Consider the following 72089-nt stretch of genomic DNA (forward strand, 5'->3'; position numbering starts at 1 on the left):
ATATTTCATTAAATTATTTCTCTGCTTTACAACCATCCCAAGTATAAATTTGAGTTATAATCTGTGCTATAAAAATTTGGTCCCGCTATGGACATCACACCTGCTAATGTTTATCAAAGTTTAACGCACTTTGTAGTTTATGGGGGTAAATGCTTTTGGAAATGTGACCTGTCCCAGTTAGATCAAGCATGCGCGCTGTGTTGCTCAGTATTTATTTAGTTTTGAAGTGAGCTTTCTGCATATTCCGTATACTTTTGCTCTTCTTTTTAAATTATTTATTGTATCTAGTCTATAGGGTTATCTAGGCTTTAGATAGGACAGATTACGTTGAGCTGGGGGCACCACAGCGTCTGTCTGTAGGGTGCCAGCTTCCATGGTAAGGTAGCTTTATTCCTATCAAGATATCTACAAGGGTGAATACAGTCATGTTTCCCACCTTTTTGACTATCTATCCCCTCCTTGTTTGATACTGCAGTTAATTAATACCATGGTACTACAGTCATTTTGTACTGGGTGGTATTGTTAATTTGTACTAGATATTATATTACTCTTTATTAGATATTTCTGCATTACTATGTTGAGGTGTGGATTTCATACAATCAGTTTTTCGGTCTATACTAACCATGGTGTTGTTTCCCCAATTTTTAGGAGGTAATATTAAATGTAGTCAATGTAGGCATATTTTGCTCTGATATAGGGACTCCATTGTTCAAATTTAAATTATTGTTCATTGATAAAGAGTGTTTTTAGTTTTTTTTTCATTACTTTGTTTCAGGAACTCCTTAATCTATTGCTATTTATCTTACTGTTTAGGAATATTAAGTCAAATAAAGCCAGTCATTGAACCTGCCACCCACGCCATATTTAGTTGTACAATATGATGACCAATTGACTTGATTTCAGGCACATTATATACAATTATATTTCCATTGATGATCTATCTTAGGATGCCATTCTTCACTGTCAGAGAGAACTGTGTATCCGTATGTGCCTGGTACTGTAGCGTAGCCCCATGCAAAAAAATAGGGAGGAGCTTAAGCTGTGATTTGGTGTGGTGTCTTTAACAATTTTTTTTTCAGCTTGTTTTTAGGGATCAGAGGCTTTGACCCCCACTATTCCCAAAATGATGACCCGTGCAAGGAAAGGACTTCAGTTCAAATTCACTGCACCCTAAATTGTCTTCCCACTGTCAAAAGAATGGAGTGGTTTCCAATCAATTCCAAAAATGAGAAGATGTACAGTGAGATATTCTAATTTTTTCAGCGCTGCTCGAAGATTTCCTACTTTTAAAATCTCTACCATATTGCTAATAAATTAGACGAAATTTATTTCAAAGACTTATTTCTTAACACAGTGAAAGGTTCAAAGCGATAATAGCAATGAATTCCTTCTGTAGTTTGCTTTTCAAAACCAAAACTCTGAAAAAGGATTGTGCTCATAAAAGGCTACCTGCCTACATAATACATTATCTGTATCCTACTGATGAAAATACAGAAAACAATACAAAAAAAGTCGGTAAAACATATTCCGCAAAGTCATATAAGTATTATATTGCAAAATGTCCAATGTAATGTGTACCAATGTATGCCTCCGATTCTGGAATGATATCACCAGGTCAAGTGCTTATTTCTCTCCGCTGCAGACTTGCCAGTAAAAAAGCCTATTATACTATGAGTTGTATGTGTTTGGCCTTGAACAAACCAGTCAGTAGAGTAGTATTTTCTAGGCTACAAAGAGAAGCAGCCAGCACACTGCAGCCATTGCTCACCTTCCCAGTTGTACTGCACTTTGTCAAAACAAAAGGTACAGGTTTTAAGAAAGAAACAGGACTATTTAACCTTCATTAATCATTTATACCTTTCAAACACATCATCTAGTAACTGAAGAGGGTTTAATGGTAGCTAAGCTTGAGTCTGTTGTCAAAAGTGGATTTAACTTTCTATGAACTCATTGAACACAAAGAATACAGCCTGCTTACTATGCTAAATGTCAGCATCTAGCAGCTAGCTGGTGACTATTAATTGTAATGAAATACCTCTGGAGCTATTTGTACCAATAACAAAGACGTACTGTCAGAACTTGACAAAGGTCCATACGCGAATTTTATTAATAGAATGTGAATTAAATGCAAGTATCTCAATTATTAATCCCATCAAAACAAGTAGAAAATGCATCAATAATTAAGAAAACATCAACAAAAGAAAATTGCCATATAAAAAATACATATTTATTAATCCATAATTCCACATACAACTAAAAGGAAAAAAAAATAATTCACAAGCTGCATATGTACTGTTACTTACTTTGAAAAAAAATGAGAGAAAAAAAAAAAGAATGTTTTGGGGCCTAACCAGTTTTGGATAAAATACAGGTGTTTCTCACAAAATTAGAACATCATCAAAAATTAATTTATTTCAGCTCTTCAATACAAAAAATGAAAAGTCATATTCTTTAGAGTCATTACAATCACAGTATCTGCTAATGTTTCTATAACATGTTTTTTATTTCTTTTTGTGCACCCAAAAGCATGCTTCTTTGTATTACACTGCAATTTTTCTTAATAAAGATATAATTGAAAAGGCAAGATGCACACTTGATGCAGCAGATATAACAAAGGCGGCTGGGCCTGTACAGGTACAATCAAACCTATAGCTAGATGTACCTTTCTCCATATGGTCATGGACAACTCTATTATCTAATTATAACTGTTTATACAAATAGTGCGCATGAAGATGGTCATTGTTAAATGGTCATTGTCGTTTCAGCAATCTTTGCATGAATTCAATGTACAAGAAGATATAAAAATGATAAATACCGTATATACTCGTGTAAGAGCCATGATTTTGAGCACAATTTTTTGTGCTGAAACCCCCCCCCCTCGGCTTATGCACGGGTCCTAGAAGCTGGCGGAAACGGGGGGCTGCGGAGCAGCGGGTGACAGGAGCCGGAGGCTGTGGCACAGTGACAGCTGCAGCCGCCGGCTAACAGAAGAGATCATACTCACCCTGCATCACTTCATCTCTGTCCCTGCATCTCTGTTGTCCCGGTGCCTCTCCTCTCCTAAGCTGAGCGGTCATGTGGTACTACTTATTAAGGTAATGAATATGGATGTGTCTCCACTCCCATAGGCATGGAGCACATACAGTTGTGGCCAAAAGTATTGACACCCCTGCAATTCTCTCAGATAATACTCAGTTTCTTCCTGAAAATGATTGCAAACACAAATTCTTTGTTATTATTATCTTCATTTATTTTTGTCTTAAATGAAAAAACACAAAAAGAATTGTCCTAAAGCCAAATTGGATATAATTCCACACCAAACATAAAAAGGGGGTGGACAAAAGTATTGGCACAGTTCGAAAAATCATGTGATGCTTCTCTAATTTGTGTAATTAACAGCACCTGTAACTTACCTGTGGCACCTAACAGGTGTTGGCAATAACTAAATCACACTTGTAGCCATTTGACATGGATTAAAGTTGACTCGACCTTTGTCCTGTGTCCTTGTGTGTACCACATTGAGCATGGAGAAAAGAAAGTAGACCAAAGAACTGTCTGAGGACTTGAGAAACCAAATTGTGAGGAAGCATGAGCAGTCTCAAGGCTACAAGTCCATCTCTAAAGACCTAAATGTTCCTGCGTCTACCGTGCGCAGTGTCATCAAGAAGTTTAAAGCCGATGGCACTGTGGCTAACCTCCCTAGATGTGGACAGAAAAGAAAAATTGACAAGAGATTTCAACGCAAGATTGTGTGGATGTTGGATAAAGAACCTCGACTAACATCCAAACAAGTTCAAGCTGCCCTGCAGTCCGAGGGTACAACAATGTCAACCCGTACTATTCGTCAGCGTCAAAATGAAAAGGGACTTATGGTAGGAGACCCAGGAAGACCTCACTTCTTACCCCGAGACATAAAAAAAGCCAGGCTGGAGTTTGCCAAAACTTACCTGAAAAAGCCTAAAACATTTTGGAAGAATGTTCTCTGGTCAGATGAGACAAAAGTAGAGCTTTTTGGGCAAATGCATCAACATAGAGTTTACAGGAGAAGAAAAGAGGCATTCAAAGAAAAGAACACGGTCCCTACAGTCAAACATGGCGGAGGTTCCCTGATGTTTTGGGGTGGCTTTGCTGCCTCTGGCACTGGACTGCTTGACCATGTGCATGGCATTATGAAGTCTGAAGACTACCAACAAATTTTGCAGCATAATGTAGGGCCCAGTGTGAGAAAGCTGAGTCTCCCTCAGAGGTCATGGGTCTTCCAGCAGGACAATGACCCAAAACACACTTCAAAAAGCACTAGAAAATGGTTTGAGAGAAAGCACTGGAGACTTCTAAGGTGGCCAGCAATGAGTCCAGACCTGAATCCTATAGAACACCTCTGGAGAGATCTAAAAATGGCAGTTTGGAGAAAGCACCCTTCAAATATCAGGGACCTGGAACAGTTTGCCAAAGAAGAATGGTCTAAAATTCCAGCAGAGCATTGTAAGAAACTGATTGATGGTTATCGGAAGCGGTTGGTCGCAGTTATTTTGGCTAAAGGTTTTGCAACCAAGTATTAGGCTGAGGGTGCCAATACTTTTGTCTGGCCCATTTTTGGAGTTTTGTGTGAAATGATCAATGTTTTGCTTTTTGCTTCATTCTCTTTTGTGTTTTTTCATTTAAGACAAATTAAATGAAGATAATAATACCAAAGAATTTGTGATTGCAATCATTTTCAGGAAGAAACTGAGTATTATCTGACAGAATTGCAGGGGTGTCAATACTTTTGGCCACAACTGTATTCATTACCTTAATGAGTGGTACCACGTGACTGCTGAGCAGAGGAGACAACGGAGATGCAGGGACAGAGATACAGGTGCAAGGAGGGTGAGTATGATGGGGAGGGGGGGCAATGTGAGCCATGCATACAACCATGGCACAGGGGAACCAACCCATGGGGGACAGGGGAGCTGAGCCATGCAAAACGGGGAGCCGAGCAATGCGGGACTGGGGGAGCTGAGCAATGTGGGACCGGGGGAGCTGAGCAATGCAGGACTGGGGGAGCCATGCATACAACAGGGGGAGCCACATACCAGGACAGGACAAGGGGAGCCACATACCAGGACAGGACGGGGAAGCCACACATAGCAGGACAGGGATGAGGGGAACAATGCATACCCAGCTTATACTCATGTCAATAAGCTTACCCAGTTTTCCATGGCAAAAGTAGGCACCTCGGCTTATACTCGGCTCGGCTTATACCCGAGTATATACGGTACATGTTTTTATTCACTATTGAGTAGTGATGGACGAACCTCTGGGTTTTTGGGTCCAGCAAATTAACAATTAAAAAAAAAATTGGTTTGAGTACCAGAACAGTACCAGAACCCAAACTACGATCTCATTCACTTGAATGAGGGTGTAACGGGGAAACGGGGTCAGTGGGTGCTCTCGTTCGCTGGCCGGCTGTCTTTAGCAAGACTGCATGGACCACGCCTCATACCACTGAACGCCCGCTCTATCTCCCAGTGGGCAATACATTACACAGACAACAAAGGGTTAAGGTAAAACAGTGTGGCAATACTTTATTGAACCACAGCACACAATAGCATACAGAACAATCCCAACATGGCTGCAATTGCTTGATTACATGGGCGCAAATAAAATATCACTGCGTCTCCACGTATTTCCAGTATGACATGATGTCAGAGCTCCCAGGGTCGCTACTCCATCTGTGGATGAATAAACAGAGAAGAGGTAACGACAAGCATAGGGAGATGACCAAGAACTGTCCATAGAGCCCATACAAGGTCCAAAGCCAGTTGACACGATGTCAAAGCTCCCAGGGTCGCTGTTTCATCTGTGGATGAACGCACAGAGAAGAGGTAACGACAAGCATAGGGAGATGACCAAGAACTGTCCATAGAGTCCATACAAGGTCCAAAGCCAGTTGAAAAGAGAGTCACCACCTGGCTTATCTGACCATCTCCATGGAACCAGGCGATCAGCGGGTCCCAAACCTGGATTTCTCCAAACATATCCATGGTTCAGAGATGGTCACTGGATCAGATCTGTGTCCTTCCAACCAGAGCCGAAAAACCCCTAGGTTGTTTCCTATAGAAGCATAGATCAGTGTCCCTCATGATGGTGCCATGATGAATTGGCTGCAGTCCTTTTTCTTGCCTGTTGGGTGGTTTGCAGAATGTTCAGCTGGTAGCTCTGTGTTACTTCTGTCTCCCCCCGGATGTGATCTCTGAATCTTTTTATACCCAAGGCATGTAAGCTATTTTTAGAATTACCCAGTTTCTTTTAGTCCAACATTTATATATAGCAAACAATGGTGATGTGATGAGATTATATAGTACTACTTGACCATTCAATCTATTTGCACAGTCTTTCCTTCTCTGCTTTAGAAGTCACCAAGCTAGTTCTGGAATTCAATGCACAATTAGTATATCAGCACACAGCAATAAACAAAGATAAACACACACTATGTACAAGTCACTATTACAGACTTACACTGTATGTTAAATGGTATCAGTTTGCAAGTCTGTCTTCTTGAACCACCAGACATAAAAACTTAAATGCACAAGCCAATATACAAATGAAAAGTCAGTTCTTATTGGTTTGCAAAAAGGTAGCTGTCTGGGTAATTAAGATACATTCTGGTTTCTTCACAGAGGAGCCCGGAATATCCAGTGCCATACTGTCATGTGCATGGCAGCACTGCAAACATTGCCTCTGATTAGCGGTAATATCATTACCACCAATCAGAGAGCCGTAGTTCTCACCAAGGTCACCGCAATTCAAGAACCCGGCTGGGAGCACAGCCTAAGTGACCTGCAGTAACCTTGATGACTTTACTAATGCTGCACTCGCAGCAGCTCATTCCTCAGTGGATCTTAGCCTGGATGTTCGCATCTTGGCATCATCCATGTTGAAAACTGTTTATCCCAGACATGGATTACGGCATGGAACAGAACGATGGAGAGGTGAGGGATATTTGTTATGATAAGGTAATTCTGTACCACAATGGACATAGAAGCCAGAGCACATACAGTGACCTGACAATACCAAAAAACATAGAACGAGCTCTGAGACGTGGAAACTCTGCTGACCGCAATCCCTAATCCTCTCCAACCACACTAGAGGCAGCCGTGGATTGCGCCTAACGCTCCCTATGCAACTCGGCACAGCCTGAGAAACTAGCTAGCCTGAAGATAGAAAATAAGCCTACCTTGCCTCAGAGAAATACCCCAAAGGAAAAGGCAGCCCCCACATATAATGACTGTGAGTTAAGATGAAAAGACAAACGTAGAGATGAAATAGATTTAGCAAAGTGAGGCCCGACTTTCTGAACAGAGCGAGGATAGGAAAGGTAACTTTGCGGTCAACACAAAACCCTACAAACAACCACGCAACGGGGGCAAAAGTCCCTCCGTACCGAACTAACGGCACGGAGGTACACCCTCTGCGTCCCAGAGCTTCCAGCAAGCAAGAAAAAACAAATAAGCAAGCTGGACAAAAAAAAACAGCAAAACAAAAAAACAAAAGCGGAACTTAGCTATGCAGAGCAGCAGGCCACAGGAACGATCCAGGAGGAAGCAAGTCCTATACTAGAACATTGACTGGAGGCCAGGATCAGAGCACCAGGTGGAGTTAAATAGAGCAGCACCTAACGACTTCCCCACATTACCTGAGGAAGGAAACTCAGAAGCCGCAGTACCACTCTCCTCCACCAACGGAAGCTCATAGAGAGAATCAGCCGAAGTACCACTTGTGACCACAGGAGGGAGCTCTGCCACAGAATTCACAACAGATATTACTTTTTTTTATTCTTGTTTTTTTACACATACTATGGCTTCAGTGGAATGGGCGAGAGGTGAGTATAACTGTTTGTTATTTTTTAAAAAAAAAGTAAAAGTGTTTTTTTTTTCCATTTCAAATAAAATATTTTACTCTGGCTGTGTGTTTATTTACCATATAAATATAGAATTAGTAATGGAGAGGCATCTCATTGACGTTTCTCCATTACTAAGCCATGGACTTGATGTCACCGGACAATACATCAACTTATTTGACAGCGTGGTAACCACGGCTCTCTGGTGATAATGATTTTACCACTAATCAGAGGTAGGGTTGAGCGAAACGGGTCGGCCATTTTCAGAAGTCGCCGACTTTTGGCAAAGTTGAGTTTCATGAAACCCGACCCGACCCCTGTGTGGGGTCGGCCATGAAGTCGGCGATCTTCTGAATCTGGAATCGGAAATCCGATACCGATTCCCGATATGTTTAAGATATCGGGAATTGGTATCGGAATTCCGATTTAAGTGTAAAATAAAGAATAAAAATACAAAAATATTGCTATACTCACCCTCGGACGCGCCCTGGTTGTAACCGGGAGCCTTCCTTCCTAAGAATCAGCGCTTGAAGGACCTTTCAATGACGTCAAGGCTTCTGATTGGTAGCGTGATGCCCATTGTTGTGAATTCTGTGGTAGAGCTCCCTCCTGTGGTCACAAGTGGTACTTCGGCTGATTCTGTCTATGAGCTTCCGTTGGTGGAGGAAAGTGGTACTGCGGCTTCTGAGTTTCCTTCCTCAGGTGATGTGGTGAAGTCGTTAGGTGCAGCTCTATTTAACTCCACCTAGTGCTTTGATCCTGGCCTCCAGTCAATGTTCTAGTATTGGACTAGCTTCCTCCTGGATCGTTCCTGTGGCCTGCTGCTCTGCATAGCTAAGTTGCTCTTGTGTTATTTTTGTTTGCTGTTTTTTCTGTCCAGCTTGTTAATTTGGTTTTTCTTGCTTGCTGGAAGCTCTGGGACGCAGATGGTGTACCTCCGTGCCGTTAGTCGGTACGGAGGGTCTTTTTGCCCCCTTTGCGTGGTTGTTTGTAGGGTTTTGTGTTGACCGCAAAGTTACCTTTCCTATCCTCGCTCTGTTCAGAAAGTCGGGCCTCACTTTGCTAAATCTATTTCATCTCTACGTTTGTCTTTTCATCTTAACTCACAGTCATTATATGTGGGGGGCTGCGTTTTCCTTTGGGGTATTTCTCTGAGGCAAGGTAGGCTTATTTTCTATCTTCAGGCTAGCTAGTTTCTCAGGCTGTGCTGAGTTGCATAGGGAGCGTTAGGCGCAATCCACGGCTGCCTCTAGTGTGGTTGGAGAGGATTAGGGATTGCGGTCAGCAGAGTTCCCACGTCTCAGAGCTCGTTCTATGTTTTTGGGTTATTGTCAGGTCACTGTATGTGCTCTGACTTCTATGTCCATTGTGGTACTGAATTACCAAATCATAACAGTACTGGAGGCCGAAAGTACTAATGATTCTCAATAGAGGGAAAAAAGAAGTTCTGAGACCATTTTTTTTCTCTGCACTGTGTTTTGCCTTTTTTTTCCCCTAGACATTTGGGTGGTTCAGGACACAGGTGTAGCGATGGACATTAAAGGTCTGTCTTCATGTGTGGATCAGCTCACGGCAAGAGTACAAAATATTCAAGACTTTGTGGTTCAGAATTCTATGTTAGAACCAAGAATTCCTATCCCTGATTTGTTTTTTGGAGATAGAACTAAATTTCTGAGTTTCAAAAATAATTGTAAACTATTTCTGGCTTTGAAACCTCGCTCCTCTGGTGACCCAGTTCAACAAGTCAGGATCATTATTTCTTTTTTACGTGGTGACCCTCAGGACTGGGCATTTTCTCTTGCGCCAGGAGATCCTGCATTATGTAATATTGATGCGTTTTTCCTGGCGCTCGGATTGCTGTACGATGAACCTAATTCAGTGGATCAGGCAGAAAAAAATTTACTGACTCTGTGTCAGGGTCAGGATGAGATAGAGGTATATTGTCAGAAATTTAGAAAGTGGTCCGTGCTCACTCAATGGAATGAAGGTGCGCTCGCAGCTATTTTCAGAAAGGGTCTCTCTGAAGCCCTTAAGGATGTCATGGTGGGATTTCCTATGCCCGCTGGTCTGAATGAGTCTATGTCTTTGGCCATTCAGATCGGCCGACGCTTGCGTGAGCGTAAATCTCTGCACCATTTGGCGGTATTATCTGAGCATAAACCTGAGCCTATGCAGTGTGATAGGACTTTGACCAGAGTTGAACGGAAAGAACACAGACGTCAGAATGGGCTGTGTTTCTACTGTGGTGATTCCACTCATGCTATCTCTGATTGTCCTAAGCGCACTAAGCGGTTCGCTAGGTCTGCCACCATTGGTACGGTACAGTCAAAATTTCTTTTGTCTGTTACCTTGATCTGCTCTTTGTCATCTTATTCTGTCATGGCATTTGTGGATTCAGGCGCTGCCCTGAATTTGATGGACTTGGAGTATGCTAGGCGTTGTGGGTTTTTCTTGGAGCCCATGCAGTGTCCTATCCCATTGAGAGGAATTGATGCTACGCCTTTGGCCAAGAATAAGCCTCAGTATTGGACCCAGCTGACCATGTGCATGGCTCCTGCACATCAGGAGGTTATTCGCTTTCTGGTGTTGCATAATCTGCATGATGTGGTCGTGTTGGGGTTGCCGTGGCTGCAAGTCCATAATCCAATATTAGATTGGAAATCCATGTCTGTGTCCAGCTGGGGTTGTCAGGGGGTACATGGTGATGTCCCATTTCTGTCTATTTCGTCATCCACCCCTTCTGAGGTCCCAGAATTCTTGTCTGATTACCGGGATGTATTTGATGAGCCCAAGTCCGATACCCTACCTCCGCATAGGGATTGTGATTGTGCTATCGATTTGATTCCTGGTAGTAAATTCCCAAAAGGTCGACTGATTAATTTATCTGTGCCTGAGCACGGCGCTATGCGGAGTTACGTGAAGGAGTCCTTGGAGAAGGGGCATATTCGCCCGTCATCGTCACCATTGGGAGCGGGGTTCTTTTTTGTGGCCAAGAAGGATGGTTCGCTGAGACCTTGTATAGATTACCGCCTTCTAAATAAGATCACGGTTAAATTTCAGTACCCCTTGCCGCTGTTTTCTGATTTGTTTGCTCGGATTAAGGGGGCTAGTTGGTTCACCAAGATAGATCTTCGTGGTGCATATAATCTTGTGCGTATTAAGCGAGGCGATGAATGGAAAACTGCATTTAATACGCCTGAGGGCCATTTTGAGTACCTAGTAATGCCATTCGGACTTGCCAATGCTCCATCAGTGTTTCAGTCCTTTATGCATGACATCTTCCGAGAGTACCAGGATAAATTCCTGATTGTATACTTGGATGATATTTTGGTCTTCTCGGATGATTGGGAGTCTCATGTGAAGCAGGTCAGAACGGTGTTTCAGGTCCTGCGTGCTAATTCTTTGTTTGTGAAGGGATCAAAGTGTCTCTTTGGTGTTCAGAAGGTTTCATTTTTGGGGTTCATTTTTTCCCCTTCTACTATCGAGATGGACCCTGTTAAGGTCCAGGCCATCCATGATTGGACTCAGCTGACATCTCTGAAAAGTCTGCAAAAGTTCCTGGGCTTTGCTAATTTATATCGTCGCTTCATCTGCAATTTTTCTAGTATTGCTAAACCATTGACCGATTTGACCAAGAAGGGTGCTGATGTGGTCAATTGGTCTTCTGCTGCTGTGGAAGCTTTTCAAGAGTTGAAGCGTCGTTTTTCTTCTGCCCCTGTGTTGTGTCAGCCAGATGTTTCGCTTCCGTTCCAGGTCGAGGTTGATGCTTCAAAGATTGGAGCGGGGGCTGTTTTGTCGCAGAGAAGTTCTGATTGCTCGGTGATGAAACCATGCGCCTTCTTTTCCAGGAAATTTTCGCCTGCTGAGCGAAAATATGATGTTGGCAATCGAGAGCTGCTGGCCATGAAGTGGGCATTCGAGGAGTGGCGTCATTGGCTTGAGGGAGCTAAGCATCGCGTGGTGGTCTTGACTGATCATAAGAACTTGACTTATCTCGAGTCTGCCAAGCGGTTGAATCCTAGACAGGCTCGTTGGTCACTGTTTTTCGCCCGTTTTGACTTTGTGATTTCGTACCTTCCGGGCTCTAAAAATGTGAAGGCGGATGCCCTGTCTAGGAGTTTTGTGCCCGACTCTCCGGGTTTGTCTGAGCCGGCGGGTATTCTCAAAGAGGGAGTAATTGTGTCTGCCATCTCCCCTGATTTGCAGCGGGTGCTGCAAAAATTTCAGGCTAACAAACCTGATCGTTGCCCAGCGGAGAAACTGTTTGTCCCTGATAGGTGGACGAATAAAGTTATCTCTGAGGTTCATTGTTCGGTGTTGGCTGGTCATCCTGGAATCTTTGGTACCAGAGAGTTAGTGGCTAGATCCTTTTGGTGGCCATCTTTGTCGCGGGATGTGCGTTCTTTTGTGCAGTCCTGTGGGATTTGTGCTCGGGCTAAGCCCTGCTGTTCTCGTGCCAGTGGGTTGCTTTTGCCCTTGCCGGTCCCGAAGAGGCCTTGGACACATATCTCTATGGATTTTATTTCAGATCTTCCCGTCTCTCAAAAAATGTCAGTCATTTAGGTAGTTTGTGATCGCTTCTCTAAGATGGTCCATTTGGTACCTTTGTCTAAATTACCTTCCTCCTCTGATTTGGTGCCATTGTTCTTCCAGCATGTGGTTCGTTTACATGGCATTCCAGAGAATATCGTGTCTGACAGAGGTTCCCATTTGAATCGAGGTTTTGGCGAGCCTTTTGTGCTAGGATGGGCATTGATTTGTCTTTTTCCTCGGCTTTCCATCCTCAGACTAATGGCCAGACCGAACGAACCAATCAGACCTTGGAAACATATCTGAGATGCTTTGTTTCTGCTGATCAGGATGACTGGGTGTCCTTTTTGCCTTTGGCTGAGTTCGCTGTTGTGAGTTCTGTTTTTGGGCTCCCTCTGGTGGTTACTGATGGTACTGGGTGATTTGTGTTCTGCTGTCTCTGGTGTCCACCTGTTCTATTAGGATTTAGGAGTTTCCTATTTAACCGGGCTTTCTTGTCATTTCCCCGCCGGCTATCAAGGTTATCAGAGTGTTTTGTTACCTCAGCTTCTGGCTTCAGTAATCTTCAGGACAAGCTAAGTTTTTGATTTTCTTGTTCCACGTTTTGCTTTATTTTTGTCTTGTCCAGCTTGCATATAATTGTTTCTTTGCTGCTGGTTGCTCTAGTGGGCTGTAATTGCTCCTCATGTTCCATGAGTTGGAACATGAGTTCAAGTAATTGCAGGATGGTTTTTTGAAGGGTTTTTTGCTGACCGCGCAGTTTACTTTTGTATCCTCTGCTATCTAGTTTTAGCGGGCCTCATTTTGCTGAATCTGTTTTCATACTGTGTATGTGCCTTCCTCTCATTTCACCGTTATTATATGTGGGGGGCTGCTATTTCTGTGCGGTATTTCTCTGGAGGCAAGAGAGGTCTGTGTTTCTTCTAATAGGGGAAGTTAGATCTTCGGCTGGTGCGAGACGTCTAGGATCAACGTAGGCACGTTCCCCGGCTATTGTTATTTGTGTGTTCAGGTTTAGGTTCGCGGTCAGCTCAAGTTCCATCACCCTAGAGCTCGTTGGTGCTTGTCCTTTTGTGATTCCCTGCCATTGGAATCATGACAGTTCGCCCTTAATAATCAGGCCAGCTCGGCTACCTTGGTTTCGCCATTTTTCCGCAACTCTGGGTTCCATCCTCGTTTCTCTTCAGGGCAGGTTGAGTCTTCGGACTGTCCTGGTGTGGATACTGTGGACAGGTTGCAGCAGATTTGGACTCATGTAGTGGACAATTTGACCTTGTCCCAGGAGAAGGCTCAACGTTTTGCTAATCGCAGACGCTGTGTGGGTCCCTGACTTCGTGTTGGGGATTTGGTTTGGTTGTCTTCTCGTCATATTCCTATGAAGGTTTCCTCTCCTAAGTTTAAACCTCGTTTCATTGGTCCGTATAGGATTTCTGAGGTTCTTAATCCTGTGTCTTTTCGTTTGACCCTTCCAGATTCTTTTTCCATCCATAACGTATTCCATAGGTCGTTGTTGTGGAGATACGTGGCACCTATGGTTCCATCTGTTGATCCTCCTGCCCCGGTTTTGGTGGAGGGGGAGTTGGAGTATATTGTGGAGAAGATTTTGGATTCTCGTGTTTCAAGACAGAAACTCCAGTATCTGGTTAAGTGGAAGGGTTATGCTCAGGAAGATAATTCCTGGGTCTTTGCCTCTGATGTCCATGCTCCCGATCTGGTTCGTGCCTTTCATATGGCTCATCCTGGTCGTCCTGGGGGCTTTGGTGAGGGTTCGGTGACCCCTCCTCAAGGGGGGGGTACTGTTGTGAATTCTGTGGTAGAGCTCCCTCCTGTGGTCACAAGTGGTACTTCGGCTGATTCTCTCTATGAGCTTCCGTTGGTGGAGGAAAGTGGTACTGCGGCTTCTGAGTTTCCTTCCTCAGGTGATGTGGTGAAGTCGTTAGGTGCTGCTCTATTTAACTCCACCTGGTGCTTTGATCCTGGCCTCCAGTCAATGTTCTAGTATTGGACTAGCTTCCTCCTAGATCTTTCCTGTGGCCTGCTGCTCTGCATAGCTAAGTTGCTCTTGTGTTATTTTTGTTTGCTGTTTTTTCTGTCCAGCTTGTTAATTTGGTTTTTCTTGCTTGCTGGAAGCTCTGGGACGCAGAGGGTGTACCTCCGTGCCGTTAGTCGGTACGGAGGGTCTTTTTGCCCCCTTTGCGTGGTTGTTTGTAGGGTTTTGTGTTGACAGCAAAGTTACCTTTCCTATCCTCGCTCTGTTCAGAAAGTCGGGCCTCACTTTGCTAAATCTATTTCATCTCTACGTTTGTCTTTTCATCTTAACTCACAGTCATTATATGTGGGGGGCTGCCTTTTCCTTTGGGGTATTTCTCTGAGGCAAGGTAGGCTTATTTTCTATCTTCAGGCTAGCTAGTTTCTCAGGCTGTGCCGAGTTGCATAGGGAGCGTTAGGCGCAATCCACGGCTGCCTCTAGTGTGGTTGGAGAGGATTAGGGATTGCGGTCAGCAGAGTTTCCACGTCTCAGAGCTCGTTCTATGTTTTTGGGTATTGTCAGGTCACTGTATGTGCTCTGGCTTCTATGTCCATTGTGGTACAGAATTACCTTATCATAACAAATATCCCTCACCTCTCCATCGTTCTGTTCCATGCCGTAATCCATGTCTGGGATAAACAGTTTTCAACATGGATGATGCCAAGATGCGAACATCCAGGCTAAGATCCACTGAGGAATGAGCTGCTGCGAGTGCAGCATTAGTAAAGTCATCAAGGTTACTGCAGGTCACTTAGGCTGTGCTCCCAGCCGGGTTCTTGAATTGCGGTGACCTTGATGAGAACTACGGCTCTCTGATTGGTGGTAATGATATTACCGCTAATCAGAGGCAATGTTTGCAGTGCTGCCATGCACATGACAGTATGGCACTGGATATTCCGGGCTCCTCTGTGAAGAAACCAGATTGTATCTTAATTACCCAGACAGCTACCTTTTTGCAAACCAATAAGAACTGACTTTTCATTTGTATATTGGCTTGTGCATTTAAGTGTTTATGTCTGGTGGTTCAAGAAGACAGACTTGCAAACTGATACCATTTAACATACAGTGTAAGTCTTAACTCACAGTCATTATATGTGGGGGGCTGCGTTTTCCTTTGGGGTATTTCTCTGAGGCAAGGTAGGCTTATTTTCTATCTTCAGGCTAGCTAGTTTCTCAGGCTGTGCCGAGTTGCATAGGGAGCGTTAGGCGCAATCCACGGCTGCCTCTAGTGTGGTTGGAGAGGATTAGGGATTGCGGTCAGCAGAGTTCCCACGTCTCAGAGCTCGTTCTATGTTTTTGGGTTATTGTCAGGTCACTGTATGTGCTCTGACTTCTATGTCCATTGTGGTACTGAATTACCAAATCATAACAGCCCATGTGACCGCTCACGCAACCAATCAGAAACCGTGACGTCATCGAAAGGTCCTTCAAGCGCTGATTCTTAGGAAGGAAGGCTGCGGGTTACAACCAGGGCGCGTCTGAGGGTGAGTATATTCCTAATAGGTATATACTCACCCTCGGACGCGCCATGGTTGTAACCCGCAGCCTTCCTTCCTAAGAATCAGCGCTTGAAGGACCTTTCGATGACGTCACGGCTTCTGATTGGTTGTGTGACGCCCATGTGACCGCTCACGCGACCAATCAGAAGCCGTGACGTCATCGAAAGGTCCTACAAGCGCTGATTCTTAGGAAGGAAGGCTCCCGGTTGCAACCAGGGCGCGTCCGAGGGTGAGTATAGCAATATTTTTTATTTTTATTCTTTATTTTACACATTAATATGGATCGCAGGGCCTGAAGGAGAGTTTTCTCTCCTTCAGACTCTGGGAACCATTAGAAACCCAATGCACTGCATTGGGTTTCGTGTTTCGGCCGACCCCGACCCTGACTTTTCTATAGGATCGGCCGATTTCACTCGACCCAACTTTTGAAAAAGTCGGGTTTCGTGAAATCCGACTTGATCCTATAAAAACAAAAGTCGCTCAACCCTAATCAGAGGCATTGTTTACAGAGCTGTAATGTACTGGATGTTCAGGCTCAGCATGGGACAGAACGACAGACAGGTGAGGGATTTGGTAGTTTTTTATTTTTGTTTTATTACAGGAGAAGAGGGATTCCATGGAATCCGCGTTAGGTAAGCATACCTGTGTTTGTTATTTGTAAATATAAATTGGAAAAGTGTGTTTTCATTTTATTTCAAATGAAAGACTTTATTCTGGCTGTGTGTTTATTTACAATACAACTATAGGAGTAGTGATGGATAGGCGTCTTATAGACTCCTTGACATTACTAAGCCTTAGGCTTGATGTCACCGGACTATATGAAGGTGACATCAACCCCACAAATATGAATCCCACTTTCCACCACTACAGGGCAAGTAGGAACAGCCAGGTAAAGGGTCAGATTAGGCACATCTAATAGATGTGCCTTTAATGGGGCGGTGGTGGGCTGCAATTTTTAAGCTGAGGGGGGCTAATATATATGGCCCCTTACAAGCCTGAAAATACCAGCCCCCAGCTGTTTGCTTTAGTTTGGCTGGTTGTCAGATTGGGGGGACCTCATGCCGTTTTTTTAAATTGTTTATTTAAATAATTGAAAAAAATGGTGTGGGACCCCTCTATTCTTGATAACCAACCTTGCTGAAGTTGACAGCTGACGGCTGCAGCCCACAGCTTTCAGTTTTGCCTGGCTGGTTATCAAAAATACAGGGGAAGCCACACCATTTTTTTTAAAATATTCATTTAGAGCACAAGCACCGACTGACACATACTTTCATCAACTTTCGCCTGGTCTTCCTGCTATTAGAGGCAGCAGGTGTAGGCTGATGGTAGTAGTAGTCCCATCAGCCAACGCCAGTGATCAGAGGTAAAATTTTTACCTTATCACAGCTGCAGGCTCATGCTGTCATCTCACAGCATGAGAACTGCAGCGTTCTGACCGATGCTTTTAATCTTACGACTGATCAGATCGGCAGTGTTTCTCGCGCTGTCATGCAGATGACAGCCTAAGAAACACCCAGTATATGTGGTGCCAAACATGAACAGTTACAAGGACTTCCTGGTGAAGTCAAAGTGAAAAAGAAGGATTGTTCCAGCTTCCAAATAGTCCAAAAAGAGTAATTTCTTGCTTGCATATAAAAACCAGACTTGTAAAGGCAAGTTCACATGACCAAATAGCAGCGTATAGCAGCTACGCATTTCAAACACACTGGGTGCTCTTTGTCAAAGCCGTATCAGGTGAGCTGGTTTCTCATTTTGCCTTCCTCGTGAAGTCCGTGCCCGAACAGTAGGCTTTACGGTTCGGGTTCGCCAATCTCTGACTATGAGCTATGTCTGCCTCTTGAACTCATCCTTTGCTCAACACAGCTAAAATTGACAAGGGAGACTGACAGCTCACTGAAGGATCAGATTACAGCTGCCTATTGAATTCTATGGAGTGGAGAGGAGTAAAGAACAGCAATGTGAAAAAGACATAAAGGCACACAGAGACCATGTTGCTGCCTTGTAATAACTGTTTTAATTCACACCCAATAGCTTATTCTAAAAAAGCTACCTGAAACATCAGGTATACTTTTATATTAAGTAAAGTGTCTAGTTTAATTGAATTACTAGGTTCACACATCACGCCACATTGCACTTTTTATCATTTAACCTATAAGTCAAGTTGCTAGATTGCTGCTAGATTCTGGAAAAAGAACATTTAGCTGTTGTCTGCTTATTGAAGAACATATGTAGGATTTCCTGGTTTAAACACCTTTCCATTTATTTCTAAATGGAATCTAGACCCCAAAAGTTAATGGTATTTCGAAAATGTCTATTTTCCTTAGTAGTTTGTGCTAATTAGGGGAAAAACAAAAGCAAATGGTGTAGGTGTTTAGAATTATAGTATATTGGGATATTCATTCACCTTGGTGTTTTGCATTCAAGCTTGTTATAAGTAAAAATCTATATACATAATTGTCTAAGGGGTACTTCCGTCTGTCTGTCCTTCTGTCTGTCACGGATATTCATTGGTCGTGGCCTCTGTCTATCATGGAAATGCAAGTCGCTGATTGGTCACCGCAAAACAGCCATGATCAATCAGCGACGGGCACAGTCCGGAAGAAAGTGGCCGCTCCTTCCTCCCCGCAGTCAGTGGCCGGCGCCGGCTCCATACTCCCGCTCCCCGCAGTCAGTGTCCCTGGTGCTACGCTCCATACTCCCCACCAGTCACCGCTAACACAGGGTTAATGCCGGCAGTAACGGACCGCGTTATGCCTTGGGTAACGCATTCCTTTACCGCCGCTATTAACCCTGTGTGTCCCCAACCTTTTACTATTGATGCTGCCTATGCGGCATCAATAGTAAAAAAAAGTAATGTTAAAAATAGTAAAAAAACAAAAAACCTGCTATACTCACTCTCCGTTGTCTGCTGAGGCGCTCGCGCCTGCTGCCATCTTCCTTTCCCAGCGTTGCTTTGTGAAATTACCCAGAAGACCTAGCGGTCTCGAGAGACCGCTAAGTCATATGGGTAATTTCGCAAAGCATCCTGGGAATGCAGGATGGCGGCAGCCGCGCGCCCATCTGCACAGCGCCGTTGGATCCCAGGAGGCGGAGAGACGGGACGCTGAGGAGCAGCGACCAGAATGGTGAGTATGTTAAACTACAAGGGGCCCTCGGATCGTTAGGTGAGTATGTTTATTTTTTATTTTTTTAACCTGTGACATACGTGGCTCGGTAATATACTACGTCACTGGGCAATATACTACGTCACTGGGCAATATACTAGGTGGCTGGGCAATATACTACGTGACTCTGTGCTGTATACTACGTGGCTGGACAATATAGTACCTCGCTGTGCAATATACTACGTGGCTCTGTGCTGTATACTACGTCGCTGTGCAATGTACTACATGGCTCTGTGCTGTATACTACGTGGCTGGGCAATATACTACGTGACTGGGCAATATACTACGTGGCTGGGCAATGTACTACGTGGCTCTGTGCTGTATACTACGTGGCTGGGCAATATACTACGTGATTGGGCAATATACTACGTAACTGGGCAATATACTATGTCACTCAGCAATATACTACTTCGCTGTGCAATATACTACGTGGCTCTGTGCTGTATACTATGTGGCTGGACAATATACTATGTAAATGGGCAATATACTATGTAACTAGGCAATATACTACGTGGCTCTGTGCTGTATAATACGTGGCTGGGCAATATACTACGTGGCTGGGCAATATACTACGTGGCTCTGTGCTGTATAGTACATGGCTGGGCAATATACTACGTGGCTGGCCAATATACTACATCGCTGTGCAATATACTACTTGGCTCTGTGCTGTATACTACGTGGCTGGGCAATATACTACGTAAATGGGCAATATACTACGTAACTGGGCAATATACTTCGTCGCTGGGCAATATACTACGTCGATGGGCAATATACTATGTGGCTGGCCAATATACTACATCGCTGTGCAATATACTACATGGCTCTGTGCTGTATACTACGTGGCTGGGCAACATACTACGTAAATGGGCAATATACTACGTAACTGGGCAATATACTACATCGCTGGGCAATATACTACGTCGATGGTCAATATACTACGTGGCTGGGCAAAATACTACGTGGCTGGGCAATATACTATTTGGCTGGACAATATACTACGTGGACATGCATATTCTAGAATACCCGATGCGTTAGAATCGGGCCACCATCTAGTCTTAATATAAATCCATTTAGTTATACTTTTCTTTGACACATTCCTCATGTTATTATGCAAAATTGTCCATTTTATTGCAAAATGAAGATTGTACAGATAGGTGGAGTGTTTTGCAGCTTACACAGTAATTATAAATAGTGATGAGTGAGTAGGCTTGTTACTCGAGTTTCTCCGAGCATGCTGGGGTGGTCTCCGAGTATTTCAGCGTGCTCGGAGATTTAGTTTATGTTGACACAACTGCATGATTTGTGGCTGCTAGACATCTTGAACATATGTGGGAATTCCATAACAAACAGGAAACCCCCACATGTATTCAAGCTGTCTAGCTGCCACAAATCATGCAGTTGCATCGACATAAACTAAATCTCCGAGCACGCCAAAATACTCGGACACCAGCCGATAATGCTCAGAGAAACTCGAGTAACAAGCATACTTGCTCATCACTAATTATGAACTTTATTTTACACACACAGTGCCATCATCTATTCTCTAAATGAGTATGTTCTCATCAATGCCTTTAAAGGCAGGCAAACAGACTGGAGAAAAGCAGATAATTGAAAGTCACTGTGAATGAAGACAAATACACTTATAAATTATATATATATATATATATATATATATATATATACTAGCTATTGAACCCGTTCTACGCCCGGGTGGCAAGCATTTATATTGGTATATGGTCTCCATCCTGGTATGTGCTGCTCCATCCTGCGTCCCCATCCTGTCATGCGCTGCTCCATCCTGCGTCCCCATCCTGTCATGCGCTGCTCCATCCTGCGTCCCCATCCTGTCATGTGCTGCTCCATCCTGCGTCCCCATCCTGTCATGCGCTGCTCCATCCTGCGTCCCCATCCTGTCATGTGCTGCTCCATCCTGCGTCCCCATCCTGTCATGCGCTGCTCCCATCCTGCGTCCCCATCCTGTCATGCGCTGCTCCCATCCTGCGTCCCCATCCTGTCATGTGCTGCTCCATCCTGCGTCCCCATCCTGTCATGTGCTGCTCCATCCTGCGTCCCCATCCTGTCATGCGTTGCTCCATCCTGCATCCCCATCCTGTCATGTGCTGCTCCATCCTGCGTCCCCATCCTGTCATGTGCTGCTCCATCCTGGGTCCCCATCCTGTCATGTGCTGCTCCCATCCTGCGTCCCCATCCTGTCATGCGCTGCTCCATCCTGCGTCCCCATCCTGTCATGTGCTGCTCCATCCTGCGTCCCCATCCTTATGTGCTGCTCCATCCTGCGTCCCCATCCTTTCATGTGCTGCTCCATCCTGCGTCCCCATCCTTATGTGCTGCTGCATCCTGCGTCCCCATCCTTATGTGCTGCTCCATCCTGCGTCCCCATCCTTATGTGCTGCTGCATCCTGCGTCCCCATCCTTATGTGCTGCTGCATCCTGCGTCCCCATCCTTATGTGCTGCTGCATCCTGCGTCCCCATCCTTATGTGCTGCTGCATCCTGCGTCCCCATCCTTATGTGCTGCTCCATCCTGCGTCCTCATCCTTATGTGCTGCTGCATCCTGCGTCCCCATCCTTATGCGCTGCTCCATCCTGCGTCCCCATCCTTATGTGCTGCTCCCATCCTGCGTCCCCATCCTGTGATGCACTGCTCCATCCTGCGTCCCCATCCTTATGTGCTGCTGCATCCTGCGTCCCCATCCTTATGTGCTGCTCCATCCTGAGTCCCCATCCTTATGTGCTGCTGCATCCTGCGTCCCCATCCTTATGTGCTGCTGCATCCTGCGTCCCCATCCTTATGTGCTGCTGCATCCTGCGTCCCAATCCTTATGTGCTGCTGCATCCTGCGTCCCCATCCTTATGTGCTGCTCCATCCTGCGTCCCCATCCTTATGTGCTGCTGCATCCTGCGTCCCCATCCTTATGCGCTGCTCCATCCTGCGTCCCCATCCTTATGTGCTGCTCCCATCCTGCGTCCCCATCCTGTGATGCACTGCTCCATCCTGCGTCCCCATCCTTATGTGCTGCTCCATCCTGCGTCCCCATCCTTATGTGCTGCTGCATCCTGCGTCCCCATCCTTATGTGCTGCTCCATCCTGCGTCCCCATCCTTATGTGCTGCTCCATCCTGCGTCCCCATCCTTATGTGCTGCTCCATCCTGCGTCCCCATCCTTATGTGCTGCTCCATCCTGCGTCCCCATCCTGTTACGTGCTGCTCCCATCCTGCGTCCCCATCCTTATGTGCTGCTGCATCCTGCGTCCCCATCCTTATGTGCTGCTGCATCCTGCGTCCCCATCCTTATGTGCTGCTCCATCCTGCGTCCCCAACCTTATGTGCTGCTCCATCCTGCGTCCCCATCCTTATGTGCTGCTCCATCCTGCGTCCCCATCCTTATGTGCTGCTCCATCCTGGGTCCCCATCCTTATGTGCTGCTCCATCCTGCGTCCCCATCCTTATGTGCTGCTCCATCCTGCGTCCCCATCCTTATGTGCTGCTCCATCCTGCGTCCCCATCCTTATGTGCTGCTGCATCCTGCGTCCCCATCCTTATGTGCTGCTGCATCCTGCGTCCCCATCCTTATGTGCTGCTGCATCCTGCGTCCCCATCCTTATGTGCTGCTGCATCCTGCGTCCCCATCCTTATGTGCTGCTCCATCCTGCGTCCCAATCCTTATGTGCTGCTCCCATCCTGCGTCCCCATCCTGCGTCCCCATCCTTATGTGCTGCTCCATCCTGCGTCCCCATACTGCCTCTGACCCGCTCGGCGCCGAGTGCTGGGGGGCCTGAGCAGGCGGGGACACCGGCGCGCTGTGGGGGTCAGGTGCCGGTATCGCCGCCAGCTCAGGCCCCCCAGCACTTACTATACTCACCTGTCTGTCCCATTCCAGCGCTGCGTGCCGCCATCTTCCCGGTCTCCTGGCTGTGACTGTTCAGTCAGAGGGCGGCGCCGGCGCGCATTAAGCGCGTCACCGCGCCCTCTGAACTGAAGGTCACAGACCGAAGACCGGGAAGATGGCGGCGCTCAGCGATGGAACGGGGACAGGTGAATATAGGCGATACTCACCCTCCTGGCGGTCCCTGCTTCTCTTTTGGAGATCGCGGTGTGCGTTCAGTGTGAACGCACACCGCGATCTCCCGGGAGCGTCACTCTGTGAGGCCCAGACTGCGCCGGCGCTTGCGCCTGCGCAGTCTATAGAGGCTTCGGACAGAGTGACGCTCCCAGCGTTATATTATAGATATATATATATATATATATATATATATATATATATATATATATATATAATAAAGTTTCATAGCTGTCCATAATGGCAAAAATTATTATTAAAAAAAGTTTAGTTACTATTTCAATAAAGCATTAAGCTGTGCTCACACACTAATTTTTTTACAATAATAAAAGAGTTCGGGCAAAAATCCACAGCCAGTTTACATGGTGTGAATGCAGCCCATCTTTCCAGGTAACTTTTCAGAATCTGCCATCATATACAATAAGTGTACATTAGGAAATCATTATTTTTGTCAATTTGTAATTTGACATTTATCATCAATTTTCACCAGGCTCCATATCTAATGGTCTCTTTTTTATTAACTAAGTTTCAGAGCACACAGAGAATACTGCTATTGTAACTGGCGGGTGCAAGCACTGGTGGGTGCAGCTGGTTCAGCTGCCATTGAGGAAAGAACTGGTGGATGCAGCAGGCTAGGATACCAGTACTAGGATCTGAGAACTGACAAGCATGTTAGGAACAAACTCACAACATTGCACAGGCACCTCCATGTTGGAGGAGGCACTTTAAATAGTAAAGCGCCTCCAGCTATTGACTGGTGACACTTTAGAGGAACACGCGCAGCCCCTTTAAGAAAGAGGAAGTGTGCTTTAAGCATAGTGCCTGGTGACCTGCTAGAAGTGCATGCACCCCGGGCAGCAGCAGACCCAGAAAGAGCAGGACGGGAGCCTTGGCGGTGAGTACACTGATGTGTCTGCAGGGAGAGAGGGACTGCAGGCAGAGATGCGGGCGCTACAGCTATTAGGTCTTCCAAATACATCACAAAGAGAGGAGGAAATCCTACTCCTTTATCTTTAATCTTCAAATGCAAACACATGGAAGCAGCAGCATAGAGAATATTATATATACAACAGTACTGAGCAGTGTTGCTGTGAACACATAACTGAGGAAAAGTAGTAAAATACCTATTAGAAACAGCAGCATCTATTTATCTGGCTGTGTCTCCATAGACTGTTTTGGGCAGCAGCTGGATGCAAGATTGAAAGATCAATGCAGGAGTAAGTAAGGACTGGAAAAAAAGGGGAAGTGGCTTATAAATGAAGAAAAAAATCATTTTGTCTACCAAATCATATATAACAAAGATTCTGATCTTCACTTGTAATATTGATAGCTGCAATGTATATTGAAACAACAATGACTCTTTATGGTAAGGGGTCTGCAAAAGCAAACACAATGAATACCAAATTATGTAGGAATTAAGCTGTATGTATGCAGTTACCTATGCAAACCTGAATAACACAATGCTATATTAACAATATTACACCACCGAGGAAGTATGAACTTGGCAAGAACACAATACTGCATGTCCTTCTTTTATGTGTCATTCTTACTAATTTATAATATAATATGTCAGTGTAAATGTTCAATGCCACTAGGAAATTATCAACATCTTTAGCTGAAAATATCGATAGTGACATGAAAGCTATGCTATTTTAACAGCGTTCAGCCTTGTGTGTTACCTTGGATTTTCACAAAGTATTTAATTCAATTGTAAAACTGCCGACCTAATTCCAAATATCCACAGGGTTGATGTTTGCTATGTGCATCAACTACTTACGTTAAGTCTGCAATGCTTTGTGCCAAATATACTGTCTGTAACAAGAAGTCAATGTGTCTGAGAATTACAATAAAATATGCTTGAAATGTGTGCATCTGATAAATGTCCCTTAAGGTACCGTCACATTTAGCGGCGCTGCAGCGATCTAGACAACGATGCCGATCACTGCAGCGTCGCTGTGTGGTCGCTGGAGAGCTGTCACACAGACAGCTCTCCAGCGACCAACGATCCCGAAGTCCCCGGGTAACCAGGGTAAACATCGGGTTACTAAGCGCAGGGCCGTGCTTAGTAACCCGATGTTTACCCTGGTTACCAGTGTAAATGTAAAAAAAAACAAACACTACATATTTACATTCCGGTGTCTGTCCCCCGGCGTTCTGCTTCCCTGCGTTCTGCTTCCTTGCACTGACTGAGCGCCGGCTGGCCGTAAAGCACAGCGGTTTCGTCACCGCTCTGCTTTACGGCTGGCGCTTACAGAGTGCAGGGAAGCAGAACGCAGGGAAGCAGAACGCCGGGGGACAGACACCGGAATGTAAGTATGTAGTGTTTGTTTTTTTTACATTTACACTGGTAACCAGGGTAAACATCGGGTTACTAAGCTTTTGCGATTAACTTGATGAAGATGTACTAAGCGGCCCTGCGCTTAGTAACCCGATGTTTACCCTGGTTACCAGTGAAGACATCGCTGAATCAGCGTCACACACGCCGATTCAGCGATGTCTGCGGGAGATCCAGCGACGAAATAAAGTTCAGGCCTTTCTGCTCCGACCAACGATGTCACAGCAGGATCCAGATACCTTTAGCTGATATATATACTTTTGGGATGAAAAAACCAAAGGTATGAACTGGGATATAGACTGGTGTGCATGCAGCATGGAAGCGCACGGTCACACTAGCCACTAAACAGAAAAAATCAAAAACAGAAACATAACGATTAAAAACCCTGCAGTAAATAAATAAATAGCAAAGTGCATGAAAATAATATACTGTACTTAGTTAACATGGTTTTTGTTAACTAAAATGCGAAAGCCATCCCACCTCGTCACATCAACCGTATCTACATGCATGTCACTTGACAAACGGTAAGGTTTTTAATATTAGAGCTAGGACTATCCCAACTATGGTCGCTGTGAAGAGGTGGGATGGCTTTTGCATTTTTTTTATCCAAAAAACATTAACTAAGTGCTGTATATTATTTTCATGCACTATGCAATGTATTTACTGCAGGGTATTCAGTCATTATTAGTGTTGAGCATTCCGATACCGCAAGTATCGGGTATCGGCCGATACTTGCGGTATCGGAATTCCGATACCGAGATCCGATACTTTTGTGGTATCCGGTATCGGTATCGGATCCATAGTGAGGTGTAAAATAAAGAATTAAAATTAAAAATATTGATATATTCACCTCTCCGGCGGCCCCTGGACATCACCGCGGGTAACCGGCAGGCTTCTTTGTTTAAAATGAGCGCGTTTAGGACCTGAGGAATGACGTCGCGGCTTCTGATTGGTCGCGTGCCACCCATGTGACCGCCACGCGACCAATCAGAAGCCGCGACGTCATTCCTCAGGTCCTAAATTCCTAGAATGAGCGCGTTTAGGACCTGAGGAATTACGTTGCGGCTTCTGATTGGTCGCGTGGCGGTCACATGGGCGGCACGCGACCAATCAGAAGCCACGACGTCATTCCTCAGGTCCTAAACGCGCTCATTTTAAACAAAGAAGCCTGCCGGTTACCCGCGGTGATGTCCAGGGGCCGCCGGAGAGGTGAATATATCAATATTTTTTATTTTAATTCTTTATTTTACACATTAATATGGATCCCAGGGCCTGAAGGAGAGTTTCCTCTCCTTCAGACCCTGGGAACCATCAGGATACCTTCCAATACTTGGTGTCTCATTGACTTGTATTGGTATCGAATATCGTTATCGGCGATATCCGATACTTTTCGGGTATCGGCCGATACTATCCGATACCGATACTTTCAAGTATCGGACGGTATCGCTCAACACTAGTCATTATGTTTCTATCTTTGGTTTATACTATTGAGATGGCATACTGCCAGGCATGATATTTTCTTAAGATTTTATGGATAAGGTTGTTTCTCATGGCCAACATTCACAGACTAAGTATACACTGAAATGACCAGGCTAGACACCAGCCCACCCGTTCCAATGTGTGCGCAAAATCTGAAATCTGCAGCAATGGAGCAGTTCAAAGGAAGACAGTTCCAGCACGACAACACACACACACACACACACACACACACACACACACACACACACACACACACACACATATATATATATATATATATATATATAATACTTTATGTGTCACCAAGGAGGTTAGAGAGTTTTAACTTGACTAAATTATAGGTACAGGATTTAGGACCAACCAAAGAGTCTGGGTGGGAAAGGTCGTTCTCATAATGGAGCCTGGGTCTTAAGGCCACTTCACACTAAACGATGCTGCAGCGATCGAGACAATGATCCGGATCACTGCAGCGTCGCTGTTTGGTCGCTGGAGAGCTGTCACACAGACAGCTCTCCAGCAACCAACGATGCCAGTAACCAGGGTAAACATCGGGTTACTAAGCGCAGGGCCGCGCTTAGTAACCCGATGTTTACCCTGGATACCATCCTAAAAGTAAAAAAACCAAACGCTTCATACTTACCTACCGCTGTCTGTCCCCGGCGCTGTGCTTCTCTGTACTGGCTGTGAGCACAGTGGCCGGAAAGCACAGCGGTGACGTCACCGCTCTGCTTTCCGGCCGCTGTGCTCACAGTGAGTGCAGGAAAGCAGAGCGCCGGGGACAGACAGCGGTAGGTAAGTATGAAGCGTTTGTTTTTTTACTTTTAGGTTGGTATCCAGGGTAAACATCGGGTTACTAAGCGCGGCCCTGCGCTTAGTAACCCGATGTTTACCCTGGTTACCAGCGAAGACATCGCTGAATCGGTGTTACACACGCCGATTCAGCGATGTCAGCGGGAGAGCCAGCGACCAAAGAAAGTGCTGGCCTTCTAGCCCCGACCAACGACATCACAGCAGGATTCTGATCGCTGCTGCGTGTCAAACTGAACGATATCGCTAGCGAGGACGCTGCAACGTCACGGATTGCTAGCGATATCGTTTAGCGTGAAGGTACCTTTAAAGCCCTAATAACAGGTTAGCTCAGCAGTGTGGCGTTTGAGCTGGAGCTGAACAAAGGTGTTTGTTTGGTGAACTGATTGAAACTCCTTGAGCAGATTCTGCCTGGAACACTGAGATTGATGAGGCTGCTACATTTATGTTGTTTCATTGTGCCTGAAAAAAGGATTGCTTATGCTATTTATTTGTACTGGAGAAAAGCTGTTTTCGAAAGTTCTGTGATGGGCTATAAACATTATACTGTTTGATATAAAAACCCTGCGTCAGTGCGTATCCAAGCGGCTACCAAAGAGCTGAAAACCAACGATAGATTGCAGATCTGCATGCTGTAGAAGCGATCAGCCTGCACAAAATGAGTGTGCCATAGTGGGACAAAGTGCAAAAGTAAGAATGAATTAAAAAAAGTTTTTTAAATTATTGTAAAAATATTTTAAAAAATAATAACAAAATAATTAAAAAAATCAATATTTATTCTATCACTAAATAAATATTTAAATGAAAAATGTCAACAATAAAAGTACACATATTTGGTATCCCCACGTCCATAATGACCCCTCCATAAAACTGTCCCACTAGTTAGCCCCTTTAGTGAACAGCATTAAAAAAAACAAGGCAAAAAACAATGCTTTATCATACCGCCGAACAAAAAGTGGAATAGCACGCGACCAAAAAAACAGATATAAATAATCATGGTACCTCTGAAAACATCATCTTTCAGAAAAAAACAAGCCCCCTTACAGCTCCATCACCAGAAAATTAAAAATGTTATACCTCTCAGAATAAAGCGATGCAAGATAATTATTTTTTATATAAAATAGTTTTTATTATATAAAAGTGCCAAAACATAAAAAATGATATAAATGATGTATCGCTGTAATTGTACTAACCTGAAGAACAAAACTGCTTTATCAATCTTACCACATGCAAGAACAGTATAAACGCTCTCCCCAAAGAAATTCATGATTTGCTGGTTTCTGTTCATTCTGCCTCCCAAAAATCGGAATAAAAAGTGATAAAAAAAAGTCATGTGCCTGAAAATGGTACCAATAAAAACCTCAACTCATCCCGCAAATAACAAGACTTCACATGACTCTGTGGGCCAAAATATGGAAAAATTACAGCTCTCAAAATATGGTGATGCAAAAACTATTTTTTGAAATAAAAAGCGTCTTTTATTGTGTGACATCTGCCAAATGTAAAAACCCGCTATAATGCATCTTTCACGCATCCTGATTTTCGGTACCAGAGATGTCAGTGTCTGTGCAATATTTGCAACGCGTGTGGCATGCGTGTGCCACATCAGTACCACAAGAACGGCTATGGGAGGTGGAGCCACATATTCATCACTGTAATGGGCGGCACCACCTGACCGCTCATACAGGAGAAGCTGCGGCGAGGACAGGAAGCAGCGCCAGCGAGGGAGCCGGGTATGTATTTTATTAACAGCGGGGGGGGGGGGAGGGGGCGCACAGGGGGTGGGAGGGGGTTGGGGACAGGGATCTTTTTTTAAAACAACAACAAAAAAGATTTTTCATATCTTCTCTCCAGCGAACGATGCTGGAGAGAAGAAATGAATAGCGGCTTCAGCACCACGCTGGGGGGACAGCGCTTACTGTAGCGCTGTCTCCTGCACTGCACACGGACTGCACACGGACAACATCCGTGTGCAGTATGTGTTTTACACGGACCCATTGACTTTAATGGGTCCGTGTAATAAGTGCGTTCCCACAAACACTGACATATCTCTGTGTTTTCCAAAGGGACACACGGTCCGTGAAAACATGCTGACATGTGCAGAGACACATTGATTTTAATGTGTCTACGTGAGTCAGTGTCTCCGGTATGTGAGGAAACTGACATCTCACGTACCGTAGCCACTGACGTGTGAAACCGGCCTCACATGGAGGGCATCCATGTGTTATGCGTATGCATGTGTGCTGGATGTTTTGTGGTCCGCGCAGACAAAAAACGGACATGTCAGTGTGTTTTGCCCACAGACACACGGTCCGTGGAAACACACTGATGTGTGATGCTATTTGACTTGAATAGTCAAATAGGGCTCTGTTCCTACCGAGTCTCTCGCCATGGCTGCCCAATTGTATAAAATTCTGTGACAAACTCATGGTGTTAATATGATCACTGCACCCCAGATTGAGAGGTGTAATTTGTAAAATGTGGTCACTTATGGTGGGTTCTGCTGTTTTGCTACCTCATGGGCTCTCCCAGTGGGTCATGGCACCTGCAAACCATAACAGTAAAATCTGTCGCTCCTTCCTGATGTGAATTACGCTCTTGGGCTCCCTCCGGTGGTTGTAAGTGGCACTTTTGTGAGTTCTGCTCTTGGGCTCCCTCTTATGGTTTCAAGTGGTATGGCTGCTCCTTGGAGTTAGCTGTCTTCAGCTGCCTCCACTTATCGTCTCTTCTGCTTGGCTATTTAGGCCTGGCTGTTCCTTCAGCCAGCGCCACATGTAAATGGTTCCTGGTTGGATTCAGATCTCTTTGGATTTCCCTGCTATCCTGACCAGTTGTGCAAAGCTAAGTTTTTGCTTGCGCTTTTCTGTTCACAGATTGTGAACTTATCCGTTCGGTGCTTTCTATGTTTGTCCAGCGTTATCAGTATGAATTAATTCTGTCTTGCTGGAAGCTCTGGGAAGCAGATTTACCCTCCACACCTTTAGTCAGGTGTGGAGATTTTTTTGTAAACTCTGCATGGATTTTTGTAGTGTTTTATACTGACCGCACAGTATTCCATCCTGTCCTATCTATCAAGCTAGACTGGCCTCCTGTGCTCATCCTGGTTTCATTCTGTGTATGTCTTTTTCCTCTCCACTCACAGTCATTATTTGTGGGGGGCTAATCTATCCTTTGGGGATTTTCTCTGAGGCAAGATAGTTTTCCTGCTTCTGTCTTTAGGGGTAGTTAGCTCTTAGGCTGTGACGAGATGCCTAGGGAGAGTTAGGAGCATTCCACGGCTACTTCTAGTGTTGTGTTGAGCTTAGGGACTGCGGTCAGTACAGTTACCACTTCCCTCAGAGCTCGTTCCATGTTGCTCCTAGACCACTGCATCATAACAGTACAAGTGGCCAAAAATGAATTAAATGCATCTCAAAAGAAGGAAAAGAAAGTTCTGAACCATTTTTTTTTCTGTGCTCTGGTTTGTCTTTTTTTTCCTCTTGATATCTGGGTGGTTCAGGATATATGCTTTGGCATGGATGTTCAGGGTTTTTTTTCTCGTGTGGATCAACTTGCTGCAAGAGTACAGAGTATCCAGGACTATATTGTCCAGACTCCGGCTTTAGAGCCTAGAATTCCTACTCCTGATTTGTTTTTTGGGGACAGATCCAAGTTTTTGAACTTCAAAAATAACTGCAGATTGTTTTTTGCTTTGAAACCCCGTTCTTCTGGTGATCCCATTCAGCAAGTAAAAATCATCATATCCTTGCTGCGTGGTGACCCTCAAGACTGGGCTTTTTCTCTTGAAACAGGGGATCCGGCATTATTGAATGGTGATGCATATTTTCAAGCGCACGGATTATTGTATGACGAACCAAATTCTGTGAATCATGCAGAAAAAACCCTGTTGGCCTTGTGTCAAGGTCAGGAAGCGGCAGAGTTATACTGCCAGAAATTTAGAAAATGGTCTGTGCTCACTATATGGAATGAAGAGGCTCTGGCTGCTATTTTCAGAAAAGGTCTTTCTGAAGCCCTTAAAGATGTTATGGTGGGCTTTCCTACGCCTGCCAGTTTGAGCGAATCTATGTCTCTAGCAATTCAGATCGATCGGCGTCTGCGCGAGTGCAAAGCTGTGCACCATATGGCAGTATCCTCTGAGCAGAGTCCAGAACCTATGTAATGTGATAGGATTTTGACTAGAACAGAACGGCAGGAATTCAGACGTCAGAATAGGCTGTGTTTTTACTGTGGTGATTCTGCTCATGTTATCTCTGATTGCCCTAAGCGTACTAAGAGAGTCGCTAGGTCTGTTACCATTCGTACTATACAGCCTAAATTTCTCTTATCTGTGACCCTGATTTGCTCATTGTCGTCCTTTTCTGTCATGGCATTTGTGGATTCAGGTGCTGCCCTGAACTTAATGGACTTAGAATTCGCCAGGCGCTGTGGTTTTTCCTTGCAGCCTTTGCAGAGCCCTATTCCTTTGAGGGGTATTGATGCTATACCCTTGGCCAAGGATAAACCTCAGTACTGGACACAGATGACTATGTACATGGCTCCAGCACATCAGGAAGATTGCCATTTTCTGGTGTTGCATAACCTGCATGATGTTGTTGTACTGGGTTTTCCATGCTTACAGGAACATAATCCGGTGTTGGATTGGAAAACTATGTCGGTGACTAGTTGGGGTTGTCAAGGGGTGCATAGTGACGTTCCTTTGATGTCAATTTCCTCTTCCCCCTCTTCTGAGGTCCCTGAGTTTTTGTCGGATTTCCAGGATGTATTTGATGAGCCCAAGTCCAGTTCCCTTCCTCCGCACAGGGACTGTGATTGTGCTATTAACTTGATTCCTGGTTGCAAGTTCCCTAAGGGCCGACTTTTCAATCTGTCTGTGCCAGAGCATGCCGCCATCAGGAGTTATGTTAAGGAGTCTTTGGAGAAGGGGCATATTCGGCCCTCTTCGTCACCATTGGGAGCGGGTTTCTTTTTTGTTGCTAAGAAGGATGGCTCCTTGAGACCCTGTATTGATTATCGTCTTCTTAATAAGATCACGGTCAAATTCCAATACCCCTTGCCTTTGCTTACTGATTTGTTTGCTCAGATTAAGGGGGCTAGTTGGTTTACTAAGATTGACCTCCGAGGGGCATATAATCTTGTTCGTATTAAACAGGGTGACGAATGGTAAACTGCATTTAACACGCCCGATGTTATGACCTGGTGGTTAGGAGCACCAGGAATGACCTGATAGTTAAAACTCACACAGGACAAGCTCTGGGATGTGGGAGCTCTGCTGACCGCAATCCCTAATCCTATCACACACACTAGAAATAGCCGTGGAGTGCTCCTGACGCTCCCTAGGCGCCTCGCCACAGCCTAAGAGCTAGCTAGCCCTAGGGAAGAAAATAAAGCCTACCTTGCCTCAGAGAAATTCCCCAAAGGAAAAGGCAGCCCCCACATATATTGACTGTGAGTAAAGATGAAAGCCACAAATGCAGAAATGAAACAGGTTTCAGCAAAGGGAGGCCAGACTTACTAAATAGACAGAGGATAGGAAAGGTAGCCTTGCGATCAGCACAAAAAACTACAAAAGACCACGCAGAGTATGCAAAAAGACCTCCGCACCGACTAACGGTGCGGAGATGCCACTCTGCATCCCAGAGCTTCCAGCTAGCAAGACAAAATCATGATATCCAGCTGGACAAGAAAACAATAACGAATTAGATACTATCAGGAACTTAGCTTCTGCTGGAGTAGACAGGTCACCAGAAAGATCCAAGAGCGAACTGAAGCAATGCAGAAACATTGACAGCTGGCATGGATTAACGATCTAAGTGGAGTTAAATAGAGCAGCAAACCAAAGGATAAACCCCATCACCTGTGTAAGGAACCTCAGAAGCAGCAACTCCACTCACAGCCACCAGAGGGAGCCCACGGACAGAACTCAACAAAGTACCATTCACGACCACAGGAGGGAGTTTGACAACAGAATTCACAACAGCCCGAAGGCCATTTTGAATATCTTGTGATGCCATTTGGGCTCTCTAATGCTCCATCTGTGTTCCAGTCTTTCATGCATGATATTTTCCGCAATTATCTTGATAAATTCATGGTCGTATATTTGGATGATATTTTGATTTTTTCCGATGATTGGGAGTCTCATGTGAAGCAGGTCAGGATGGTGTTCCAGATCCTTCGTGATAATGCTTTGTTTGTGAAGGGGTCTAAGTGCCTATTCGGAGTTCAGAAGGTCTCTTTTTTGGGTTTTATTTTTTCTCCCTCGTCTATAGAAATGGATCCTGTTAAGGTCCAAGCTATTCATGACTAGATCCAACCCACATCTGTGAAGGGCCTTAAAAAATTTGCTAATTTCTATCGCCGTTTCATTGCCAACTTTTCCAGTGTGGTTAAGCCCCTTACTGATTTGACGAAGAAAGGCGCTGATGTGACGAATTGGTCCTCTGAGGCTGTTGAGGCCTTTCAGGAGCTTAAACGCCAATTTACTTCTGCCCCTGTGTTGCATCAGCCGGATGTTTCTCTTCCTTTTCAGGTTGAGGTCGACGCTTCTGAGATTGGGGCAGGGGCCGTTTTGTCTCAGAGGGAGTCTGATGGTTCTTTGATGAAACGGTGTGCTTTTTTTTCCAGAAAGTTTTCACCTGCGGAACGCAATTATGATGTCGGCAATCGGGAGTTGTTGGCTATGAAGTGGGCATTTGAGGAGTGGCGACATTGGCTTGAGGGAGCTAAACACCGCGTTGTAGTCCTGACCGATCATAAGAATCTGATTTACCTCGAGTCGGCCAAGCGGCTGAATCCTAGACAGGCTCGATGGTCCCTGTTTTTCTCCCGTTTTGATTTTGTGGTCTCGTATCTTCCGGGATCTAAGAATGTTAAGGCTGATGCCCTCTCTAGGAGTTTTTCGCCTGATTCTCCTGGAGTCCTTGAGCCGGTTGGCATTCTTAAGGAGGGGGTGATTCTTTCTGCTATCTCCCCTGATTTGCGGCGGGTGCTTCAGGAATTTCAGGCTGATAGGCCTGACCGCTGTCCAGTGGGGAAGCTGTTTGTTCCTGATAGATGGACAAGTAAGGTTATTTCTGAGGTTCATTGTTCAGTGTTGGCTGGTCATCCTGGGATTTTTGGTACCAGGGATTTGGTAGCTAGGTCCTTTTGGTGGCCTTCCTTGTCGCGCGATGTGCGTGCTTTTGTGCAGTCCTGTGGGACTTGCGCCCGGGTCAAGCCTTGCCGTTCCCGCGCTAGTGGGTTGCTTTTGCCTTTGCCGGTCCCTGAGAGGCCCTGGACGCATATTTCCATGGATTTTATTTTGGATCTTCCTGTTTCCCAGAAGATGTCTGTTATCTGGGTTGTTTGTGACCGCTTCTCTAAAATGGTCCATCTGGTACCTTTGCCTAAGTTGCCTTCCTCCTCAGATCTGGTTCCATTATTTTTTCAGCATGTGGTTCGTTTGCATGGCATTCCGGAGAATATTGTCTCTGACAGAGGTTCTCAGTTTGTCTCTAGATTTTGGCGGGCCTTTTGTGTTAGGATGGGCATTGATTTGTCTTTTTCTTCGGCGTTTCATCCTCAGACTAATGGCCAAACTGAGCGAACTAATCAGACCTTGGAGACCTACTTGAGATGCTTTGTGTCTGCTGATCAGGATGATTGGGTGTTTTTCTTGCCGTTGGCCGAGATTGCCCTTAATAATCGGGCTAGTTCGGCTACTTTGGTTTCACCTTTCTTTTGTAATTTTGGGTCTAGTTTCCAAAATGGTGTCATTTGTGGGGTTTTTCCACTGGTTAGGCACATCAGGGGCTCTCCAATCACGACATGGCATCTGATCTCAATTCCAGCCAATTTTGCTTAGAAAAAATCAAACGACGCTCCTTCCCTTCCGAGCTCTGCCATGCACCTAAACGGTGGTTCCCCCCCCCCACATATGGGATATTAGCGTACTCAGAACAAATTGCAAAAGAACTTTTGGGGTCCAATTTCTCCTGTTACCCTTGGGAAAATAAAAAAATTTGGATCTGAATTAATTTTTTTGTGAAAAAAATGTTAATTTTTTTTAAACATTCCAAAAATTCCTGTGAAGCACCAGAAGGGTAAACAAACTTCTTGAATGTGTTTTTGTGCACCTGGAGGAGTTCAGTTTTTAGAATGGTGTCTCTTTTTTGGCATTTTCTATCATATAGACCCCTCAAAGTGACTTCAAATGTGGTCCATAAAAAAAAAGGTGTTGCAAAAATGAGAAATCGCTGGTCAACTTTTAACCCTTATAACTCCCTAACAAAAAAAATTTTGGTTCCAAAATTGTGCTGATGTAAAGTAGACATGTGGCAAAATGTTACTTATTAAGTATTTTGTGTGACATATCTGTGTGATTTAAGGGCATGTAAATTCAAAGTTGAAAAATTGCGAAATTTTCGCCAAATATCAATTTTTTTTACAAATAAACGAAAGTCATAGCAATTTTTTTTTTTTACCACTAACATGAAGTACAATATGTCATGAGAAAACATTGTCAGAATCACCAGGATCCATTGAAGCATTCCAAAGTTCTAACCTTATAAATTGACAGTGGTCAGAATTGTAAAAATTGGCCCGGTCATTAACATGCAAACCACCCTTGGAGGTAAAGGGGTTAAGGAGAGCTCATCTTCGGCCTCCACCACTGCACAAGGGATTAACTTTTTCCAATTTGGAATATTCCAAACCTGCCAAATCAACTCCATATTTAGGTTAAAAAAAAATTTGATACATTTGAAAGGTTTATAGCATTATCATTACTTGAGTCCTAATATGTTTGCTTATTCTCTGTAGCAATTTACAAGTATTACATAATTTGTATTTACTATCAGACAATGTGCATTGTATACAATACCCAGCATATGTGCTACTACAGTTAATGAATTGAATAATGTCATATACTCCATCCTTAATAGCAATTTTAATTTCCTTTGTCTTTTTAGCATGAATATGCTTTTGACCAGCCTTATTACCAGGAAATAGAACTTGGCTTACGCCAGAGGGGTTCTATGTTTTAGATATCATAGGATTGCTATGATTCCAAAATTGCATTGGATGCTTTAAGATCATATAAGGCTGGTTTCACATTTGCGTTGGGCAGAGCTGTGAAGGTCTGCATACTTCTTCCATGAAGCCCCGCCCACTGCCACACCTCCTCCATTCAGCTCCGCCTATATCAGCATGCGTCAAATGCAACATGTTGCATTTTGTTGCAGTCGGTGCACCATCAAAACGAAGCATGCGGACACTTCCGCATACATCCGCATGGCCTGCGTTGCCAATGTTCAAGATAGGTATGCAGGACGCATGCAGACATAGGCGGAGCTGAAAGGAAGAGGTGCGGCAGTGGGAGGGGCTTCACAGAAGAAGTATGCAGCCCTCCGCAGCTCTGCCCAATGCAAATGTGAAACCAGCCTAAGATAGTGTTCCTGCATTGCTTTTTGACTCAGGAGCCAGGAACTGCAGAGCTCTGTCTTGAATGGAAGAGAGGTACACACGCTCAACTCTCAGCTCCTTTCATTGTCTACAGGACTGACAGAGAAAGCCTTGACACACGTGACAAAAAGGCTGCAACCAAAAGAAGGCAAAATTGCTAGTTAGATATAAATGCCCGAAATGGAAAATACGTGAACAGCCCACAGTATTGTTGTGGCACACATGGTTGTTAACCCCTTTCCGACATTTGGCGTAATAGTATGCTGATGTCGGATACCCTCCCTTTGATGTGGGCTCCGGCGGTGAAAAGTTCAAAACACCCCATTTTCCCCATTCAAAATAAAACAATAAAAAGAAAATCAAACATATACATATTTAGTATCACCGCATTCAGAATCGCCCGATCTATCAATAAAAAAAGGATTAACCTGATTACTGAATGGCGTAGCAAGAAAAAAGTGAAATCGCCTTTTTTTGGTCACCGTGACATTGCATTAAAATGCGATCAAAAGATTGTATCTACAACAAAATGGTATAATTAAACACATCAGCTTGGCACGCAAAAGACAAGCCATCACCCAACCCCAGATAACGAAAAATGGAGACACTACGGGTAGGGTTGAGCGACTTACTTTTTTAGGGTCGAGTCGGGTTTCGCGAAACCCGACTATCTCAAAAGTCGAGTCGAGTGAAATCGGCCGATTATGGCGAAAAGTCGGGGATCGACCGAAACACGAAACCCAATGCAAAGTCAATGGGAAATCTATCTTTTTTTTTTCTCTCTCTCTCTCTCTCTCTCCCCTCCATCCCTGAACAGAAAAGCTGGTGTTACACATTGCAAATCGCTACAGCGCACAAGCGAGAAGATGGCGATAGGCGTCCACGCCCCTAAGACCTATGTCATCACTCTGCCCACGCTCCTTCATTGGCTGAAAAAATGGCGCCGAACGCATCATACGAAACGCGACTTTGGCGCAAAGATTGCCGACCGCATGGCCGATCCCACACTAGGATCGGGTCAGGTTTCATGAAACCCGACTTTGCCAAAAGTCGGCGACTTTTGAATTTGTCCGATCCGTTTCGCTCAAGCCTAACTACGGGTATCGGAATATAGCACAATTTTTTTATTTTTTTTTATTTTTAGAAAAGTTTGTAATTTGTTCACCACTTAGAAAAAAAGAACCTAGATATGTTTGGTGTCTATAAACTCTCAATGACATGGAAAATCATAATTACAGGTCAAATTTAACATTTAGTGAACCTAGCAAAAATCAAAACAAAAAACAAGTGTGAGATTGCACTGTTTTTGCAATTTCACCGCACTTGGATTTTTGCTCCCATTTTCTAGTAAACGACATGGTAAAACCAATGGTGTTGATCAAAAGTACAATTCATTCCACAAAAAAATAAGCCCTGACATGGCCATATTGACAGAAAAATAAAACAGTTATGGCTCTGGGAAAGAGGGGAGCGAAAAACGAAAACGCAAAACCGAAAAAGCTCCAGTCATGAAATGGTTAAGTTGTACTAGTAACATAGTAACATCTGCAAAAAGTAAAATGTGTGCTTTTTCAAAATATTTTGTTCTAAAATCTAAATCTAAAATCTTCCTTTTACAAAAAACATTTAACAAAAAATGCAAGAAAGGTCTATGTTCCAAAAGCCAACACCTGTGGTTTGCACGTATAAGTGTAGAAATGGACTCTTAACGCAAGTATGAAAAAATGTTGAATTTTTGTAACATGCACACATGGTGAGGTAGACAGTTCATATACATATCAAGAATGATAGGATTTTTTTTCACTTTTATAAATAAATAATAAAAAAAATATATATAATAAAAACCCTTACAAAAAGAAATGCAAAAAAATACAAAAGATGTTCCTTAAAGCTTATCAATGTCTTAACCTAAGAAGCAAACTTTCAAAGACAGATTTGCCTTGGTTTCAGTATTTTTCCATAGTCGGATTTAGGACAGAGGGGACTAAAACTGATGTCTTGGTTTGTAGTGCTACAAAAATGAAACAAGCGTAATTAAATTCCCAGGCAGCTGGAAAAGGTGCTGTACTTGGAGTATATCACAGATCAATCTTTTCACAGTCCCACAGACTCTGCAGTTCCAGCACCTCTCCTATCTCTGTCTCCCTTAATACATTACTTGAATCTACATATTATTATTATTTAAAGATTACCATTCCTATATTCTATGCACTTCAACGCCGCTGTAGTATACCACATCACACACTTTTAACAGTTATCCTTAAAGAAGTTGTCCACTACTAGGGCAGAAAAAGAAAAAGGAATTCCAGCTCAACGAGGCAGTGAAAAGTAAAAACTAAATACTTTATTCACTTCATGTGAGAAGCAGAGGATAAAACATCAGCACAATATAGGTAAAAAACACTATCTACGCGTTTCAGGTGACGCAGCACCCTTAATCATGATATCTGGTATGTAGCCTGTTCAGTTCTTTTTATGTTAGCATCCGGTAGGCACACCAGTGCAGTGGTTAATTGGGAAGATAATTTGAAGTAAAAACACCTGAAAGTGTGCGTAGATCACGACTCGACCACACGAGACAGAAAAGTTCACAGAACAGGCAAAAAACACATACAAAAATACTTTGGCTATATAAACAGACTCTGCAGTTCCAGCACCTCTCCTATCTCTGTCTCCCTTAATACATTACTTGAATCTACATATTATTATTATTTAAAGATTACCATTCCTATATTCTATGCACTTCAACGCCGCTGTAGTATACCACATCACACACTTTTAACAGTTATCCTTAAAGAAGTTGTCCACTACTAGGGCAACCCTGTCTCAATCTGAATGTTTGCCATGTTAAAATAGAAACACTTAGGGCTCATACTCACATGCGAGAAACTCGGATGAGTCTCGCACGTCAATACCCAGCACTGCACCCGGCACTCAGGAGCGGAGCGTGCGGCTGCATGTATTGCTATGCGGCCGCACGCTCCAATATGAGTGCGGGGTGCAGTGCCGGTTATTGACGTGCGAGACTCATCCGAGTTTCTCACATGTGAGAATGAGCCCTTATACTCGACTCCCATGCAGGCGTTGCTGAAGCGGGGTTGGTACCCGTGTTCCAAGTGCTCACATGAGGTTGGTACATCACACGAGTCAGCGCCCATTCAGCTCTGGATTCACTGCCACTGCCTTTAGATGAATAAGTAATCAAGAAGCAGTCAGGGCTGTGGCTACTCTCTTACCTCCTCTTGATTTGTTATATTTTTGAAAGCGGAGACAGTGATGCCATCGCTTATTGGGCACAAGGCTCATGTGACATAATCTCATGTGAGACAGGAAACGCGAGTGCTGACACCGCTGCAATGATGCCTGCCTGTTTTAGGTCTTTTTCTACCTTAGGCTATGTTCACATTTGCGTTGTGAACCACTGCGTCGGCGACGCAACGCACAACGCAAACAAAAACGCAACAAAACGCACGCAAAAACGCTGCGTTTTGCGACGCATGCGTCGTTTTTTGCCGAAATTTGGACGCAAGAAAAATGCAACTTGTTGCGTTTTCTTGTCCCGACGCTTGCGGCAAAAAAAACGCATGCGTCGCACAACGCATCACAAAAAGACGCATGCGCCCCCATGTTAAATATAGGGGCGTATGACGCATGCGTCCCCACTGCGTCGCCCGACGCAAACTCGACGCAAACATGTATAACGCTAATGTGAACGTAGCCTTACTCTGCATTCTGACCTCCTCTCACTAGGCGTAAAACCCTAAATAGTTGCTGATTTCCCTGCCTCAACTTTTATAGTGGCTGTGATAGTCCTTTTTGACTGACTATGCTAAACCATGTGATATTATCGCTGCAAGGCATTATGGGAAAGCTGCACAGCAATGCCTGATGTCATGTAAGCCTGCAGATTAAACCTATTTTTTTAACCTATGCAACTTTTTAAGTGAACATATTGCATCTTAGATGTCATGTAAGCATTCTTTTGATTTCCATAGATGAAATCCACAGTTCAAAGTGTGGTTAAGTATGTTTACTCACACCAAATATGATTTGCATAGATGTCTTTGAGCACAATGTGTTTATATGTGTTTTGTGTTTATATCGCAAAATACCAAATTTTCCCTTCGTAAATGAAGAGTTGTTCAAATACTTCCAACTATTAAGGCATATATGGGAAAAGTACATTTTCTCCACTGTATTATTGTTTCAAGATTTTCTTAAGCAGATCTAATAACTGTAGTATGTGTATTACTTTGCACCCGTTTTGCCTTATTTTCATGTTAGGCTTCGCTAATGTGCACATTTAATTTTACAGTCACATGAAATTCATTCTTCTTAGAGTTTGTAATGAATGAATCAGGTGCAAGAAGCATATTGAGATAAATACCTGTATTATGCTTTTTACTACCTGCTTTGTCGTTCAATTTGATGTAACTTAGGAACTGTATTTTTGCAAAATTACATTTGATATATACAGTATTGTGAAATTATTGTATTGTAACTAGTGTTGAGCATTCCGATACTGCAAATATTGGGTATCGCCGATATTCGCTGTATCGGAATTCCGATACCGAGATCTGATACTTTTGCGATATCGGATACCAGAATCGGAAGTTCCTATAGTGCAATAATACACTATAATGAAGTGTGAGCAGTGCGTGGGCGGTGCGTGGGTGGAGACTGCGTGTGTGTGTGTGTGAGGGCGGTGTCTGTGCGTGACCGTGGGGCTCTGTGCGTGTGTGCCGGGGCTCTGTGCTTATGTGCCGGGGCTCTGTGCGTGTGTGCCGGGGCTCTGTGCGTGTGTGCCGGGGCTCTGTGCGGGCTGCGGGGCTCTGTGCGTGCTGCCGTGGCTCTGTGCGGGCTGTCGTGGCTCTGTGCTGGGCTGCCGTGGCTCTGTGTGGGCTGCTGTGGCTCTGTGCGGGCTACCGTGGCTCTGTCCGTGTGTGCTGGGGCTCTCTGCATGTGTGCAGGCATCGTCCGATGGAACTACAAGTCCCATTGGACGATGCCTGCTACACTGACAGTGATTGACACATTAGCCAATGATGGGATAGTAGTAGTCCCATCATCCGGCTAATGTGTTGAAAAAAAAAAAACTCCATACATACTCCATACTAGATACATACTACATAAACATATACTACATACATACTACATACTACATACATACATACATACTCCATACATACTCCATACATACTACTTACATACATACATACATACTACATACATACATACATACTACATACATACATGCTACATACATACATACTACATACAACATACATACATACTATATACATACTACATACATACTACATACATACTGCATACATACAGACATGCTACATACATACTAGATACATACATACATGCTACATACATGCTACATACATACAACATAAATACTACATACATACTATATACATACTACATACACACATACATACTACATACATACTACATACATACTACATACATACATTCATACTACATACATACATACATACATACTACATACATATATACTACATACATACATACTACATACATTACATACATGACATACATATAGACATACAGTACATTAAACATAGGTTACATACTCACCATTACTTGTCATTTTGATCCCCGAAGCCAGTGTCAACCTATAAAAAATATGAAAAAAACAAACAACCAATATACTCCCTGTCCGCAGAAATCTACGAGTGTCCCACGACGATCTCCCGTGGAGAGCAGCAGCATCAGATGATGCGACTGCTCTCCAGGGGCTCTAGAAACACAATGATGGGAGGAAGGTATTCCTCCACTGCTGTAAAAAAATAGTCCCTAGTCTGACTTATGGCATTGCTGGGTGAGACATTTTCCCACACAGCAATTGCCATAAAGTACGACTTTGAACTTTAGTAACCTCAGTGATGCACTGCAGGAGCCATTGTCTCCTGTCAGTGTGTCACTGAGGGTCCTATAGAGCAGTGACATCACTCAATGTCACTGTTCTATAGGGGAGATCGTCATGGGACACTTGTTATTAATTGGACTACGGCGGACAGGTAGTATACGGTTTATTATTTTATGTTTTTTTGCAGGCGCTGAAGTATGGTAAGTATGGTTAAATGAAGAATATTAAAATACATTTTTCCTAATGTGTGCGCGTTTTATTAACCCTGTTTTACTATTGGATTAATAATGATTAAGACGCCTATCCATTATTAATCCAATAGTAAGAAAGGGTTAATAAAACACGCACACATTAGGAAAAAAGTAATTTAATATTCTTCATTTAACCATACTTACCATACTTCAGCGCCTGCAAAAAACTTAAAATAATAAACCGTATACTACCTGTCCGCCGTAGTCCAATTAATAATGAGTGTCCCACGACGATCTTCCCTATAGAACAGTAACATCGGGTGATGTCACTGCTCTATAGGACCCTCAGTGACACACTGACAGGAGACAATGGCTCCTGCAGTGCATCACTGAGGTTACTAAAGTTCAAAGCACAGTCTTACTTTATGGCAATTGCTGCGTGGGAAAATGTCTCACCCAGCAATGCCATAAGTCAGACTAGGGACTATTTTTTTACAGCGGTGGAGGAATACCTTCCCCCGTCATTGTGTTTCTGGGGCCCTGGAGAGCGGTCGCAACAGCTGTTGCTGCTGTTCCCCACGGGAGATCGTCGTGGGACACTCGTGGATTTCTTGGGACAGGGAGTATATTGGTTTTTTGTTATTTCAATCTTTTTTACAGGTTGATACTGGCTTCGGGGAACAAAGTGACAAGTAATGGTGAGTATGTAATCTATGTTTAATGTACTGTATGTGTATATGTATGTACTGTATGGAGTATGTATGGAATATGTATGTAGTATGTATGGAGTATGTATGGAGTTTTTTTTTTTTTTCATTCAACACATTAGCCGGATGATGGGACTACTACTGTCCCATCATTGGCTAATGTGTCAATCGCTGTCAGTGTAGCAGGCATCGTCCGATGGGACTTGTAGTCCCATCGGACGATGCCTGCACACACGCACAGAGCCCCAGAACACCGCATAGACCCCGCACGCCGCATAGACTCCGCACACCGCATAGAGCCCGGGCAGCCCACATAGATCCCCGGCACGCCGCAATGAGCCCAGGCAGCCCACATAGATCCCCGACACGCCGCATAGAGCCCCGGAAGGCCCGCATAGAGCCTGGGCAGCCTGCATAGAGGCCTCCACAGAGCCCCGGTAGGCACATACAGATCCCTGGCAGGCCCGCATAGAACCCGCCCGCACACACAGACACTCACAGTGTCCGCCCACGCACTGCCCAAACTCTTCCCCTCTCCGGACCGCATATAGAAGGACAGAAAGGGCTTATTTATGTTCCGATATTTGTGTACCATTGACTTGCATTGGTATCGGGGATATCCGATATTTTTTGGATATCGGCCGATACAATCCGATACTGATATTTCTGGGTATCGGAAGGTATCGCTCAACACTAATTGTAACTGAACAACTTTAGAAATCAGGTTAAGAAAAGGAGATTATTTGTTCTGGACCTAAAATTTAAAAAAATCTCAGGGCAAAATGTTTTCTTTAGTTGAATCTTCATAACAGTTTCATATCTTGCTGTGTAAGGCACCATGACAACTTTCACAAGGATTGTCACTCAGCTTATTTGGGTTTCTGAATGGTAAATCAGCCTTTTTAGTATTCAGTGATATGTTTACGGCATGTTGGGTGGAGGGTGTCATTATAGGATGGGTGACAACCTGTGCAAGTGCTGTAATGATTAACATATGTGTTGCAGTTCAGATTTTTTAGAATAGTTAATACATGGTCTAAAGAGGACTCAGGTGATATTAATTGGTGATTTTACAGGAAATAATTGTATAACAGCTCTGATTGCGTTATTTGGAGAAGTAAGCTAGCCCTTGTAGCTAGAGAGCGGAGAAGTTAGATCTGGATGATATTTCTTCTGAATTCGGGAACATAATACAACAACCACTACGTATATGGTGCTATTTAGAGACAAAAAATTGATAAAACTACCTAATGTTCTTTTGGGGTTTATGGTAACGCTCCTGGTAATTTAGTCTAGGTCAGGATTTATTGTCAGTATTTTTGGAGGCTTAGGGTAGAGAATGTGTAATGCCTGCATATCTGATATTGTATGGCAAGGACATGGTTAGAATGAGAGAATACCTATTATTCTTTGGCAAAACAAAAGTTAATTTTGAATATACCTGGTGTCCAGTAGCTTTTTTCACTCCTCCACTGTCCAGCATTGTCTAGGTAGCATAAAGGCTAAACCCTCCCATACACGTAAGGCTAATGTTAGCCGCACTTGCTAATGTTAACGAGTTCGTCCGACACTCTAATGTGTATGAGGTCACCGGACAACTGATTGTCAGCGGCGATGTTGCTCGGACATGACCAATTTCAGACTGAAAATCGCTTTCCACTTCTGGAAATAAGCTACCGGCAGACAGATCTGTCGGTGGCTATTTCATAGAGAACACAAGAGCGCTTGACCGAATGAACGCTCTGTGTATGGGAAAGCCCGCTGAGATGGCTATTGAGCAAAAAATTGGCTGATGCATCGTTTGGTCAACAGCCATGAATACACATACTCCTGATGGTACTCCTCTTGCAGTTTGCTCTCCATGCCACCTTCACAGACTGCTCTCCAATGCCCCCTTATACAATGACTGCTCCCCATGGTCTCGTCTCTTTCACAGACAATGCTCTATTCCGCCATCTATCACACAGACTGATAACATTGGTCCCATATCTCTATCAGACGGCTCCCCATCTCCCCTCTCCACACATTGTCTCTATGCCCCTGCACACAAACCTCTTCCCTTCCCAAAACATTCTCTATGTGTGTCACTCCCATAGGCTTTACATGCTTCCCCTCGACAGTCTGTAACGGGAAGTTGAACGGTGCTAGTTAGGTTTCCTGAGTTTTCCCTGCACTGATCAGACTGCAGTGCTGCTGGTAAATGACTGTTCAGTTCTTTGTGCGAGCGGTCCGCGGGATGCATCAACGCTCTGTCCAACCAATAAGGAAGCAGCTCAGGGAGTTTGTGTGTTAACCAGACTTTTCTTAAGTACGTGGAATATTGAAGCTGTGTGGCCATGCTGCATTATAGCCTGAAATGAATTGTGCCTATTGAAATCTATGGGCCCATAACATATGACTTCATATGATATATAGAAACATAAGAAGTTATCTTTTGGTCATAATTATAGAAACACGACAGAACAGGAAATTGTAAATGTATTGATTACAGTACTGCAGCAAAGGTATGATACCTCCCAGATATAATGCTGTATGGGGGCACGATACAACAACACAAATATTGACTATTGCTCCATAGTATTGAACTATTGGAAGCCTATGTGCGGTTCTTGGAACTCCACATGGTCCCTTACTATATGTACTTGTGTCCTGCTTTTAAACTAATAATGCATTTTTTAACCCTATGAGGACATGAATTCAGAGGAGGTTGGAACGTATATTAATTCTATACCTTTTTTGTCTGTGAAAGCACACACACACTATTATCTTTTAGGGGAATATATTTATTTTCCCATAACCAAAATAACTTTCCTTGCTTCTATTGTACGTGCAACAAAGGCATTGCTTTCAGCTCCTTGCGGTATGAGCCTTTTTATGCAGAGGATTGCGTAATAATAGTAATAATACTACTAATAATAGTATCCTACAATGCTGTGTTGTTTTATATAACATATTCAGGCTTTATATTCTCATGGATGCTTTGTAAGGCTATGTAAAGGTGAGCCCTGGGTAAACACAGACTGCATCTGATAAGGAGCTTGTGATGCTCCTGTGGAATCTGCACTGTCATATTTGCTCACATGCCTTGCTTAGCATGGGATTTTCCTGTGTCTGTCACATTTCAGAGTGAAATGCTTCCAATGTTTGCAATTCTTTGCTTGTTTGTGGTTCCCAGCTGTTTAGCAGTGTTAGTTCAGCAGTGATAATGATGTCGTCCTCACGTTACATGTGATTGAGCTCTAAATACAACAGTGCAGCAGTGGTGGCAAATAAGATTTTGGGTGAGATCGTCAAACAATTGCCATCTATCCATAGAGCCAGCCATCTATCTGGAATGCTCCCACCAAACACACAGTTGTTTACATCTGCCATTAGGAAACATAACATATAACTTCAGACATACCATAAATCTTTGAAGGTTAATGAATAGAGATGAGCTAGCACTAAAATGCTCAGATGCTCATTACTCGAAACCAAGCAATTTTGAATGCTTGGGTGCTCGTTTCGAGTAATGAGTATGATGGGAGTCAATGGAAAATCTGAGCATATTTTTGGCAGGCCCTACAGTGAGTTCTGGGGGGTATTGAAAAAGTTGAAATGGTTAAAAAAAAGTGCTGAATGGAAGGAGACTCTGCATGGGGCAGACCCATGGAAGCATCTCAGACTCCCTGATCGTTTTTAAGAACAATGGTGTCACACCTTTATACCACTTTAAGGACTGACAATAGAACATTCAAAATTGATGAGAAATTGTTTACAGGACAAAAATGTCAAGAAGCATTTTTTCATGTATAATTACTTGCATATAAGGCAAAATTTAAAAAAGGATTTAAAAAATTATAAATCAAGTAAACTAATTTTTTTTTAAACTGGAAATCTCAGTGTAATTTAGAAAGGAAGCAAGGAGTATTAGAGACTCAGATAGACTCTGTATTAGACATAAAGGAGGGCCTCATACACATTCTGTTCAAATTGTCATGAAGCAGTACTCATAAAGTTATAATGGATATGCAATAAATCCAAATACTCCCAAAAATTACAAGCAGGGTCGTCCATAAACCCTTGAAGGCACCAACTGTAGTGCCTCATTCAAATATTGTAAAAAAAAGTGTAGTTGTGGTACTTGTACACTCATAAAAGCACTGCACCCAGTGCAAAACTTGCCAATAATTACAAGCAGGGTCATCCATATATCCTTGAAGGCACCAAGTGTTGTGTCTCATAAAAAATTAAGAAAGTGTAAATGTGGTACTCTTACACTTATAAACGCTTTGCACATAGGGTAATGCAAAAAAAAAATGATAAAGAGGGTCACCCGATCATTCACAGACCCTAGTAGGCAACAACTAGTGGGCCTCATTCAAATATTGAATATTAAAAACACTTTATGTGCTACTGTCATCTGGTGGTGTGGAAAAGTCTGGTCTAATCCGGTCTTTGTCCACTTTTATAAGAGTGACACTGTTAGTACTTTCTGTTGAAAAGTCTGTTATAACCCATCCCTACTCTGGAGGTATGAAAAACCGCTTTGATAGGACTCTAGCGGCAGGGCAGCACAACACTTTCAAGGCATAAAGAGACAGCTCATGCCAGGTGTCTAGCTCTGAGACCCAATAGCTGAAGGTCGCAGAGGAATTTCGGAGTATGCTGGTTTTATTGACAAGGTATTGCTTCACCATCTTTAAAAACTTTTCCCTCCTTGTCAAAAATAATTGTTCATCCAGCCCTGGATGCTGGGTTGGTGTCATGGAATTGGCCCAAAGCCTTTCACCGTGTATACCTGCCTCAACTGTGTGTCTCCATTGCCTTTCCTACTTGGTTGGTTAAGGAAACTTGACCTCTGCTGATGTGATGTGGACGAAGTGCTCTGAGATAGGAAATAGGAGATGGAGGTTGAGGAGGAGCAGGGAGGGGTGCAGGAACTGGTGTAGAAGGTGGAGGAAACCCTGATAAAAGTAGAGCTAGCAATCCTAGCCATTGGTAGCACATGTGCTGTGCCAGGGTGGAACTCGGCCCCAGTCTCCACAATGTTCACCCACTGTGCCATCAAGGAAATATTGCATCTCTAGACAAAAGCACTAGTCCACATGCCGGTCATAAAGTAGACAATCCCAGTAACCGCATTGGCAAGGGAATGGGTGATGTTCCAGGATACATGCAGGTGCAAGGAGGGGACGCCACAACAGGAGAAAAAGTGGCAGCCAGGTTCCGAGTACCGAGGGACCACATTTGTACTCCTGTAGCAGGACAAAATTTGTTTTTTGTTTCAAACCAAAACATTTCACACAAACCAAGTTCTACAGTATATAGTATATGACAAGAGTCAATTTTTCAACAACCAAATCTGTACACCGGTAGAGTGCCAATTTAGTTTTTTATTTCAAACAAGCCAAGTATCTACAGTATATATGACAATAGTCTATTTTTGAACAACCAAATTTGTACACCTGTAGCAGGCCATTTTTGTTTTATATTTAAAACCAACTTAATTTCACACAAAACAGGTTCTACATTATGCTCATAATGTAGAACAATAGTTCTACATTATATGGTACAATAGTCAATTTTTGGAACAAAAATATTTTGTGAACTGTACCAGGCAAGCAGTTTTTAAAAATTTTAACCCACCATACTTCTACACAAAGCATGTTAAACTGTATGGATGAATAATTGAATCTAGAAAAATAAAGAACATTATTTTTAATTTTAGATAGCTGTTATGATCAGGTGGCCTTGGAGCAGCATGAAATGACCTTCGCTGGAGCAGTGGTAACTTTACTGACCGCAATCCCTGATCCTATCACCGCAACTAGAAGTAGCCGTGGGGTGTGCCTAACTAGACATAGACACCTCGACACAGCCTATGGACTAAATATCCCTAAAGATGGAAATAGGAAAACTCTCTTGCCTCAGAGTAGACCCCCAAAGGATAGGTAGCCCCCCACAAATAATGACTGTGAGTTGGAGAGGAAAAGACACACGCAGACAGAAAACAGGGATAAGCAAAGGAGGCACTTCTACCTAGATAGGAAAGGATAGTACAGGATACTATGCGGTCAGCATAAAACACTACAAAATATCCACAGCAGAAAAATACAAAAACTCCACCACCTAACTAAAGATGTAGAGAGTATATCTACGACTCCAGCGAGTCCAACTAGACTGAGAAAAACAACAGGCACAGTCTAGCAGGAACAAAATAGAAACAAGATAAGCACAGAAAATAAACACACAGCAGTGTGTCTAAAAAAATGAAGAAAACACTTATCTTAGCTGAACTGGCAGCAAGCAGGAGGGGCCAGGCAGAGGACCAACACTTCCAAAGGAACATTGACTACTGGCAAGGACTAATGAGTCCTGCACAGCTAAATACCCCAGTCCGAATTGCAATTAGCAGAAACACCTGTCCAAGACTGCTGCTCAGGAATAACTGCATTACCATCAACAACCACCGGAGGGAGCCCAAGAGCAGAATTCACAACAGACAGCACTGTAATGTAACAATAACCATGTTAAACTGTAGGGATGACTAATTAAATCCAGACAATTTTTCAACGCTTTTTGGAGTCTTATATACCACCAAAATGTAACAGAAATAACCTAATATTGTATGAATGACTAATTGATTTCAGACAAAAAAATTTAATGCTTTTTGGAGTCTTATAAACCATTGAAATGTAACATAAAGCATCTAATACTGTATGGATAACTAATTGAATCAAGACTAATTTTTAAATGCTTTTTTGGAGTGTTTTATATCACCAAAATGTCACTAAAAGCATCTACTGCTATATGGATGACTAATTGATTACAGACAAATTCTTTAATGCTTTATACAACTGAAATTTAACAGAAAGATCCTAATACTATGTGAGTGATTAATTGAATACCAGGCCAAAATCACCTGGGTAGTTGAACTTTTGATCAGGGTCATTTGGATGTTTTAGGTTGTCATTATGATTTAAAAGAGAAAACACAGTAGTCTGCCAATGAGTGGCTGCAACCAACCACTTACCACAAGTGGAGAAAAAGATTTGGTGTTACCATTCATATTCTCTAAAAAAAAGGCTAAGAAATCAAAACTTTTGCCAGGAATGTAAACTTTTGATAACAACTGTATATATATACACATATATATATATATATATATATATATATATATATACACACACACACACCGGTGTACGTATTCCTGATTTCTTTGCTCTTCCCCCATTAAAGATAAAAAAGTAAAACAATAAACAAACTTGTTTGGTATCGTTCCATAATAGTCTGGTCTTTAAAATTCTACAATTATTTAACCCATTCAATAAACAGCGTAGTGAAGAAAGATTCGAAACGCCAGTGATCAAATCATTCTATCTATCCCAAAATGTTATTGATAAAAAGATTAACTTACACACAAAAAAGAAACCATCACACAGCTCTAGCAACTGAAAAATGAAAATATGGGTCTTGAGAAACGGTGACACAAGTGAAATTTTATTTATGACTAGATGGCAGCCCGATTCTAAAGAATCGGGAGTCTAGAATCCATATATACTTTATTTATTCAAATGTAAGAATAATACAATTAATAAATAATAGTAAGAAAGAACAAAAATAATAGGCAGTATATGGAGAAAACACCAAACAAAAGTTCAAAATTGGTGTGAAAATGTCACTGAACCACTTCACAAGTAAATATATATAGTTTTGGTAAATGGTATTATCATTTTTTTGACGAAATTCGGCAGGAGCTTGAAGAGCAACGTCACTGGGCCCGCCTCCACGCAGTAGAAACTTGCTGTGAGGTAAAAATTCAAAAATCACACCAAAATGGCGGGCGGAGTGTGTCACAGTACGGCACGTTTCTGATTGGTCGCTCGCAGCAGGCGGCAACCAATCAGACACTGGACACTGTTGACGTCACTTATCTCCGGACATTAGCTCCGGACATTAGCTCCGGACATTATCTCCGCACATTAGCTCCGGACATTAGCTCCGGACATTAGCTCCGGACATTAGCTCCGGACAAAGCCACGGAAGTTGGCACAAATTGCAGGAAGTAGTATTCTAGGCAATTATATATTAGATCTTTCGCTTTTTTCCCTACTTAAAAAATAAAAAGCTATACAAGTATGGCATCATGATAATCAAGCTAAGCTGTCAAATCACACTTTCAGGTCATTTTGAGAGTTTTGCTTTTACAGCACAATGTATGGTGTAAAAACAAAACCCAATTAAACAATTGTGGAATTACCTTTCTTGTGCATTTTCACCATACTTAGAATTTTTCCTGTTTTCTGGAGTTCTGAAGAGCTCAGTGAAGGAAGTGGAGGTTGAACATGCACGTCTCTGCTCCATTTTAATGATGTTCCCTTTAAGAATGAATGCAACAGAGGTGTGCATACATGACCTCTGCTCCATTAACATTGGCCTCTCGAGACGCCTATTCTCGGGATCAGTAGGGGCCCAGTGGTTGGACCCCTAGTGATTGGGAAATTATTCCCTATGCCAAGGATAGGGGAAAACGTAAAAACTTGGCGCAAACCTTGTAACACAATATTAGAAAAGTATAATGTTAATTAGTGAATAGTATTACATTAATAACAAAATGACAGTAAATGTGATTCCAACAATTATAATAATTATAACCCGTATTATTATTACTTTATAATCACTTCATTCTTTCCTGACAAAACAAAATGTAACAGTAAAAAAAAAAACTGAGATAAAGCAATGTTAGGCCATGTTCACACAGTGCGTTTTTTACTGCGGAACCGCAGCGGTTTTGCCGCTGCGGTTCCACAGCTGTTTTCCATGCAGGGTACATAACAATGTAACCCTATGGAAAACAGTCACTGCTGTGCACATGATCCGTAATTTCGTTTAAAAAGCCGCGCAGAATAGCTGCGGCAAAAAAGAAGGAGCATGTCACTTCTTTTTCCTGAACCGCAGCGGTTCTGCACCCATAGACCTCCATTGTGAGGTCAAAATCGCAGTAAAACCCGCAGATCAAAAATATATCTGCGGGTTTTACTGCGATTTGATGTGCAGAACCGCTGCAGCAGGAAGTGCGGGGGAGCGGGCGGAAGTGCGTGGGCGGAGTGTGGCTGCCCCCCCGTGCTCCGATCCCGCCCACCCGTGCTCCGATGCCCCCCCCCGTGCTCCGATGCCCCCCCCAGTGCTCCGATGCCCCCCCGTGCCCTAATCTCCCCCCTTATACTTACCCGGCGTCCCAGTGTCCGTCCGGCCGTCTTCTCCCTGGGCGCCGCCATCTTGCAAAATGGCGGGCGCATGCGCAGTGCGCCCGCCGAATCTGCCGGCCGGCAGATTCGCTCCAAAGTGCATTTTGATCACTGAGATATAACCTATCTCAGTGATCAAAATAAAAAAATAGTAAATGACACCCCCCCCCACTTTGTCACCCCCATTGGTAGGGACAATAAAAAAATTAAGAATTTTTTTTTTTTTTTCACTAAGGTTAGAATAGGGGTAGGGGTAGGGTTAGGGGTAGGGTTAGGGTTAGGGGTAGGGTTAGGGTTAGGGTTAGGGGTAGGGTTAGGGGTAGGGTTAGGGTTAGGGGTAGGGTTAGGGGTAGGGTTAGGGGTAGGGTTAGGGTTAGGGGTAGGGTTAGGGTATTTTCAGCCATTTTAGCCCTAAAAAGCTTCCTAGGAAACACACAGTCTCTGCATAGAAAACTGCATAAAAAAGGATAAAAAAACGCATCAAAAAACACATCAAAAAACGCATCAAAAAAGGACAAAAAAAGGACCAAAAAAAGGACCTGCATTTTCTGCCAAGAGCTGCAGTTTTTAAAAAAAACTGTCATGAAAAAAAAAGGATGGAAATCCTGAACGTGTGAACATACCCTTATGGTTTTCAGTCTCATCATTTTGATCTATTAAGTCCCGGATAAAATGTCTCAGGAAGAAGAAAATAACTTTCGGGCTTGTGAAAGTTGTATTAAACTGGCTAAAATACAACTCTTGTGCTTAAATTACAGAATTTAATTTGTGAGAAATGGAAAGCAAAATTTCATAGACGATACTTATAGTAGTAGCTAATGGTCCAACAATTCCTGTGGCTGAATTTAATATAGTATTTTTAATAAAACATGCTCATATTGGGGTTTTAATGTCAATTGTAGGCAGTACATTTAAAAGACTAATATCAGAAGATCTCCCCTACACTTGAAGAAAGATGATGAGGGGAACGTACACTTTCCAAAGCAGACAGGATCAAGATATGGACCTGATGATACTACCAGTTAGTTCCATATCTGTCCACATGAAAGAGACGACACCATTTTCTGTCTCTTTTTCCTAAAGGAGATATTGGGATAATCTACAGTTTCATGTCTTCTGGCCCCCGTAAAGCACTGAGAGAGTTAAGCATGATGCTGCAGCTGATAATTGCTGTGTTTCTCATGCAGTTCTGTTTACCACAGTCAATGGCTAGGATTCATGGGCTAGCTCATCTATTTGTTTCCCAGGAGTGTCCTCCTCACCAGGTACAAATGACTTGTTGTTCCCCTGTCCCGTCTGCCTCCCTGGTGACGGACAGACGAGAACTGTTCCCTGTGCTCTGCGACGTTAATGCGATCTGGGTCGAGTTGGTGGCAGGGGGGTGTGAGATATGTGAGAGGAGAAAAGGGAGGGGAGCACATTTAGAGCTGAGAACTCAGACTTCCTAAAAAAAAAGACACACATCATTTTTATATTAATGATAACATATCGAGAAGATGTCCTGCATGCCGAGAAATATCTACTGATAATGGCCACTGATAATAACAGAAGTAGTGATAGCAAAGGTGATATTGGTGATGAAGAGGATAAAGGAATCTCATAATACAGTACGTAGATAATAAACTGGCAAATTCTGAATTATTATTTATTATATACACTGCTCAAAAAAACAAATGGAACACTTAAACAACAGAATATAACTCCAAGTACATCAAACTTCTGTGAAATCAAACTGTCCACTTAGGAAGCAACACTGTTTGACAATCAATTTCACATGCTATTGTGCAAATAGAATAAACCACACATGGAAATTATTGGCAATTATCAAGACACACTCAATAAAGGAGTGGTTCTGCGGGTGGGGACCACAGACCACATCTCAGTACCAATGCTTTCAGGCTGATGTTTTGGTCACTTTTGAATGTTGGCTGTGATTTCACACTCGTGGTAGCATGAGATGGACTCTACAACCCACACAAGTGGCTCAGGTAGTGCAGCTCATCCAGGATGGCACATCAATGCCAGCTGTGGCAAGAAGGTTTGCTGTGTCTGTCAGCATAGTGTTCAGAGGCTGGAAGTGCTACCAGGAGACAGGCCAGTACACCAGGAGATGTGGAGAGGGCCGTAGGAGGGCAACAACCCAGCAGCTGGACTGCTACCTCAGCCTTTGTGCAAGGAGGAACAGGAGGAGCATTGCCAGTGCAAAATGACCTCCAGCAGGCCACAAATGTGCATGTGTCTGCACAAGTGGTCAGAAACCGACCCCATGAGGATGGTCTGAGTGCCCAACATCCACAGATGGGGGTTATGCTCACAGCCGAACACCGTGCAGGATGCTTGGCATTTTCCACAGAACACCAGGATTGGCAAATTCGCCACAGGTGCCCTGTGTTCTTCAGAGATAAAAGCAGGTTCACACTGAGCACATGTGACAGATGTGACAGAGTTGGAAGACGCCGTGGAAAGCGATCTGCTGCCTTGCAACATCCTTCAGCATGACCGGTTTGGCAGTGGGTCAGTAATGGTGTGGGGTGGGATTTCTTTGGAGGGCCGCACAGCCCTCTATATGCTCGCCAGAGGTAGCCTGACTGCCATTAGGTACCGAGATGAGAACCTCAGACCCCTTGTGAGACCATGTGCTGGTGCGGTTGGCCCTGGGTTCCTCCTAATGCATGATAATAAAGACCTCATGTGGCTGCAATGTGTCAGCAGTTCCTGCAAGATGATCATTTTTAGGTTTTATTGTTCTCAACACTTTTCACTATGTAATGAATAATAAGATTTACAACAGGAATATTTCATTCATTGATATCTAGGATGTGGGATTTTCGTGTTCCCTTTATTTTTTTGAGCAGTTGAGCAGTGTACAATCGTTCATAGAATCATAGAATGTTAGCGTTGGAAGGGACCTCTAGGGTCATCATGTCCAACACGTGCTCAATGCAGGAACATTATTCTATGTCAACAGATATACGACAGTATTTATGAACCAATCATTGGGGACCCTAGAAAACATTACAGACGTTACAATACATATTTGAGAAACAAAAATTATCATTAAACAAAGAGTTAATAAGAGTTGTGAGAGTATGTTCACATATGGCAGAAAGGTCTGCAAATGAAAATTCATATATATATATATATATATATATATATATATATATATATATATATATATATATATATATATATACACACACATACGGCTCTCTTCACTTTTACATTCTAATCTTCTGTTGCAGCAGATTTGTCCAAAAATCCCAGAAATAATAGTGCAGCATTCATATCCGGTACAATGCCAGGAACCCTACTGGATACTAAAGTGACCCTATTATAGTTAGTGGGGTGTATCTGGTGCCACTGGTGTCCAGTATGTAGGGGTTTTGACACCTTTTTTTTTTTCATTTTACTTTTTATGTTCTTATAACTGAATAGAAATATGGGAATACAATGCAGATGTGAACAGAGCCTGTTAGTCTGCATGTGAATATACCAAAATGATGAACACAGCAAAACACATTATAACATAACTGGATTCTAAGGATAGGTGCACACGTTCAGTATAAGGCCGGGATCACACATGCGAGAATCATGTCCGTGTCTCGCATGTGAAACCCAAGCTCTGGCGCTGGCACTCCAGAGCGGAGCGTGCAGCTCCACAGTGCCGGCGCCAGAGCTTGGATTTCACATGCGAGACACGGACGTGTTTCTCGCATGTGTGATCCCGGCCTTAGGCAGCACTTTGGATGTAGCACTGCTGGGTCCAAAGCGCTGCCGGCTATTGAATGCAGGTGAATCCGCATTTGTTTATTGAACAGTGCGTAAACACCGTGTCCAATACATTGTGCGGGTGAAATTTATCTTGCGGAGACTCACATCTCTGCAAGATAAATAGAAATGCTGCAGTCTAGAAAGACGTGCCACAAGTCCGTCACCACAGGTGAGCCATGGGCATCACTGGACCCATAGTGGGTATGGGATTTCTTGAATTCCCATCCACTATACTGTAACATCTGGATGCTGCAGGTTGGACATTGCACAAGTACGCAGCGTCCAACCCACAGCGTTTACTGATCGTGTGCACATACCCTAATAATTTTTGCTGCTGTACCTACTTTAGCAATGTCTAAAAAATTATCACAAGTAAAGAATTTTAATTTTGATTGAACTCATATATCTTTATTGTCTCTGCATTATATGCTTAGCTGGTACCTGTGACAGAGACACATACAGTAATCTGTTATATACAGTTTGAGGGCCTTTAGGAGTCTGTTGGTTTGGTTAAGTCATTTATACTATACTAGATGGCAGCCCGATTCTAAAGAATCGGGAGTCTAGAATCCATATATACTTTATTTATTCAAATGTAAGAATAATACAATTAATAAATAATAGTAAGAAAGAACAAAAAATGGCTGCACTTACCAGCTCTTGACAATTCTTGTTATTTAAGAAATTGCTGGGCAATAATGGACAATGTCCTTATGTGGCAAATAATAGAGCAATATACCCAATGTGGCAAAGAAGAGGTTAATAAACGGCAGTCTCTCAGTATAACAGTCAGTGAATAATAGGCAGTATATGGAGAAAACACCAAACAAAAGTTCAAAATTGGTGTGAAAATGTCACTGAACCACTTCACAACTAAATATATATAGTTTTGGTAAATGGTATTATCATTTTTTTGACGAAATTCGGCAGGAGCTTGAAGAGCAACGTCACTGGGCCCGCCTCCACGCAGTAGAAACTTGCTGTGAGGTAAAAATTCAAAAATCACACCAAAATGGTGGGCGGAGTGTGTCACAGTACGGCACGTTTCTGATTGGTCGCTCGCAGCAGGCGGCAACCAATCAGACACTGGACACTGTTGACGTCACTTATCTCCGGACATTAGCTCCGGACATTAGCTCCGGACATTAGCTCCAGACAGGAAGTTGGCACATATTGCAGGAAGTAGTATTCTAGGCAATTATATATTAGATCATCAAGCTTGTGGTTATATTGATACTTTTCACTTGTTGATAGTTCATCTGGGTCATCATATGTATCCTGTGCTCTATTACTTATATCTGTATAGTTTGTACTATTTTAGCCTTCATCCAATTATTATCTTAAGGCTATGTACCCACGTTGCGGATTGGTGTGTGGATTGATCCTCACCGTTTTGGAAAAATCCGCAGGTAAAACGCACTGCGTTTTACAATTTACCATGGATTTCCTGCGTTTTTTGCGTGGATTTCACCGCAGGTTTTACACCTTTAGATTCCACTTGAGGCTTTTCTGCGCTGTATTTTCCGCATCATGGGCGCAGCGGATGTGGTTTTGCATAGGTTTACATGGTACTGTAAACCTGATCGAAAATTGCTGCGAATCAGCAGCGTCAAATCCGCTGCGGATCCGCAGGCAAATCCACAACGTTTGCACATAGCCTAATTGTGTCCGTTTGACAGTCTACTAATATTTGCTCTGTGTCACCTTTAATAGAGACAAACAAAAAGATATATAGGCAACCAGACACTGTGTGCTGGCATTTAGGTCCTATCGTCACTTTGTAAAGGAGTGTTTTGCTAGTGCACATAAATCTAGCACCTGCAATATATTATCTACCACTAAACTGACTGCACCATAGCCCTTTTTTCAGTGCGATAATACCCTGCTTGTATGGCTTTTCTATTAATTTTATACATAGTCAGAGTGATCTGTTATCATTTTGTAAATTTTCATTCAATAAGATAAATATTTTTACATCTATATAGTACTATCTGATGTTTATTTTTCTTGATTGGTCTTCTGTGGTTTTTTTGTATTTGTCTCCTATTTTTTTGTATATCTGCATAGCACTATCTTGTCTTTTGTCTTTATTTTTCTTGATTAGTTTTTTTTATATCTATATAGTACTAATTGGGATTTTGTCTTTATTTGTCTTTATTTGTCTCCTATGGGGTTACTTTGAGATGCGCTGGGACTTATGTAAAGTGGCACTTTGGTTGTCTAATGTTAAGTGCAGTATGTCAAGAAGCTTGTTCCAAGTTACTACTACTTAACTCAAATGCCACATTCCTAAATATTTTGTAAAAGCTTTTCATTCACATGAGTTAAAGAATAATTGGGGAACCCCAGGTTGATGAGGTCTGATAGTCATGGTTCCAGACAAGGGTAACACAAATTGGATATCTTAATTTTACTCTTCATTTTCATGCTAATGATGTATTTTTGCTGACACCTCCACCACTAACGGAATATCAGTTTCATCTCCCACAGGATGAAAAACTAGTCCCTGTGACTACTGAACTGGATTGAAAATCTAGCTTGATGCTGACAGGTAAATGCACTAATTTTCTTCTGTGGCCGGTTTTGCCTCGCAGGCTAAGCCTGCTTCTAACAACTATGTGAATAGGCTTCTGTAACCCATCCAAAGGATGATGTCAACTGCTACAAGGCCTGAGCTGGCAAGGCAGGTAACTGCTTCCCCTCAGATAAGGTTTCAGGCAGCTTTTCAATGAGATCGTTATTTTAAATGAAAGTCTCAATGGAAACCAAAGTGCATAACATTTGTCTATAAAGATGCAAATTGAACATTTGTGCTAGAGCAGAATCATTTTTGGAGAATGTATTGTTCCATGTCACAAAGCATGAAACATACTTTTTGTAGGAATTGATAAGGTATATTATTTGATGAATTATGACCTCAACACCAGATTCTGTTTGTTGTCACTTAGATTAGTGAACACAAGACAGACTAAAACAAATACACACAAACAAAGCTGTGTGATCGTAGAGCAGAAGCCACGAGGGTTCTCCAAGGTTCATTTTGACATCTCTTTCTTGAAATTATGTTTTACTGAAAACAAATGAAAAGGAAATGATAAATATTATTTAACATGATTATTAAAGAGTAACTGAACTTTTATTTTTTTCTTAAATAATTTTGTTCAACATGGAAAATTGTAGAAATTCGTAAATCATTTTAATCAGGGCGTTTATCATCTTTCCTGTAAAAATACATGGAAATTGGCTTCCAAATCCAGGTCAATTTCCAGCCTTTCTCTGCATTGATTTTGGAACATGACAATTTGGAGTACAGATGATGGCAGTGAAACATTCAGAACCTGAGTCTCTCTAACTCTGGGTATAAGTTTCTGCAGGAGATTGCATTCATAAGCACTAAGCATTCATATTCGGAAATATCGGTATCGGATTGGATCGGCCGATATCCAAAAAATATCAGATATCGCCGATACCGATACCCGATACCAATGCAAGTCAATGGGACAAAAATATCGGAATTAAAATAAACCCTTTCTTTCCTTGTAGGTTAATTCTACATGAAGGAAAACAACTAAGAATAACGTAGAATGTATTGGGGAGGTGGAGGAGACATTAAAGGCATAAAGGTTTAGCCCAATCAAATGGAATAGCAGGAATTATTTTTTTTTTTAAGATGTTCGGAGTTACAAAGATATTGACTATGTTAAGATTTTTTATATTTTGTAAGATATTTATGTTTCACTTCTTCCATGCTCTTCTCCTTCTTTTTTACTTCTCCCACACTTTCTTCTTCATCATCCTCAGCAGCAGCATCTTTTTCATCAACTTCATCTTCACCTTATTCATCTTCTTCTTCACCTTCTTCCTATTATTCTTTTTTTTACATCCTTCATATTCTTTTCATTCAACTATTATTCTTCATATTCTACTTCTTCATCATATTCTTATTTGTGACAGGCATTCCTGTAGTTGTTATCTATAAAAGTTTGAAGATTACACCTTCCGTTCTGCCTGTCACAAAAGATTTACAACAAGATTTGTCTGCGTTCAGTTTGGCCTGCAGCAGGTTTTTTCCAGGGGCATCACGAGGAGGAACGGACTTACCCCCATTCACTGCTTAGTGTTCTTCTGCTTATAATTTAGATAATATTTTTTGCTCTGATTTTTAGTGTTATGCTTAATGTTCTTCTGCTTTTTGCTCTGCAGCTTCTTGTTCTTCTGCTTCTTGGTCTTCTTTGGGGTGGTCTCCAGGGTCGTCGTCTCCAGGGTCATCGTCTCCAGGGTCGTTGTCTTCTTCGGGGTGGTCTTCAGGGTTGTCGTCTTTACGGTCGTCGTCAGGGAGATCTAGAGTGATTACCAAAAATCATTTCCAAAAGCTTGAACTTGGAAATGTAGCAGAAGGTAAAAGAAGGCTGAGGAACTGCCGAGAACCTGCTGACTGTACTGGAACCCGGATGGCTATCCGAACGTACAAGAGCCAATGGAACTACCGAGGACGAGCTGACAGTACAGGAACCCAGTTACTAAGCAGGAGGTACCCGTGCCAGAAAGCACTAACAAGGACCACCAGACGTTGTTGGAACTCAGATACCGAGAAGGAGGCACCTAAGCCAAAGGCTCTGCCTGGAACCAGCCAATGGTACTGGAACCAGGATGGGTAGCAGAAGGTACAAGAGCAAAAGACACTGCCGAGAACCAGCTGACGTAAGAGAAGGAGGCACCTAATCCAAAGGCTCTGCCTGGAACCTAGCAAATTGCTAGGCCACGAGCTGGCCGGATTTACCGAAAACCCACAGTCTTACAGGGGAAACTTGTCCTATTGGCACTACGGAACCAGCCTTGATTGCCAGTTCTCGCAGCCCACATAGGAAGCACCTAAACTGCAGGCACCATAAAGTTGGCTAACCCGACCGCAACCCGACAGGACAATGTATTGGAGGCAAAGGGACCGAGACACTACCCGGAAACAGCTGGCGTGCTGGAACCAGGCTGGGCAGGAGGGAGTGCCCATGCCAAAGACACTTCTGAGCAGCAACTTGCGGTGTTGGAGCCCATGGATTACAGGAGAAACAGAGTGTAGGCTGAGGCCTAATTGAAGCAAGTTTTAAGGGAACCTGTAACCCCCCCAGGCGTTTGTAACTAATAGAGCCACTTTGTGCAGCATTAATGCTGCACAAGGAAAAGGTTGCTCTTTTAGTTATTCTCCTTGCACATGCTGAAGTAAACACTTATAAAATGTGCCCCCTCATATTGTGAAACCGTCCCAGAGGCAGGACTTTTCTTCTTAATGAGACGCAGCACAGCCGTCATTCATACCCACTTGGCGCCGGGCACCACCTCCTCAGCGTTGTTTGAATCTGTCCTAGAGCCTGCGTTGTTATGTTATCCCTTGGGCATGCGCAGTTAGTGCTGCCCGTCTTCTGGCATCTTTTGTTGTCAGGCTGATTGCGCCTGTGCGGCCACGCTGCCCGAGATCCCACCCCGCAGTGTCTTCTGATTTATTCACACTGCGGAGCTGGGATTCATGGGCTTGCGCAGTGCATATCTTCGCTTCTCACTCATCTCCCTCCGCCTTCTTCAAACTGTGCGGCATCAACTGATCCCTAATCGCCGTGGCATGCGCTTAGGGATCAGCTGACACCGCACAGTCTGAAAAAGGCAGAAGGAGATAAGTGAGAGGCGAAAATATGCACTGCGCATGCCCATGAATCCCAGCCCCGCAGTGTGAATGTGAATAAATCAGAAGACACTGCGGGGTGGGATCTTGGGCAGCGCGGCCGCTCAGGCGCAGTCAGCCTGACATCAAATGAAGTCAGAAGATGGGCAGCGCTAACTGCGCATGGCCAAGGAATAACATAACAGCGCAGGCTCTGGTACAGATTCAAACAACGCTCAGGTGGCGGCTCACGGCGCCAAGGAGGTATGAATGACAGCTGTGCCGCATCTGATTAGGAATTAAAGTCCCGCCTCTGGGACTTTCACGGTATGAGGGGGCACATTTTATAAGTGTTTAGTTCAGCGTGTGCAAGGAGCATAACAAAAAGACCACCATGTCCAAATGCAGCATTAGTGCTGCACAAGGTGGCTCTTTTATTGACAAACGCCTGGGGGAACAGGTTACCCTTAATGTCTGTAGCAGTGTGAGTGTGGAGGGGGCAGGAGAAATTGCCGGATACACAGCAGGGCCAGCAGGGGCAGCAAGTGTCGACTGTGCAGACGGCACTTCCAAGCAGCAACTGGCGATGTGGGAGCCCAGGTTCAATGCTAGAAACAGAGTGGAGAAATTGACGCACACACAGCAGGGGAGCAGCTGGCGTTACTGAACCCCAATAACAGAGGAGCAACTGTTGACTGTGCAGATGGCACTTCCGAGCAGCAACTGGCGTTGTTGTAGCCCAGGGTCAATGCTAGAAGCAGAGTGTAGGCCGAGGCCTAATTGGAGCAAGTTTAATATCTGTTGTAGTCTTAGTGTGGAGGGAGTAGGAGAAATTGCGCGCACACAGCAGGGGAGCAGCTGGCGTTACTGAACCCCAATAACAGAGGAGCAACTGTTGACTGTGCAGATGGCACTTCCGAGCAGCAACTGGCAGTGTTGGAGCCCAGGGTCAATGCTAGAAACAGAGTGGAGCAGGGGAGCAGGGGAGCAGCTGGCATGTCTGAACCCCAATAACACAGGAGCAACTGTTGACTGTGCAGATGGCACTTCCGAGCAGCAACTGGCAGTGTTGGAGCCCAGGGAATCCAGGAGAAGCAGCGTGTAGGCTGAGGCCTAATTTGAGGCAGTTTAATATCTGTTGTAGTGTGAGTGTGGACAGAGCAGGAGCAATTACTGGATACACAGTTGGGGATCAGCTGACTTTACTGAACCCCAATAACACTGCAGCAAGTGTTGACTGTGCAGACGGCACTTCCGAGCAGCAACTGGCGGTGTTGGAGCCCAGGGTCAATGCTAGAAACAGAGTGGAGAAATTGCCACACACACAGCAGGGGAGCAGCTGACATTACTAAACCCCAATAACAAAGGAGCAACTGTTGACTGTGCAGACAGCACTTCTGAGCAGAAATTGGCAGTGCTAAACCCACGGAATCCAGGAGAAGCAGCGTGTAGGCTGAGGCCTAATTTGAGGCAGTATAATATCAGTTGTAGTGTGAGTGTGGATGGAGCAGGAGCAATTGCTGGATACACACCTGGAGGTCAGCTGATGTTACTGAAACCCAATAACATGGTAGCAAGTGTTGCCTGTGCTGATGGCACTTCCGAGCATCAACTGGCGGTGTTGGAGCCCAGGGAATCCAGGGGAAACAAAGTGTAGGCTGAGACCTAATTGGAGCAAGTTTAATATCTGATGTAATGTGAATGTGGTGGGAGCAGGAGCCATTGCTGGACACAAGGCAGGGGAGCAGCTGGCATTACTGAACCCCACTAACACAGGAGCTAGTGTTTTTCTCTGTGCAGATGGCACTTCCGAGCAGCAACTGGTGGTGTTGAAGCCCAGGGTCCATCAGGGTGTAGGCCGAGACCTAATTGCAGCAAGTTTAATATCTGATGTAAAGTGAATGTGGAGGGAGCAGGAGACATTGCCAGATACACAGCTGGGGATCATCTGATGTTACTGAACCCCAATGTCAGAGGAGCAATTATTGACTGTGCAGACAGCATTTCCAAGCAGTAACTGGCGGTGTTGGAGCCCAGGGTCAATCAGGGTGTAGGCCGAGGCCTAATTGGAGCAAGTTTAATATCTGATGTAATGTGAATGTGGAGGGAGCAAGAGACATTGCCGGACACACAGCAGGGGAGCAGCTGGCATTACTGAACCCCACTAACACAGGAGCTAGTGTTTTTTCTCTGTGCAGACGGCATTTCCGAGCAGCAACTGGCGGTGTTGGAGCCCAGAGTGTAGGCCGATGCCTGAATTGGAGCCTGTTTAATATCTGTTGTAGTGTCAGCGTGGTAGTCGCAGGACACATTGCCGGATACACAGCAGGGGAGCAGCTGAAGCTACTGAACCCCACTAACAGAGGAGCGAGTGTTTTTCTCTGTGCAGACAGAACTTCTGAGCACCAACTGGCGGTGTTGAAGCCCAGGGTCAATCAGGGTGTAGGCCGAGGCCTGAATTGGAGCCTGTTTAATATCTGTTGTAGTGTCAGCGTGGCAGTCGCAGGACACATTGCCGGATGCACAGCAGGGGAGCAGGTGACGTTACTGAACCCCACTAACACAGGAGTGAGTGTTTTTCTCTGTGCAGACAGCACTTCCGAGCACCAACTGGTGGTGTTGGAGCCCAGGGTCAATCTGGGTGTAGGCCGAGGCCTTAATTGGAGCCTGTTTAATATCTGTTGTGGTGTCAGCGTGGCGGTCGCAGGACACATTGCCGGATACACAGCAGGGGAGCAGGTGACGTTACTGAACCCCACTAACACAGGAGCAGAGTTTTTTTTCTCTGTGCAGACAGCACTTCTAAGCACCAACTGGCAGTGTTGAAGCCCAGGGAATCAAGGAGAAGCAGAGTGTTGGCCGAGGCCTAATTGGAGCAACTTTTAACCCCTCTAGGCATTAGTAACTGAAAGAGCCACCTTGTGCAGCAGTAATGCTGCACAAGGAAAAGGTGGCTCTTTTAGTTCTGCTCCTTGCACATGCTGAACTAAACACTTATAAAATGTGTCCCCTCATACCATGAAACCGTCCCGGAGGTGGGACTTTCCTTTGGAATGAGACCAGCACAGCTGGCATTCATACCCCCTTGGCGTTGGGCGCCGCCTCCTCAGCGTTGTTTGAATCTGTCCCGGAGCCAGTGCTATTATGTTAAACCTTGGGCATGCGCAGTTAGCGCTGCCCGTCTTCTGACATCATTTGGTGTCAGGCTGACTGCACTTGTGTGGACGCGCTGCCCGAGATCACGACCTGCAGTGTCTTCTGATTTATTCACATTGCAGGGCTGGCATTCATGGGCATGCACAGTGCATATCTTTGCCTCTCACTCATCTCCTTCCGCCTTCTTCAGACTGTGCAGTATCACAGCCATGGCATGTGATTATGGATCAGCTGACGACGCACAGTGTGGCTGTAGACTGGGCTGGGAGTGTGAGCATGACTTGGAACGTGGTGCTGCGGGTGGAATTACACTGGGTCTCTGGACAACAGTGCCAGAGGTTCCTCTATGGCGATCCTGTGAGGAAGCCGAACCAGCTGTGTGTGAGCTGGAGGAAGAGGCTACACACAAGCTGAAGAGGTGGCAGGTGCGGCTGTTGGTTGGCCTAGGTCTTCAGTGTGTTTTTGTAACTCCACCACGTGCTTGGTCCGCACATGTTTCCACATATTTATGGTATTGAGGTTGCTGAGACTTTTCCCTCTTTTGACTTTCTGATGACACAGCTTGCATTTGACAAAGCAAATGTCATCTGCAACTGTGTCAAAAAAGGACCAGGCACTGCAAGTCTTGGGAGCACCCGTTTTGGCTTTTGGAAGAGGCATGCTCCTAATGGGTGCCGAAGTGGAGGCTACAGGCAACGCAGTCTTCCCCCTCCCTCTCCCTCTTTGGGCCATTCGGGGAAACTCTTCCTCAGAGATGCTCCCACCACTTTCCTGTACCTCACGCCTTGATGGGTCAAGGACCTCATCATCTACACTACTCTCTTCCACCAACTGCTTCTCCTGTGTAGTCTCAGCAACACAGTACACACCAGAAAGTGGCACCTGAGTCTCATCATCAGGTGTGTACTGCGGTGTGGTGACCGGAGGCACTGGCCTACCCGCCTCAGAGAAACAAAGCTGTTGGGCATCACTGCATACTGCCTCTTCTTCCATTTCTCCAATGCTGCTTGGCTGGCCCCCTCTTTCCAAGCCAAGAGATTCAGAGAACAAAAGTAGAGATGGCTCCTGTCCATGGCTCTCTGACTGCCTGGGCAATTTGGCAGCTGGTGAAGAGACAGATGGATGCTCTCCAGTGCTCTGTGCCTAAGAGGATGTGGCACTAATTGAAGTCGATGCGTTAGCTGCCATCCATCCGACAACTGCTTCAATTTATTCCTCCCGCAGCAGCAGGGTACGGCGATCTCCTACAAAGCTGCACATGAAGGACTGTTCCCTGCTGAAACTGGGGGATGATGAGTCACCGGTGCCCGCAGCAGGCACATAATCCCCACGTCCTCTCCCTGCTCCACACCCACGACCACGTGCCTTACTCCTTGCCTTCTTCATCTTGGTAGACTGATAAAGATAGGCAGAAAAGTACTAAGGGCTTAGTGTGCTTATTCCTGAACAGCTCCTAACAGGTATAATAAACACTAATTTTCTAAAGTGTGGACTAGACTTTAATTTGAGGTAATGTGGCCTACACAACTGTAAAGTGGAGTGTTTGGTGAACTTTATTAACTGCATTTTTTTTGCACAACAGACTACAGGGTGAGCTGCACTCAAACACAGCTTGTGCAGACAGCTGTGAACGGCGCTGCAAGGCCAAAACAAGCTCCTCTATGTAATCCTATATAGTGTTTTTCCACAATCTAGCAGGATACTGATGGAAACCCACTAATAGGAGAAAAAGAGGCAAAATGTGCTGCAGTCAGCACTAAAAAAAGGACAATTGAACAGTATGAGGCAGTGACGCACGCTGAGCTGACTACAACCAGCGGTGGCTGTAGAACAGACAACAGCCTGAGCTGCACTCACACAGAGACCTTGCAGACAGCTGTGAACAGTGCTGCAAGGCAAAAACAAGGTTCTCACACAGCGGTTGCTAAATTAGCCTGGGTAAAGCACAATGAAGCAAATCGCTATCTCTAAACTGGCTCTCAGTCAGAACACAGTGTCCTGTTCATAACTGAATTCACAGCAAAGTTAACACAAAATGGTACCTTTTATAGTGCATCATGACATCATTCCAGCAGCCAATCACAGCCATGTCAGCAGTTGCATGCCTACCATGCAGAACAGGATGTGCCCACACTTCTAATCATTCCTCATTGGCTGAATTAAATGAAACTGGCTCTTTGGATTATGGGAACACCCGATTCCGGTATCCGATAGACCGAGTATTAGGGTTGAGCGAAACGGGTCGAAAATTTTCAAAAGTCGCCGACTTTTGGCAAGGTCGGGTTTCATGAAACCCGTCCCGACCCCTGTGTGGGGTCGGCCATGAAGTCGGCGATCTTTTGAATCTGGAATCGGAATTCCGATACCGATTCCCGATATGTTTAAGATATCGGGAATTGGTATCGGAATTCAGATTTAAGTGTAAAATAAAGAATTAAAATAAAAAATATCGCAATACTTACCCTCTGACGCGCCCTGGTACTAACCGGGAACCTTCCTCCTTCGAATCAGCGCTTCCAGGACCTTGCGGTGACATCGCGGTGACGTCGTGGCTTGTGATTGGTCGCGCGGCCGCCCATGTGACCGCTCGCGCGACCAATCAGAAGCCGTGACGTCACCAAAGGTCCTTCAAGCGCTGATTCTTAGGAAGGAAGGCTGTCGGAAAGAAGCAGGGCGCGTCCGAGGGTGAGTATATACCTAATAGGAATATACTCACCCTCGGACGCGCCCTGCTTCTTTCCGGCAGCCTTCCTTCCTAAGAATCAGCGCTTGCAGGACCTTCGGTGACGTCGCGGTGACGTCACGGCTAGAGTTGAGCGACCTTGACCTTTTTAGAGTCGAGCCGGGTTTCGCGAAACCCGACTATCTCAAAAGTCGGGTCGAGTGAAATCGGCCGATTATGACGTAAAGTCGGGATCGACCGAAACCCGAAACCCAATGCAAGTCAATGGGGCAGCATAGTCGGCAGTGAGTGGGGGCCAGGAAAACACCTAGAGTGCCCATTTTAATGTCAAAACCATCCATTCTTCTTAATGAAGCTTGTCAAGCGTAATTTACCTTATAATAATTGGAAGGCATTTGAAATTGGGGTTCATTTGGCTAAAGTTGTGGTGGGTAGGGTTGGTTCAAGTAATTAGTGGGCCCAGGAAATCTGGACCACGTCACGGCAGTGGAGCAGGGAGAGGTAAGTATTTCAACTTTGCAAGTGCTGTGAACCTGAGCAAGCAGGGGGGGCCCACTCGTTGGCATTGGCACTGGCACAGGGCCCCTCAAAGTACAGCGGTGTGTTTGCACGTCGGGGGCGCCTCCCACCGGCAGCAACACTTTTGCGTACCATGAGAGGCCCTGTGCCAGTGACGTCGCCAACTAGTATTCCTCCCCCCACCTGATGAAGGAACCTGCACTTTCATCTGCACCTTCCTGTTTGTCCCCGTGTTAGGTGGTATGGTATGCGGGAAGGGGGACCTGACTTTCAGCAGGGTCACAATCTTGCAGTGTAGCGTGCACGGGAAATGTTGCGTTATGGGTCAATGTACCAGCAGACTCATCTATCACTGGCTGGGCAATGGGCAGGATGAGGAGGAAACACAGATATAGACCCAAAGAATAAAGTGGGCTAAATGCAGTTCAAAATTGGTAACACAGGACTAATCAGGGGGCATTGCAGTGGAGGACAACTGGAATGAGAGGCTGACACAGAGAGTAGGCCCAAATCAGTAAGTAGTCGAAATGCAGTTCAAAATTGGCAACAGTAGTAAACAGGCGGCACAGCTTTGTTCAGTGGAGGAGAACAGCAAGGAGTGGCAGACACCGATAGTAGGCCCCAACCCAACTAGTAGGCCAAATGCAGTCTAACATTAACAACTACTTAACGAGCGCCTGAAAACGGAATTTCAGGACAGGAAACCAGGAGAACAGCAAGGAGCGGCAGACACCGATAGTAGGCCCCAAACCAACTAGTACGCCAAATGCAGTTGTTCCGTTTAACCACAATTTAATGAGAGCCTGAAGATAGAAGTTCAGAAAAGGCAACCTGGAGAACACCTTGGAGTGGAACACACCATCTCTCTACACCCCATACCCAATTTGTAGGTCTAATGCAGCGTAGTTTCCAACAACTACTAAACGAGAGCATGATGATCGAAGCATTGGCGAGGAAACCTGGGGAACACCTTGGAGTGGAACACACCATCTCTCTACACCCCATACCCAATTTGTAGGCCTAATGCAGCGTAGTTTCCAACAACTACTAAACGAGAGCATGATGATCGAAGCATTGGCGAGGAAACCTGGGGAACACCTTGGAGTGGAACACACCATCTCTCTACAGTGGAACACACCATCTCTCTACACCCCATACCCAATTTGTAGGCCTAATGCAGCGTAGTTTCCAACAACTACTAAACGAGAGCCGGAAGATCGAAGCTCAGGAAAGGCAACCTGGAGAACACCTTGGAGTGAAACACACCATCTCTCTACACCCAATACCCAATTTGTAGGCCCAATGCAGCGTAGTTTCCAACAACTACTAAACGAGAGCCGGAAGATCGAAGCAATGGAGAGGAAACCTGGGGAACACCTTGGAGTGTAACACACCATCTCTCTACACCCCATACACAATTTGTAGGCCTAATGCAGCGTAGTTTCCAACAACTACTAAACGAGAGCATGAAGATCGAAGCAATGGAGAGGAAACCTGGGGAACACCTTGGAGTGGAACACACCATCTCTCTACACCCCATACCCAATTTGTAGGCCTAATGCAGCGTAGTTTCCAACAACTACTAAACGAGAGCATGATGATCGAAGCATTGGCGAGGAAACCTGGGGAACACCTTGGAGTGGAACACACCATCTCTCTACAGTGGAACACACCATCTCTCTACACCCCATACCCAATTTGTAGGCCTAATGCAGCGTAGTTTCCAACAACTACTAAACGAGAGCCGGAAGATCAAAGCAATGGAGAGGAAACCTGGGGAACACCTTGGAGTGTAACACACCATCTCTCTACACCCCATACCCAATTTGTAGGCCTAATGCAGCGTAGTTTCCAACAACTACTAAACGAGAGCATGAAGATCGAAGCAATGGAGAGGAAACCTGGGGAACACCTTGGAGTGGAACACACCATCTCTCTACACCCCATACCCAATTTGTAGGCCTAATGCAGCGTAGTTTCCAACAACTACTAAACGAGAGCATGATGATCGAAGCATTGGCGAGGAAACCTGGGGAACACTTTGGAGTGGAACACACCATCTCTCTACAGTGGAACACACTATCTCTCTACACCCCATACCCAATTTGTAGGCCTAATGCAGCGTAGTTTCCAACAACTACTAAACGAGAGCCGGAAGATCGAAGCAATGGAGAGGAAACCTGGGGAACACCTTGGAGTGTAACACACCATCTCTCTACACCCCATACCCAATTTGTAGGCCTAATGCAGCGTAGTTTCCAACAACTACTAAACGAGAGCATGAAGATCGAAGCAATGGAGAGGAAACCTGGGGAACACCTTGGAGTGGAACACACCATCTCTCTACACCCCATACCCAATTTGTAGGCCTAATGCAGCGTAGTTTCCAACAACTACTAAACGAGAGCATGATGATCGAAGCATTGGCGAGGAAACCTGGGGAACACCTTGGAGTGGAACACACCATCTCTCTACAGTGGAACACACCATCTCTCTACACCCCATACCCAATTTGTAGGCCTAATGCAGCGTAGTTTCCAACAACTACTAAACGAGAGCCGGAAGATCGAAGCAATGGAGAGGAAACCTGGGGAACACCTTGGAGTGTAACACACCATCTCTCTACACCCCATACCCAATTTGTAGGCCTAATGCAGCGTGGTTTCCAACAACTACTAAACGAGAGCCGGAAGATCGAAGCAATGGAGAGGAAACCTGGGGAACACCTTGGAGTGGAACACACCATCTCTCTACACCCCATACCCAATTTGTAGGCCTAATGCAGCGTAGTTTCCAACAACTACTAAACGAGAGCATGATGATCGAAGCATTGGCGAGGAAACCTGGGGAACACCTTGGAGTGGAACACACCATCTCTCTACACCCCATACCCAATTTGTAGGCCTAATGCAGCGTAGTTTCCAACAACTACTAAACGAGAGCCGGAAGATCGAAGCAATGGAGAGGAAACCTGGGGAACACCTTGGAGTGTAACACACCATCTCTCTACACCCCATACCCAATTTGTAGGCCTAAT

Source organism: Ranitomeya imitator, chromosome 5 (genome assembly GCF_032444005.1).
Source record: "Ranitomeya imitator isolate aRanImi1 chromosome 5, aRanImi1.pri, whole genome shotgun sequence".
Classification (NCBI taxonomy): domain Eukaryota; kingdom Metazoa; phylum Chordata; class Amphibia; order Anura; family Dendrobatidae; genus Ranitomeya; species Ranitomeya imitator.